The sequence below is a fragment of the Trachinotus anak genome, unplaced genomic scaffold, assembly GCF_046630095.1.
Source record: "Trachinotus anak isolate AG129_WGS33_773 ecotype Australia unplaced genomic scaffold, CSIRO_AGI_Tana_v1 ptg000008l, whole genome shotgun sequence".
In the NCBI taxonomy this organism is placed as follows: domain Eukaryota; kingdom Metazoa; phylum Chordata; class Actinopteri; order Carangiformes; family Carangidae; genus Trachinotus; species Trachinotus anak.
Window position 1 is genome coordinate 9601817 of NW_027273859.1, and position 72089 is coordinate 9673905.

At 41.3% G+C, this 72089-nt stretch overlaps 2 protein-coding genes across 4 annotated transcripts; one reads left to right on the forward strand and one right to left on the reverse strand.

Moving 5' to 3' along the window:
- The first annotated feature begins 795 nt into the window (after positions 1–795).
- On the forward strand, positions 796–18394 carry trpm6 (transient receptor potential cation channel, subfamily M, member 6). 2 transcript variants are annotated; one of them, XM_071482430.1, is made up of 41 exons: positions 796–1375; positions 1515–1594; positions 1801–1839; positions 2421–2610; positions 2934–3147; positions 3445–3569; positions 3723–3894; positions 3982–4156; positions 4311–4434; positions 4515–4587; positions 4917–5017; positions 5136–5270; positions 5943–5996; positions 6377–6511; positions 6671–6790; positions 7192–7463; positions 7726–7954; positions 8275–8427; positions 8552–8707; positions 9305–9433; positions 9796–10047; positions 10143–10317; positions 10868–10982; positions 11079–11275; positions 11433–11565; positions 12356–12794; positions 13074–13770; positions 13979–14076; positions 14550–14652; positions 14859–14905; positions 15036–15100; positions 15204–15229; positions 15334–15384; positions 15572–15637; positions 15768–16066; positions 16196–16278; positions 16364–16569; positions 16689–16740; positions 16876–16988; positions 17628–17688; positions 17765–18394. In XM_071482430.1, exons 1-41 carry the CDS (start codon positions 1358–1360, stop codon positions 17844–17846), a joined length of 6054 nt encoding a protein of 2017 aa, XP_071338531.1. In that variant the 5' UTR covers positions 796–1357; the 3' UTR covers positions 17847–18394. The 2 variants fall into 2 exon arrangements, with proteins under 2 accessions (XP_071338531.1, XP_071338532.1); XM_071482431.1 differs by lacking the exon at positions 17628–17688 and having other exon boundaries at positions 798–1375.
- On the reverse strand, positions 18380–42405 carry rorb (RAR-related orphan receptor B). 2 transcript variants are annotated; one of them, XM_071482433.1, is made up of 10 exons: positions 42047–42405; positions 26277–26362; positions 26001–26142; positions 25335–25766; positions 24730–24851; positions 24206–24338; positions 23936–24043; positions 23723–23833; positions 23516–23628; positions 18380–23278 (listed from the first exon to the last, which is right to left on the reverse strand). In XM_071482433.1, exons 1-10 carry the CDS (start codon positions 42051–42053, stop codon positions 23114–23116), a joined length of 1419 nt encoding a protein of 472 aa, XP_071338534.1. In that variant the 5' UTR covers positions 42054–42405; the 3' UTR covers positions 18380–23113. The 2 variants fall into 2 exon arrangements, with proteins under 2 accessions (XP_071338534.1, XP_071338533.1); XM_071482432.1 differs by lacking the exon at positions 42047–42405 and adding an exon at positions 26932–27276.
- Positions 42406–72089: the final 29684 nt, after the last annotated feature.

The window sequence follows — 72089 nt, forward strand, 5'->3', positions numbered from 1 at the left end:
TCATTCATATTAAACGCTGCACGCCTCTCACTCAGGTGTACAGCCATGGTAAGTCATGTATAACTAATACTTTTATCACAGGCTGTTGCTCGTTTCCAGCGAGGAGTGTGGACAAAAAGACTCAACCATTTATGACCGTTTAAAAACTGGACGCTATTTATTGCTTATTAGCTGTCGTTAGCGAATAGCTAATGTTGGCTGTAAGTTTCGCTGTGACTTCCATGTTAGTCACAACATGTGAAACCAGTTCACCGGACTTTGTTTAACATCGTCTCCAGCGCACTCTTTAGAAAAATATCTATTTTTCATCAGCATACGGCTTATCTGCATTTAAACAGCATAGACCTGAGCTGAAAGCGACCATTAGTTGTGACTTTATGGTGTATTGTAGCGTTTTGTTAATTAATGTTGCTTATTGTAAACACTACTAACGGAGTAAAACTGTTGGACCCTTGTTCTTTACTCTGTATTTACATTTTGTGAAACTGCACAGCATCCCAGAAGGAAACACTGTAAGCTGTAGATACTCAGCTATTTATCTGATGGCAATCTTAAATTACAGTGCATGGCATCTGGCTTAGTCATAAACTCCTGTGCTCCTGCTGCGAAGCTGACAAGTTACTCATGAATGCTTACATTACAGGAATTTACAGTGCATATGATGAAATAGACAATCCTATATTTTCTCTAAATAATTAGAAAAGATACTAATAGTGGACTTGCCCACATTTTTAATTCTGAAATAATATTAACACCCTCCTTTTTCTATTGCCAGCATTACTAACTATATATGTTTAATTACCATATTGGCACATGATCTTGTAAGAATTGCTATAGCTGATTTGGGTTTCATTGTTAGTCATGTGGCAGTTCTAAAATTAGTGTGAGGTGTGTTATCAATGAAGAAATGCGTTTATTGTAAAAAAACAAAAACAAAAAAACCCCCCAAAAAACAAAATAAACCAAAAAAAAGCACACTGAGCAACATCAGCTACATTTCAGAACCCTGTTTACTGTTTACACAGTCTGACCAGGGGTGGGTGTGCACCAGCCCCCAACCATGTATACTAATCTCAGGAAGGGGATGTGTGTAAGTTTCCTACTAACAATGCTCTTCTCGGGAAGGCCATTGTTAGATCTGGATGGGAAAACGGGGCGCAGGAGCTGGACAGACCTTGAAAGACCAGGGAAAGTATGAAGAAAAGACTTCTGTGAAGCTGAATGAGAGGTGGATTGTTATATCTCGCTTCCCTTCAGTGTTTTTAAGAGTGCAGTTCCCGTTTCTACAACATGGGAGGGATCTACGGTTAGTTCCCTGTGGGTCCAGCATCTAGTCTGCCGCCGGCATTGTAATGAAATGAGCTTCACTGAAAAGGTCACTGATTCCATTTTTCCAGAAAAAAATGTGTTGCCTTGCTTGAGGATGGGTTTGACAATAAAGCGGAGAATATACTGCTTAGCTGCTCCAGGATCTGTGTGAGTACTGTAAGTAAACATTTCCCTTGTTATTTCAGTCACGAAAGTCTTGGATTGAGGAAACCTTCTGCAAGAGAGAGTGTGTGAAGTTTATCCCTTCCTCTCGGGACCTACACAGGTAAACTGGACTTACACAGGTAAACTTGAATCGTTAAAGAGCTTTGCAACCGGTGTCTACAGTACAAGATGTTATGATTCTCAGAAGAAATACAGGCTTGTTTATTACTGGAAACTGCATTTCTCCAGAACAAAACTATTTGGCACTCAGCCATTTCTTCCAGGAATAGGGATCATGTGGATTCTATTTCCTGTTTTTTTTTTCAGATGTATTCCAGTTTGTCAAGTATGCCAAAGCCTGATCAGGTATTATACATTTATGTATGTCTTAACCATCCTCAAACCCTGACATACCCTCCCCCCACCCCACCCTTTTTTTAATGAAGCTCTTGTTTTTTATTGTGTGGATTTTTTCTCTGTTTTTTATGTGTCACCTTTTGCCCCCTACACCCTTGATTTCAACATTTCATTTTTTGCTTTCTTTCTCTTTCTCTTAATTGTATGGAAGTTAGTGGTATCAGCAGCGTAGAAAATACATGAATGAGTGACAGATGCGTGTAAATTCTGTGGTCTGTAAAATGAAAAACACAACCAAACAGAGAAATAGACAGAAGTACAAAGATAAGGGAAGAGGAAGGGAGGCGGACAGGAAAAGGGGAGGAATTTGGGCAGTCTGGCTTACATAGATCAGGGGGAGGTCAGAGGCCTGTCAGGTGAATTATACCAAACAAAGGACCCTCACTTGATTGTGAGATGCTTTACAAAGCACACATCACCATTTTTTAGCTCAAAAAGTAAAATGAAATGTAAATGAATGAAGTTTATGTTTCTATGTTTCACTTTCCATCTCTTAGCTTTGATCAATAACCTGTCTTTGCATTGGCCAGATGTTGTTGTGGCCGCCTAATGGGGGAGCACTCTTGGCAAGAGTCGGTTCCTCCCATATCCCTCTGTCCTGCTCCTGGACAGGACATGGAGGAGGACTGGTCCATAGAGTGCCATACAAAAGCCAGTCCCACCAACGCTTATGGGATCATAGACTTTCAAGATACTGCCACACGGGTCTGTCGGGCCAAGGTCTGTGAGTCTACTAACTTTATGTGTGTTTCTAGACCAAAGGAAAAAAATGCTAATTTACATGAAAATTTCCATTTTTTTGTATTACACCTAAAATTAAGTTAAATGCTTGTCCTGGAGTGAACAAGATAGAAATCTGGATTTTGATGGTTGTCTAAACAAGCTTTGGTTTGCTATGATGTAAGCAGACATTAGTGAGCTGTATGAAAGCAGAGATATTATCTATTTTAAACAGTAGTGGCAAAACAGTCACACTAACAGCACCTGAGAAAAAGCACAAAGAGTCTCTCAGTCACAAACTGTTCCACTTGTTTCCTCTCCAGTACGTTCGTGTGGCTGTGGACTCAAAGGCAGAGGTGCTGCTCCAGCTGATGCTGAGGGAATGGCAGATGGAGAGACCCAAGCTGCTGCTGACCGTCCAGGGAGGCTCAGAAAACTTCACCCTGCCCCCTAAAGTCAAGCAGGCCTTCAGCAAAGGGCTGATCACTGCTGCCCTCAGCACAGGGGCGTGGATACTCACTGATGGCATTAATACGGGTAAATGTTACAAACTGTGTGAGTGAGTATCTCTTGAGCAACACTGGATCTAGGGCCAGTGTCTGAGATGCACTCACATGATAGGATGAGACTATCAGTGTTGGTCCTGGTGTGAGGCATCAGTCCATTTGCTCTCAGTGTGCCACGGTCTGATCTGCTTTGTCCATTTGTTTACTTTTTGATGGTCATGGTGCAAAGTGGTGTGTTTGATGCCTGTCTTAAGTCAGCAGAATTCTTTATTATACTATTGAATTGCATATTTGCTGTGCATTCAGCTGCTCTTTGCATACTGTCTAGGTGTGTCTAAGTATGTAGGCGAGGCAGTGAAAACATTCGGGGGCCACGACCTGAGGAAGAGGAACACAGTCGGCATCACACCGTGGGGTGTGATTGAAAACAACATGGACCTTATCGGCAGAGACGTGAGCACTAAAATTTTTGTTTCTTGTGGAATAACATTTCACTGCCTCATTAATTTGACACCAAAACCGTTTCTAATATATCCCAGTGCATTGTTTTAGGATGATTGACTCCTGTTTGGCGTTTGATGTGATTTTTCACTCAAAATGGTTCAGGTGTTCAGACCCTACCAGCCACTTGTGAACCCTTTGAGCAAGAGGGCCTGTCTCAATGGTTTCCACTCCCACTTTCTGTTGGTGGATGATGGTACGCTGGGAAAAAATGGCTGCCAGCAAGGCCTCAGGAAGAAGCTGGAGAAACACATCCAACTACAGAAGATACACCCTCGTGAGTCAGTGGGTGTGTGTGTGTGTGTTTGTGTAATACATACAGGAAGTGAGAAACCCACTCACCCTCTCCTCCCTTCTTTTGTAGGACTGAACCAAGGAGTGCCTGTGGTGTGTGTGGTGGTGGAGGGAGGCCCTGCTATCGTGTCCACAGTGTTGGACTATGTTAGCAATGTTCCCCCCGTGCCGGTGTTAGTGTTCGAGGGCTCAGGCAGGGCCGCTGACCTGCTCGCCTTCTTACACAAGCAGACTGCTGTTGACAGGCATGCTTCCCTCAGTGTATCTACAGTAGTGGGTCTAATGGTTCCACCTAACTGTGTTAAATTAAACCACATGTATTTTGTTATAACTCATGTAACAACTTAAATGAGCAGAAATGTCACAAATATAACTTAGAGGGTCACTGCATTTTTTTAGACAGCTGGATGCTGACCTTAAAGAGGACTTCCTCGTCAGGATTGGACATATGTTTGGGGTCGACATAGGAGAAGCCTCTCACCTCTACAACCTCCTTGTGCAGTGTATGGATCACAGACAGTCTGTAAGTTAAACACCATTTGGGGCTGTGTGTGTTGTGATTTGACACAAAGGCTACTCACCCAGCATGTCTTTGAACAACAGATAACCATCTTTGACTCTGAGTCAGAGGACCAGATGGCACCTGATGCAGCCATTTTGACAGCTACTCTGAAGGGTACTTGTTTTTCTCCTCTTGGTTTGATGATAGACATAGCAGGAAAGCAGACACGTCATAGCAGGAAAGCCATGCTTTTAATTGATAACAATAACAATTGCTGCATTCTTTATACATTAACCAGTTCCAGGCTTGGTACAGTGTAGACCTGCTCACCAGCTTGACTTACAGGTGTACCTGAACTGAACAACAATCATTAACCTGGACTAATGTTCGGGCTTTTCCTGCTATGATAAGTCAAAATGTGAGCCATGAAAAAGGTGTGTTATACCCCAGGCATGCAGAAATATAAGTTCTGTTGTTTTTTTTTTTTTCTGTATGACGCACAGGCACCAAGGCCAGTCCTGCAGAGCAGCTGAGTATGGCTCTTGTCTGGGACAGGGCGGACATTGTGCAGAATGATGTCCTGGTGTACGGACAGCACTGGCAGGTGCGACTGACTTTGTTCTAATTATATGCCATTGTTGCACACGAGGAACATTGTACAGCCTCAAGTTGTTTTGTTGAGGGATCATACTGATTGTCATCTTTTCATGTGCTGTATCTAGGTGGGGTCCTTGGAGCAAGCCATGCTGGATGCTCTGGTGATGGACCGCGTCAGTTTTGTCAAACTGCTGATTGACAATGGCATGACTATGAGTTGTTTCCTCACTGTGGATCGCCTCGAGGAGCTCTACAACACAGTTATTACCATATATTTAACTATCTACTTTGAATGCTTTTCATATTTTCCTTTGCAGTTTCAGATTTTCTTATCTCACAGATCAAGTACAGATACACAACGTTCAAAAAAATTAAAAAAAAGCTACTATTAAAAGATTTCCCCAGAAAATGCCTTCAACCCACAGTACATTTGTTTGTCTTGCTGTGGTATTTCTTCTTTTGTTTTCCCTTGGCTCTCACTTTGCTATACAAACAGAAGAAAATCTTTTTTTTGTGGCTCTTGAAGAACAAATTCCAAAACTGTGGCTTTGATTGAAATCACAATAATGCACTGTAAGTGTTTTGCACCACTCTTCTCTGTGTTTTGTGGTCAATTGCATCCAGGGTATTTTTTTCCAGTTGTTGTTTTAGGATATTTCTGAGATCACAGAACTGTTTGTCACCACTACACTCACTCTTGGCTTTCTCCATACTGCCTTTATCTTTTGTATATTAGAGCCTGTTTACTTATTCATAACTCTGGGATAATAAGTCCCTCTAAGAAACAAGCTACTGATCCCAGAGCTGCTACCATGCATGCAATATCCAACTGTTTAAAAAGTAACCAGTACATTTTTTTTGCTTTGATTTTGTAGTTTTTTTTTTTCCATTTACTCATCTCTCTGAGTAATAATACAAACTTCTGTCCACAGCCACATGGGCAGACGGATCGTTTCCTGCATCACCTTGCTGAAGATGTGAAACAGGTAAGTGTTGGGGATGACAATGACTATAATCATATAAATAAATAAGTTACTACAAGCAACCATAACCCTGATTATCTAGACATCACTGGCTTTTACACGGGATACAGAGTAAAGGTGAATTTATTTGCTATATAGGCATATATAGATGTATACTGATAACTGTAGCAGACATATCTACATCTGTATAGTATGGGTGTATTTACTGTATCTGTGCTTATTTGTGTGTGTGTGTGTGTGTGTGTGTGTGTGTGTGTGTGTGTGTGTGTGTGTGTGTGTGTGGGGGTGGGTGGGTGGGTGTGTGTGTGTGTGTGTGTGTGTGTGTGTGTGTGTGTGTGTGTGTGTGTGTGTGTGTGTGTGTGTGTGTGTGTGTGGGTGAATAGACCTCTCTCCCCATAGGTTACCGTCTTTCTCTCATTGACATGGGCCTGGTGATGGAGTATCTCATAGGAGGAGCGTACCGCAGCACTTACACTCGGAAACACTTTAGAGCTGCCTACAGCCGCCTGCAGGACAAAGTCAGCACTTATAGTTCAAACTCTGTTTTTCTTCCTCTTCTGTGTTTTGATAAATGCCCCAGAAAAAAAGTTTGACTTGGTTATTTTCTTGTGTTCATTAATTGTAATTATTCTTGAATTTTCCTGCAAATAATGCACTGGCCTCATTATTGTTTGTAGGAAGGAAGACGAAACACTTCAGCCTTCTCGTCCAAACAGAGACGGGGATTAATACCAAACTCTTCAAGGAACCTCCAGGACCTGCATTTCTTTAGAACTGCTCAACCCCACAAAAGCAAGGTTGGTGGGTTGTATTTTTCAGTATGGGATGTATTTTCTTTAGTCAATCAAACCTATTCTTCAGCACTGACGCTATTCAAATTTATACTTTGTGATTTTGAGAAATTCCATTTTTCATTCATTTGGATCCCCATTAGCTAAGCCATAAGCCAGGCAGCAGATCTTTAAAATAGCCTTTTTACAAACAGCTTATTCAGTTCAATTCAATTCAATTCAGTTAAATTTTATTTATATAACACCAAATCACAACAGACTTTATCTCAACACACTTTTCATATAGATCAGGTCTAGACTGAGTCTAGACTGAGTTTCCACAATGAACAAGCCCTTTAATTTTACATTACATTTTACATTATTTCCACTCCCATTCTTTTGTCCATACCTCAAATTTTTCCATCAAGGAGCACGATGCGTCACCCGGGAGCAGTCGAAAGATCTCGTTGAGCCCTGGCCTTGATGATGCCCCGCTTTCGGTTTCCTTCAACTTCAACGACCTTTTTGTGTGGGCCGTGCTTCAGCAGCGGCAGCAGATGGCACTGTTCCTTTGGCAACATGGCGAGGAAGCACTGGCACGTGCCACAGTGGCCTGTAAGCTTTACCGCTCCATGGCCTTTGAGGCACGACAGAGTAGCATGGACGACAACATTGCAGAGCGACTCAAGTCATATTCACTGTAAGTGTATACTGAGTGGAGGTTTGTAGTAACATGATCCAGACCCAGTCAGTATTTATGACCATTTAAATTAGTCTCCTCTAGTTTGAGTCTATGTATTAAAAGTAACAGTGGGCTCGGTCTTGTGTTTTCATTTTTGTGGTGGTGCTGGCGGGTTTGTGTTGTTTATATTATATTCTTTTAAATTGTGTATGGACTTGATCCAGGTCTTTGTATGAAAACCTGCATATGATTGCATGTCTCTCCTGCCTCTGTGTCTCAGTGAATTTGGTCAGCTGGCGGTGGATGTGTTAGACTGTGCATTTCGTCAGAACGAGCAGATGGCCATGAAGCTGTTGACTTCAGAGATGGAGGCATGGAGCCACTTCACCTGTCTGCAGATGGCTGTCTCCTCATGTCACAGACCATTCGTCTCACACTCTTGCACCCAGACCCTCCTCACAGATCTCTGGACTGGTCCGCTCAACATGAGAAAAAACTCCTTTTTGAAGGTGAACATTGCAAAGTTCAAAGTCAAATGAACCAGATGAAATTCATATAACGTTTACATTTATTATACCTATAAATTTGTCACTGATTGTAAGTGTCATCTTGTGTTGATGTATGATTTATTTGCATTGACATAAAAATACAAGTGAATATTTTAATATGATAAAAAGTGGGATCTAAACTTCTAGCATTCCCTTCACAATATGATCATTTATATGATTCAATAATAAGTAACTAGAATATTGATTAATTAAGCGTATGTTTCCTGATGTTTATGAGTTGCACAAGCTTACATAACACACTTGTTATCTCGTTTTTTCAGATAATTTTGAGCCTTCTTCTGCCCCCTGCCATCCTGCTACTGGAGTTTAAAAGCAAAGCTGAAATGTGCCATGTACCACAGTCCCATGAGGCAATGCTGTTTGGACTTGACTCTGTGAAGTCAGTACCAGCCCACGAGGGAACTGATCACACGGTAAAGAAGTGCCAGTGGTCCATTTATCCAGCACTGTTTTCAAACTGGAGCCAGAATCCTAATGGCCCCAGTATTACACTTCTCTTGTCTTGTCTCCCTGTCCTACACTACACTGCTCTCACAGGGCGGTCAGGATGCTGAGCGAGGCCTGTCTTCTGATGACAAATGTCTTGGTCCTGTGTCAGAAACTTTGTCCTCTGTGAGTGCGCAGTGTCTTTCCTGGATCACAAGACTCTATGAATTCTACACAGCTCCTGTTGTCAAGTTCTGGTTTCACACAGTAGGTGGAGATTGTGTTGTTATACTTGTGTATGAATATAGAATATGTCTCTTCCTAAAAAAACATTAAGTGGACAGGCCCAGTGTACTTCCTTGTCCTTAATGAAGTATTTCATTATTAGGCATTGTGTTTTCAGGTTGTCCGTACACATGTAAGTCTTTTTTGGCTTTGTGAATGCGATATTTCAGGAACACCTTGAGGGAACTTCTTTAAACATCCACTTGGCCTCAAGGATAAACTGGTGGTCAAAGGTCAAGGTCACTGTGAACTCAAAAAACATATTTTTCTCCATAACTCACAAATTCATACACTAATTATGATACAATTTAACGTAAATGTGTATAAGGATAAAAATCCAATTCAGTCCAAACAGTCCATCCAAACAGGTCAACTTCGCTGTGACATCATAATGTTCTTCAAAAACAACTCTGGCCGTTATTCAACACTGTAACTCTGGAAGGGGAGATCGTGATAATTTTTCCTGCAACTTAGCTGGTTGGCGGAGGCATACAACCACCAGGCAGTAATTCTGCTTTAATGTATATATTTTCTTTTGTGTCACTCTCCTAATTTTTTTGGGCTCTGTCTCCATTTTAGATGTTCTATTTGGCCTTTCTGATGTTATTCTCCTATGTTGTCCTGGTGAAGATGGGGGATCAACCCAGTGTTCAGGAGTGGCTGGTCATAGCGTACATCTTGTCCACTGCAGTGGAGAAAACCAGAGAAGTGAGAGAGCCAGTAGACACAAATCTTTATCTCTTCTTTCTCCTTTGTAATTGTTAAATGTTTTGTGCATTTGTGTGTGAATTTGTGATCCATTTTCTACAGAAAGCATAGCTACAAAAGTGTCATGTTGATGATGCAATAAGAATAATTAGTGCATAATACAATGCATATGAATCTTGTCTGATAGAGCTGCATAGCTTAATCCTCAAAAAAAAAAAAAAACAACTATGAAAAAAAGAAAAAACAACTATATATATATATATATATATATATATATATATATATATATATATATATAATTATTTATATATAAATGATATAATTATATATATAATTATATAATTTTAATATATCTTAATTAGGTGGTCATGTCTGAGCCAAGGAAGCTGAGCCACAAGCTGAAGATTTGGTTCTCAGAGTACTGGAACATGTCAGATTTCATTGCCATCCTGCTCTTCCTGGTTGGACTGGCAATGCGCTGGCATGCTGATCCGTACCGGACAACAGGGCGCATCGCCTACTGTCTGGACATCATCTTCTGGTTCGTCAGGGTGACAGATCTGTTGGCTGTCAATCAGCATGCTGGTCCTTACCTTACCATGATCACTAAGATGGTGAGTAGAGACTGGAAACTACTTGTTGGAGTTGAAGAAAGTGGAGCATAATTTTTTTAGTCACCCTACTTTCCTCTCTCTGTGTGTCTGCCCAGACCAGTAACATGTTCTTCATCGTGGTGATGATGGCAATAGTGCTGCTGAGCTTCGGGATCTCTAGGAAGGCCATCCTGTCACCAGATGAGGAGCCGTCCTGGAGCCTTGCTCAAGACGTAGTCTTCCAGCCATACTGGATGATCTATGGAGAGGTCTACGCAAATGAGATAGATCGTTAGTGTTTTAATGGAAAACTCTAGATACTAGTAGAATTTAACTTTGACAGCTTCGGTGTTGCCTTCAGTTTCTTAGTCCAAGTGCTAAACATCAGTCTGCTGCAACATGAACTTGTGACTTGTTGTTTGCCACATGAGAAGACACATACACATCAGGTGGTAAAACTTCAGTCTCACCTCATTTCAAGTGATGCTCACTCACTTGACTCACTTTTGTATAACAATTTGTGTTATTAATTGCAGGCTAAAGATGAATGTGGTTGTTACCCCATTGTTTCAGGACTTTATCCAATGCAGAAGTTAATACTGCATGCAAAATGTCATATAGTGAAGATACAAAGAGATTTCAAGCAATTCCAAGCTATTTTTTTTTCTGTTTTTGAGCAGTGCACATCATGTCTAAGCTTCTATATTGTTAAATAAGTTAACAATCATAATTTGATCACCAACTGAAAAATGACCTTTGACATTTTACACTGTTTTCCCACTGTTAATGGAGGTATTAATTGCCATGAGTGTAAGGTCCTTGTGTTTGTGTGTGTTAACAGCGTGTGAGGAAGGTCATCCATGTCCTCCTGCTTCATTTCTAACGCCATTCCTCCAGGCTGTCTACATGTTCTTCCAGTACATCATCATGGTCAACATTCTTATTGCATTTTTTAAGTAAGCCTATTTATAAAATGTCAAATATAATTTTTACAGTGGAGGAAGCCCATTAAAGAGTTTTTTAAATTTAACTAATTGTTGTCTTCTCAACAGCAACATCTACTTTGACATGGCATCAACATCCAATAAACTGTGGAAGTACAATCGTTATCGCTACATAATGACATATCAGGAGAGGCCTTGGCTGCCTCCGCCCCTGATCCTCCTCAGTCACATGACCCTGGGTTTGACAGCCATCTATAGGAGATTTAGTGGAGATGCTGAGCGGGAGGAGAGAGGCTCTGGACTTAGTGAGTACCGCAGTGTGTGTGTGTGTGTGTGTGTGTGTGTGTGTGTGTGTGTGTGGATAGAAAGCTAATTCAGCAGTTGTCTATACACATTGTTCAAGTCAGTTCACAGCACACCCAGTAATAGAGTCACTTCTCTTGTCTCACACATCTTTACCAGAGCTCTACCTGGGCCATGAGGAACTTAAGAAGCTCCATGAGTTTGAGGAGAAATGTGTAGAGGCCCACTTCCATGAGAAGAGTGAAGGTCTCCACGGCAGTCAAATAAACAGGATCAGAGCCACAGCTGAGAGGTTGGTTTAATGTGTGAATGGATTCATATAAACCAGGATTGTGGGATGCTTCTCAATTTGTGTTACCAGTTAGGATTTTCCCCTGCAAAATAACAACTGCGAGATACTTACTGGCCTTTTATGTTTGTTTCACTTGGCTCCTCGCACAGGGTGGGTGATGTCAGTGACATCTTATGTAAGATACTGAGCTTAGATGGAAAGGTGAAGTACTGGTGGACTCTATATGATGTAGCTGAGAAGAATGTTTTAAAAACTAAACACATACATATGTGCTCTTCTCCTGTACAAGTTAGTTTTGTGTAGTAAAGTAAAGTGGTTACAAGAGGACGGTCAAACACCGTCCACCAATGCCAAAAACAATACATTCTTACTAATATAAGACCCATAGTGCCTCTTTATGTTATTATGTTTTCTGTAAAGAGATAAGTTATTGAAGTTGATGCTTCAGTCCCGAGAGGATCCTGATGATTCTGTCAGTGAACTGTCAGTGATTGTACAAATAGGGCCCCTTTTCTGACTCAGTGAAATCACAGATGAGCAAAGTGCATGTGAGTAGTGACATGATTCATATAAGAATTTTTAAGGAAAATGATTTTGTTTTGCAATGTAGATATTTTGATTTGTGTTGTTCCACAATCTATTTCACAATTCAACTAACACAGGTTTCAATCTTCTGTTTATTTTTGCTTGATTTGCTTTTGCCTTTGACACAATGTCTCAATATCATTATTTAAAAGAAGAAAAAACATGTTTGAACAGTATGGATGTTTTCTTTTTTTTGTTCCACTAGAGCAGAGGAGATGTGCATGGTGGTATGGGAAGTCTCAGAGAGGGTAAACTTCATTCAGGACAGTCTGTCAGAGTTGGACTGTCAGCTGGGCCAACTCCAGGACCTTTCAGTGCTGGCTGTGGACACCCTCACCCTGCTCTCTGCTTCTGACAGCCTACATCAGGAGGAGGCGCGCTTGGCTCAGTGTCGACCTGTCACAGCTTCCCGCCACATCCTTCCTCACAGCTGGACCCTCCCGCACAGAAATGGAGCAGACTCTGATGTGCTTAATATGCGACGGCTAATGGCCAAGTCATGTAAAAGTACTCCTCCTTCTTTGCTAAAGGGCTGTACTCTGGCTGCGAGTAGACTGGCATCACAGGAGCGCCATGTCGGAGCCAGGGGGAGCAGGGCAGGAAGACAAGAACATGCTGAGGAGGGAGAGGAAGGAGGAAAGGAGGTGCTTACTGTTTTAATTTCATTATAATGCTGTTGTAGGAAGTAAAAGAAAATGAGAGTGTTGCATACCTGACCTCAACCTTTGAGGGGAGCCAAGACAAAAGAGAATTTCCTTACAGGGACTGTAAAGAACAGTCATTTGGATACTAGCACTGTCTTCTCAGTTTTAGAACAAAAAAAAAATACCACATAAAAACTAATGATTTCTACAGTTTAATATATTTTGTATTAAAAATAATTAACAATTAAATATAACACGTTTTTCTCCTGGAATTCACAGTCTGCCCCTGTTGACCATCCCAGTGAGAAGTCGCTGGGGGCTTCTAGACCTGCGTCCCACGCTTCCCTCTCTCACTTTCACGGAGTTCATATCGGAGGTTTCAGGGATCAGACAGCTTGTGAGTCGTGTGGACCATCCCGCTGTGGCTCTCCTCTTTCTCCCAGAGGCTTGGAATCACCACATCATAAACTCTGGGCATGTGACCCATACCTGTATCCCAGTCAGGAGGAGACCTCCATGGAAGAGGAGGAGGAGGAAAGAGAAGAGGAGGAAGACAGAGACGAAGGAGACGAGGAAGAGCAAGAAGGGGAGAGGACACAGGAACAGCTGTCTGACATAGCAGTATCAACAGCTTCTAGCAATGCTGTCCTTCTGCCTGACCCTCGAGACATCTCTGAGGGTTTGGTTAATCCTGCCTTTTCTCAGGACAATAGCCAACCAAGTTCTCGGTCCAGGTCTTCCAGCCAATGGGTTAGACCTGTGAAATCCCCCAGGTGGGCGTGTCTGTCCAGAGACCGCCCCTACGGCTACTGCAGGTCTCTGTCGTCCAGTGTGGAGAATATGACTTTCTCTGGGGCAGCTTTAAGTCCAACGCAGGGATCATTTCCCTCTCTGAATGAAGCAATGAACAAAGAGAGTTTGTCCGGTGGGAGGAGCTTAAAGGGTGGCAAATCGCTACAGAGCATCAAAAGCAGAGGTATTGCTGTAGTTTGTAGAAAACATAATTATCTATCACAAGTTAATGGTTTAAAACAAAAGAATATGCATCAGCTCTTCTCCACATGCCAATCAGTGTAAAAACTGGTCATTTATAAAGGGACATGGACTTTCTTTTTCTCTGTGTCTTGTTTTGAGTTATTGTGCAGCCACACTTTATAACAGATGACATGTTTTTGTGTCTGCAGAGTGGTCCAAGTCCTCTGATTTCACTCAAGTCTCGGACAGCAGAGGCAAAACCCAGACCCGGAAGACAGTGAAGATACAAGAGAGCAGTCCAGATACTGTAATGTGTCACAGAACATACTGTTGAGATTTTTATTCACCACAACTGAAATCTTACCATAATGATTCAGTTAGGCTCGAAACATTGCATGAATCATAAATCTGAGTTTTGGAGTTTCCAGTGAAAAATCTAACTCTGACAAACCTTAGCTACTTTTTGTTGAATAGAGTCGCCAGTATTGTCCCACAAACACAAGGTCAGGCTTTCCCTCCACAGGCACACCCATTGTCTGACAACAGAAACAGAAAAACATGTAAATGAGAACAGCTTTATTGGGAATTCAGCTGTATTAAAATACTGTATGTGTAAGCGCAGAGATTAGGGGTGAAGCAAACAGACAAAGGGCTGAAACCAGCTGACAGTGGACAGGATGCAAATAGCGTACATCATGGTCCAGCCATTTACTAGGTTTTGTTATACTCTGTCAACTCGGTTGACTCTCTTTCCATATCTTTATTTCTTATGGAAAACAGGTGACCATGCAGTCCCATTTGTCAGATGCCTGCTGGAGAAGGCGGCGGTGGCTGAGAGGAGAACCTACATGTTGGTCGGCTTCAACCAGCCTCAGTCAGCTCAGTAAGGACCGACAATCCTATTTAGATTTAGTACCTGCTGTACTGTATTAGTAAATAGAGCGTTCAGCCAGATGGAGATGGAGAAGCAGAAGACAGTTAAATAGGGTATTGGTTTGTCATACCAAGGCCTTTCTGACTATTTTATGCACCAAGTTACACTATAAACTTTTAGATATTTAAACATTGGTATTATCAATATTGTTTCAGATTTTGAATCCACGGATTTGTTGCAGAAGCAAGTGTCTTCCCATCAGGTAAAGCTGTGGTAAATTGTGGCAATATACTGTAGTAACTGTTCAAGACAAGAAATCCTGAGGAAACACAAGATATATTGAGAGCGTAATATGTCATCATTGGTCTGACTATCTTTGCACTGACCCTCAGGATGTGTGGAGCCCCACTCATTCAGCATGGAACAGCTGGGCAAGATCCACGAGCCGCATATCTTCGTGAGTCTGCTTTTCTTCTGTCCTGCCGTAACATCTCTGAATTTCAAAACACTGGAAGTTTTAATAATTACACCAGATTTTCTTCTTTATGTCCCTGTTGCAGTTTACAGAGTGGCGTTGCCCCTGAAGGTATTTCAGAACTTGCAGTTTACATAAATTTACCGTAAAAAATGTTTATATATGTCATGTGTTTATTATTTGAGATTAACTTTTAATTTGTTTGTTTGCTGCAGCCAAGAGCTCCTCATTCCAGTCCACTGAAAATTTGTATCCACACTATTCAGGTATTCCATATATGCAGAAAGTCTGTGTTTTATTAAATCAGTGACCACCAACATTTTTGGTGAACTAGATCATAAAAGCTTTTCCTACCTGGAGTCATCCGTCTTTTTTCTGGGTTCTGAGAAATTAGACTTATATTACTATTTTAGCTCCCATGTGGTTTTGACTGCTGTGTCTGTGTGTTTACAGCCATGGAGAGAAACAATCTGATGAGACTGGCTCATACCATTCCCTTCACTCCTGTTTCCATTTTAGGTGACTTTTTTTGGTGTCACAGTCACCATATTTTTTGTTAATCATTTTTGCTTTACTTTGCAAAGATATATGTCTCATGACTTTCATTCCTTCTCTTTCCACTGACTTAGTTTTTCCTCATTCTCTTCAGGAGGTGAAGAGGTGAGCATCTACTCTCTGGAGGAGGTGCCCTCTGATGCTGACCCTGAGTCCAGCACAGTCTCCTCCTGGTCATCACGAGGCCTGTCTGCAATGCTGCAGCCCCTCTCCAGTGAGGAGGGCTCTCTGGATGGGGGGCTCCGGCTGGGCTGCAGGGTGATGTGTACGTGGGCGGAAAGGGACGTGCTCAGACCCGGTCATGTATATGTGGTCAAAGCCTTCAGGCCGGAGGTGGTCCGTGCCTGGCAGAGGGACTTCCATGGTAGCACGGCACTGCAGCTTTGTTTAAGGGTAAGTGTAAAATTAAATTTTTAGGGGGGCCGATGGCAATGCCAATTACTAAAATTGCACCTATTTGGGGTACATTTAGGGTCTCTGTAATTTTAGCTTCATATAACTTTGTGTTTGACATCCCTGAAGGAGATCCAGCAGCAGAGAGCAGCCCAGAAGATGATGCAAGTGTTCAACCAGGTCAAACCTGATGATATGCACCACTCACCTAGGTGTGTGTGTGTGTGTATGTGTTTTCTCTTGCGTATGTGTCTGTATGTGACTGTGCATGTAGTAATTGTCTTTTCTATCGGCCAGATTTCTTGATGTATCGCTGGTCCACTGGCATTCAAATGGCCAGTGGCTGACTATCGAGAGAAACATGTCTGGTTACTTCAGGAAGTACAACAACAACACAGGAGAGGAGATCACCCCCTGCTGTTCACTGGAAGAAATGCTGCTAGCGTTCTCCCACTGGACTTATGAGTACTCAGGCAGAGAGCTGCTGGTGCTCGATATACAAGGTAGATCCTTGTGTGTGTTTGCGGCAAGCCTGAGGGTCGACCACCATGTCAGATGTTGAGTGTATATCTGTTTTTTTTTCTTTCTTTCTGTATTTGTTAATTTTTTCTGTTCTTGACAGGAGTAGGAGAAGAGCTGACTGATCCAACTGTCATTATGGCAGACCACCATAGGTACAGTGGCTATTTATGCATCAAGATTATTGATGAGATCTGGTTTTCAGATTCAAATAATCTCAAATATATATGTTGATGAAGGACAGATAAAGCAGTTTTCATACACTCATGCTGTCTCTGACTCTGTTGCAGTGGTAGCAGGGGCGAGATGCTTTTTGGTCCTGATAACCTTGGAGATGCTGCCATTAACGGTTTCCTGCAGAAACACTGCTGCAGTGTCTCCTGCCGCAGACTGGGCCTAGAAGGTCAGTAATGTCCGTCTCTGTGAGAGAAAAACAACATGTTCATGTCAATGTTGTTCAAATACTTGCAGAGTACTGTATTTGTGTCTTAATGAGTGTGTAACATGTTGATTAGCATTTACATAGGGCTTTCTCAGTATGTGTGTTTTTTTTTTCATTTAGTTTTTTTTGTCTTGTGCATGTGTGTATATGCATGTATTCATATGTCACCTCTGTGTCGTCACTCAGGAGGCCAACATTGGCTCTGAGATAAATCCCCAGCAACTTCAAATGAAGACAGATCATACCAACAGCCAGCTAATTAAGCCACGAATGTTCGTTTATTTCTCTAACAACAGTAGTGTTGAGGCATGGGGGTGGGCCTTGCTTTGTGCGTTATGCTGCACGGCCTTTGATTACGTATTAATCATTTCTTTGTGCTGGCGATGTGCTGCTGAGACATTAGCTTTGATTAGCTATTAATTAACGTCTCTGGGTAGACATGATACCGGCATCTAGAGGATAACTGCTCGGAAAGAAACTGTGCTCAAAAACAAACAAGCCCAGCAAACAAACACACAAACACAAACATTCAGACACAGTTGTTTTGATATTTCAAAGGTGTGTTGTATTTCCTCTTCCTCTTCTTGTGTCCTCTCCAAGATTTCTCCAACAAATCAAACCAAATTATTCATGCTGGATGCGTGGACTTCCTCCCAGGCCTGTCAGTATTCTCTTTCTTGTGGTAATGACTGTGTTATTGGAGCGACATGTCGCTAACTGATGTTTCTGTTGTTCAGATTTAAGGAAGCATCTGGACAGCTGCGAGAACAGCAGCGATGCAGAGCCAGCGTCGGAGAACGAAGAACAAGAGGACTATGAAAACAGGGTGTAACCTCTGACCAAGGAAGCAGGGAAAAAAGACACACACACATGTACCAAAACACGTTTGGCCGAAGAAACACTGTGTTGGTGAACTTCATCACGCTTTATATCTTCACAGGAAAAACAATGTGATATAAGAGCAATATTTCATGAAGAGATGTCTGTGATTGGCAAATACTTTGTAATTTGCACTAAAGATCCTAATATATTCTTCTTCAGTTTATTAAGTAAATACTGTCAGGATGACAGATGTGTTGCAGAGTATTTTTATGACAGAGAGCTTATATCATTATATCATGAATCATAATAGGAAGCGCAGAATGAAGTGATTTCTTTCTACTTTCCTTAATTTTTGTACTTTTATAAATGTTTTGATATTAAGACTAAGACAATTACTGTTATAATTATTGTACACTCACACATTATGCAATAATTTACCGGGGTAAAATTGTGCCATGTTTGGCTAAAATAAAAAGTAAAATGTTATAATCTAACAATGTGAATGTGTGAGACACAAAAAGAGGCAGAAATGCACCCATAAAATTTCTTTTATTTTTTTTTTCTTCCCACAACAAAATGTCTACAAAAGCGATAAAATATAGAATTTAACAAAAATCACTTCAGACCTTCACATTGTATATACATCTCAAAGGAGGACTCACCAAGGGCCCTGCATAGCTCTGAACTTCAACCCAGTCAGATGTATCAAATGTGGGTGTTTGTGGCTCTCTTTAATGCAAATGCATGCATGCACATGCGCACTCTTTCATTCTCATGTGAAAATGAAAACTGTACAGTAGAGCTCGTGGAGTTATAGTAGAGTCAGAGTTCAGAGTCAAGCAGAGTCCCCTCTCACCAGATGAAAAAAGCATAAAATGTAAAAACAGTTTGTCAGTGTAATCAAATACACATTTTCCGTGGAGTTCCCCTTTTTTTTTGATTGGTTTCTCAAGTAAACTCACACAGTAAAGCATCTACGCCCCACTCTGCCAATCCCTCGTCTCCTCACTAGCTATGGCACTTTGAAAACAAAAAAAAAATCCTTTTTTTGTGTTTTTTGTTTTGTTTTGTTTTGTTTTGTTAGTCCTGTGTAAAAGAGGTTCTGTAGCCCAAGCACCTTTTAGGTTTCGGTTACAGATTGCTACATTTTGTTTTATTTGCTCTTGCTGGGACGCAAAGACATTCTAAACAATAAATTAACAATTTTCAACACTACTCCAATTGCACGCATGTGTAATGCATCAAGAAAGTTTACAAAGCATTGGTAGAGCAAACATCATCTCACTCTCTCTGTTTCTTTGTCTCTCACACAAGCACACACATACACACTCACACACACACATTCACGCAGGTCTTCTTAGGAAAGGGAGGAGGAGGTTTTGGGTGGAGTGTGTTTGACTAAGTGTAGGAAATGCATTTCAAACCAAGTGTATTAAAAATGTCTGCGCAGTTTGTCCAAGTCGTCACATAAAATGACAACAAGTTTTACTGTGCGCTCTGCAATGTCAGTCTGTGTCGATGGAGTGGTAAAGGCGCATGATGCGTTCAGCCCCTCACACTGAACAGGCTACTCCGTAACATTCAGAATAGATGACCCTCCCCACATCATTCCCTCCCGCTGCAGGTTAAGGGTCTCTGATCTGGTTCAATAAGGCCAGTTCAGAAAAGGGCCGTTCAATGACTGGTTAAACCAACTCACACATTCAAAGGTTGACAAAAAAAAAAAAAATCATTTCAAATCCAACAAGAATTTTTAAATTGGTTGTGTATAAATAAGAGCATTTTATTTAAAAATTCTTTCAGCTTGTGAAAAAAAAAAATTGCCTTGAACGGATTGAATTGACGTAGAATTTGCCCTGAAACCCATCGCCCACCCTGCCAATGACCCCTCCCTCGAAACCCACAATATCATGAGAAGAGAAAACACAAATAAGCCCCAAATGTTTCATTGCAATGAAACGTCATGCAAATAGAACAGAACAACAATAGGCTAATAGTAATAGAAGAATAGTAGTCATAATAAGAACAATAATAATAGTAAATAGTAATAAAATAAAAAATAATCTTACAATGCAAACATGACAGTAGTAAATGCCTCCAGTTCTTATTGCTACAGTATCTTACTTACAGTGTTGCGTTGCCACTCGTTCTTGCCAGCACATCCCCTTTCACAACCCCATCCCACCCCTCTGATTCACAGTCTAACAAGGGAAAATAAAAACATCACACACAAAAACTTCATAGTCAGAGTTGGAATTCACTGTCCCAGGGCTGTTGTGATGGCGCTTGATTCACAGCTTACTAGTGGACTTCCCTCACTGTCCCGAAAGCAGCAAAATAAGCAGTAAACATGAGTGTACAGTGGTGACAAGAGCACACTGACAAACAGTGTATATATTTATATAGATATATATGTATATGTATATTTTTTTGTTTTTCTTGTGCTACGTAACAATGCTTGTCATAAAGTCTGGGCTCTAAAGAGATTTGGACAGTGAATTCATGCTCTATACACACATACACACAGACACACACTTGTCAAAGCCTTGTCTGGGCAGATGCAATTGCAGGCATACATTGGCGGCGTACTGTATGCCATTTTTATCCTAAAAAGTTATTCTTTTATAATTAAATTTTTTGTAAATTTGCAAAAATATTAAACCCTCTTTTAATGCGAACAGAAAAAGAGCTGCTCCCTGAGAGATGCTGCGTAGTGCATCGAGCCTTAATGAGCAAGTGATTGTCTTAAAGAGTCACTGGCCTCTGATCTGGGGTCGGGTCAGGGGGTCGAAGGAAGGAACCTGTGAACGGATCACTGACACAGCATGGAACAGATGGATGCGAGCAGATCACTAATGTTTAACGTTGATGCTCGTTACTCGTGCTGTCGACATCGTTTTACTCACCACGTGGAGAACGCATGTACAGAGGGATGAAAACGTAAACGGTTCAAGTGCTTTTAATGAATGCATAACTGCTGTGACTGTGTCCGTGCCTATAGACATTTAGAGATTTGGCCACTGTGCAACGAATATTTGAACATCAGACAAACTAACAGAGAACACTAACACTTTCAGTTCATAAATAAGACTAAATGAGAGTACACTAATATAATCATAATAATTAAAGCTGAGGTAAATGTCTAAGTGCTGTTGCACATAGAAAAAAATTGTCAATTTATCAAACAAGTATTATGGTGACAGCCAGCAGAATAATTTTGTGCTTATGTTTTGTAGTAGGTCACTTATTTTGGGAACTTCTCATTTTAAAAGGAAGCTCCTCAGTTGTCAGAGCTCATTACAGACCTCTTCACAAAACCAATGCATACAGAGCATCTAGTGGCTGAACACAGAACTGCACAAACCTCTAAAATGAGTCTTCTCAGTGATTGTTCAAATTGTTCCTTCACCACAAACGATGGTGATAACTGCCACGCCATCGCTCACAACGACGTGGTCAGATGGTTTAAACGCCCAGTAAAATCAGTGTGATTTTACACAGTGGCCAAATGCTAATCAACATAACATTAATGTGGAAAAAGTGACAAGAAATGACACTGTGTAAGTGCTATTAATTATGGAATGACTAAAAAAAAGCAAAAAGTGATTGTCTGTCACAGCTTCCTGTATGAATCATTGATGCAATATTGCAGCTTTAAATGCCGTTAAAGATCAATGGAGGTTAATCGGCATTTCTTCACATCTTTTGCTCAGTGCTCTGTCTTATGTCCTAACCCCAGATCATACATATTGTGTCACACTGAAAACACTGCAGAGTCTGTGGTGGAATGAGTCCCATCCATAGAGATGATAGACATAATTAATCATGAAGTGTCAAATATAGTGCATTCCAGTTAAAACTGCTACCCTGTTCTGAACAGCTGAAGAGGAGGAGAGGAAAGGAGTAACACCAGAAAGGCAGTGTGAAAGTTATTGCTCTTTAGAGAAAAGGGTCCTTCATATCCACAGCCCGGAGTGATTGACATCCATGGACTGGATTGTGCAAATAGTAATTGGAGGGAATGAGGGCATACAGCGCTCATACACACTTTGAAGATCAGAAAGTTGTGATTTTAATTCAAGTTTGTCTTGATTTACCGTAATCTTTTTTTTTTTTTTTTTGTTGGTGGAATTTCTATACACTCCTGTCTGCCGAAATCTCACGTCAAGGCCCTAATACATAAGAAATGAGGGGCAAGATGAAGGGACTTTGGGAAGAGGTGGAGTTCATTGTGAGGTCCTAGTTTCTGATTGGTTGTTTCTGGTTGATTGTTCGAAAGCAGTCCAGCTTTTTATTGGACGTAATTATTGCAGCGAGAAAAAAATGATTGATAGGACGGCAAATCTGCCAGATTCTTTTTCTTGCAAAATAGAATATTTATGTATATATCTTCACCTTGAAAAGTATTAGCCATTATTTTCTTTTTAAATCCTTCATATGCTCTCTTTACATTTCTATAAGTTCTCCTCAGAAGGATGCAGTACCTTCTTTACATATGAACAAAATCCAGACAAGGCTTCTGTATATCAACAAACCAGAATCGGCTCCCGGTTTTTTACCCAATATTCTTTTACAAGTCTCAACTTTACAAATTCTGTACACAAGAAACTATCAAATAAAATAAAAACACATAGACAAGGTATAGTCAGCCACAGTGGGCTGCTGTATATTTAAATTAGGACTAACTTATTTTAACAGAACAAGAATAATACTGGAATCCGCTCTGCACTAGAAGAATATCTACAATAGCTTCTCTAAATCCACAGTTCCCTCCCCCATCCAGCTTCTTCAACTTCACAATGTCTTCATGTGAAAAAAAAAATCAAACAAACAAAAAAAGATTTTTTTCAAAGTTAAAACAAATTAACTTACCCATTTTTTTCTTAAAGATTGACAGCTTAAAATTCTTCCTAGATGTTTTAAAGTCTGTACATTTCTGGTCAGTCAGTTCAGTTCAGGAGACAGGAGGAAGCCCCGCTCAGGTTGTGGCTTGGGGCGCGTTTCATTTATATATACATTCTTCAGACTGTATCGGTGAACAGGATGGGATAAGTGCTGGACATTCCTAGTATTGTTGGCGGTAACTGTAAGTTTCTGGCAGATGATTCCTCAACCCCCAGCCTGAAATGAGGCTGGGGGAGCTCAGGAATATGTGGATGCCACGATGATGACACAGTCGACACTGCCGTCTCGTCAGACGTGGCTGTGGGCTTATTTTCTTGGTCCTGCGCTGGCACCGTTTGTTGCATTTGAACCACAGGCAGTCACTTGGGCATGGCCATGGTAGAGTTGGGGTCGGGATTGAAGAGTTCTTTGTAGAGCGGAGGGAAGAGGACGTTGACTGTTTCTGGGTGGAGCTGCTGGAAGGCCTGGAGCTCCTCGGTGTGAAGAGTGCACAGTGCTGACAGTGTTGGGATTCGGCTGATCAGCTGCCAGACAAAAGGACAATACAGTCAAGGACGAGGAAATTTAGACTGATATACTACAGAAAGGGACAAGGTTAAAAGCCAGTTTTTACACTCTTGTGTTTTGTTTTTTTTCACATTGCTCGACCTTTCTATGAAGCCAGAGGAGCTGCTATCTTTGTTTGATATGTCTGTTGATTTGTCAGCCTCAGGGGCTGTCCTATGTGACTTGTGTCACACTAGGACTAAGGCTTGGCCTACCTTAGCCAGGGCATCTTCATCCATGTGGTTCTTCTGCATAATGTGCTGCAGAGCAAAGTAGATCTTCTCCTGGAGCTTCTGGACTTTCCGAGGCTCCATCAGCCACGGTCGATCTGAGTAGAAGAAAGCGTTTTCAGTTTTTTTATTTTAAGTCAACACAGATTGCTTCCTTTTTGATTAAAGTAATATTAGGGAATGCCCACTGACCTGTGGAGATTAGTACAGCTGCTGAGAACAGAGCGATCTCCTCCTCCGTCAGTTGCAGTGAACACAAACTCTTTGCAAAGTCAAACACCGCACTCACTAAGTCATCACAACCTTGGCGGGAAACAGAGAAAAGGACAATTTCATTGCACTCATGATCAAAAATACCTCACTGGGTAGAGGATTTTTTCATTTAATTTTTTTGCATTTTCTTACCTAGAGCTTTGAACATCTGCATGCCTCCGTACTTCCCCTCAAAGAGCACAGTGTTGTTGAGAGGGTTGAACGCTCTGCACATCCGCACCAAGACTACCTCCAAACAACCTGGAAGAACCAGGAAGACAGATGGTTTGAGCCTGACAGTGATAGACTGACCAAAGGGCGAAAAGAATTAAGAAGGCAAAGGACTTTGTCTTCCATGAGCGGCATTGTTTGGCAAGACAAAGAGATGGGCCCGGCCTGACATTGTCAGTCCAGTCGTCTCACCTGACTTCAGCAGGAGGATCTGGTCATTCTGGCACAGTTCCATGAACCCTGAGATGCGCTTGGCGAACTCCACCACGTACTGGATTGCATGGGTGATCTGAATGGCACACTGCTGCCACAGCACGTCCCGGGGCTAGAAAACAAACACACCCAGTTTAAGGGTTATATTTTCTGTACTTAGTAGTTATAGTAGTTGTATTCATGTCAGTGAATGAAACTAAAAATCTTGCCACCCCTTTGGGGGGGGTTGTAACTGAACTGAATTTAAATCCTCACAAATAAATAAATAATAATAATATTAATAGTAAAAGACAATTTCAAAGCATTGCACGTGAATGGACGTCAGTGCATTGGATGCAGATGTAGGAATGCAGCGACAATGAAGTAACTTTCTAGGCATAGCTGGTGTAGCTGAAAATTAAATTAATTTTAATAATAAAAACACAAAAAAAAGCAGGGATACATGGGACATTGTAAATATCACATTCTTTGCATGAAGATGGTGCCATGACATAAAGTCTCACCTTGCTCTGGTACATCTTGACCTCTTCATAGGAGTGTGTCTGCCAGGCAAGCTGCTGCAGCTCCTCTGTTGTGTACTGACATGTCTCCAAGTGGGATTTGATGATATTCTGAGCAATACGGTCTGGAAGAGAGGATTGACATTTATTTATTCCTTTCCATAAAGAATCTCCATTCATTTATTTATTCAGTTATACTTTGCTACAGTGGTATATGGGATGTGTATGGGTAGTATTGGTAAGCATTCTGCAGGTGCTATGATCTGTTGAAACTTTAGAGGAATTAGATTTTTTTTGCATTGCTACCCATTTACTGCTAAATCCACATCCCCTTGGATTTGTATTAAGTGATTCATTTTAATTAATTCTTAACATGTGCAAACTGCCTGAGTTGCACATACAGTAATATGACACCTTGTCAGCTATCTGTAAGCCTGTCTGATCTCCTGTTCTGCACTCAGATTAGCACTCTGACTCACGCTCTCTACCAGGACTACTTTGTGGGTAACCATTTCTTTTCCATGTGGATAATTCATGTAGATTTTAAATGAAGAACCATTCTACTGTGTCTGTCTCACAAACGGAGCAAAATGTCATGCAGTCTTTACCCAGCTCTCCCATGCTGACGTTATTCGGTCCCAGCTGACTGTCCTGGTAGCCTCCGTAGCTGAACAGGTTGGGTACTGGCGTCAGGTCATACACCGGCTCCTGCTTAATGTGCTTCATGCCTGACATGTCCAAACCTGACTGGTCTGGAGACGGTTGGGTGGAATCCATCCCATAGTAGCCCCCCGGGACTCCGCCTCCGTTGCCATGGCCACCTTTGGGCAGCTCAATGACATGACCATTGGCATAGGTGCCCCCAATCTCATGGTTAAGGGTGGACAGTCCGTTGGTTAGGCTGGATGAGTAAACACGTGCCAGGGCTTCTGCTTCGCCTGTCTGCTGCTGCCGCTGCTCCTGCAGTCGTGCCTGGTGCTTCTGGACCTCTGCATACAGGCTGTCACGTTGCTTCTTGGACATGCGGCCAAATTTTACCGCTGTACAGGGAGAAAATACAACACAGAGAGACAAAATTTTAAAACTGCCACAACATTTCAGCTCTTCTAGGTAAAGTTGAATAATTGGTAAAAACAGTAGATGTGATCCAAAGAGCTTCAACTCATACAAATGTGCATTGGTTTTGAATGTATCTGTGTTGTTACACTAAATTACCAGTTATAATCAATTATTTCTCTCTTTATTGATTTAAATATAGACACACTGGGCCTCACCATCTCTGGACATTCCTAGTGCGAGACATTTCTGCAGGCGGCAGTGTTGGCAGCGATTGCGGTTTGTTCTGTCGATGAGGCAGTTCCTCTGGCGGGGGCAGGAGTAGGATGCATTGTTCTGCTGACTCCGTCTGAAGAAACCCTGGTTACATGTCAACAAAAAGCATGAATACAGACTTACCGGTACCTGTAGAACACACAAAATGCACGAGTGCACAATTTCTGAGCCAAAACTAAGACAAACAGGCTCTGTTGAAATAATGCGTCATGTCTCACCTTACATCCCTCGCATGTAATGACTCCATAGTGGATACCTGATGATTTGTCTCCGCAGATTTTGCACGGTATTACTTCGATTTGGGCTGCAAACACAAAGAGAGGATAGAAAAGACGTGCGTTACAAAACTAGTTTTGAACAGGACAGATTTTTTTTCCCCAGTTTTGAGAACAGCACCTGATTCAGTCACCTCACAGAGTTCTAGACCTCAGTTGGTGGTCTAATTTGAGGTTAAAAAACAGTGCATAACCTGGTCGACTGAAGGACCTGATTGAGGCTACAATGTGTGTGAATGTGTGTGTAACTTCACAAGGGCACAGTGACACCTGGACATTCTCTATGTCCTTGTAGGAGTTTTTCTAATGACTGGGACATCAAGGAGTGCATACGTGACACCGTACATGCACATTCACACACACATAAATAACAGTCAGACATTACTTGTGTAGGGGCTCTTTGTGTTACGCTTGAAAGAGAGACCCCTGCAGGTGTGCAGGGTTGCCCATAATGAGAAAACAGGTTACATTGCTGAAGGACTCTTGCTCTTCCACTCTCTCTCTCTCTCTCTCTCACACGCACACACACACATTGAATTTCAGTAGCTTTTACTTAATCTACAAATGTACGAATTGAACTACTTCTCATTTTACTCACTGTGTATAGGTAGCTCCATGTACAGATCAACCAAAGGCACAGAATATGAACAACAGCAAGTATTTCAGTGTAACACACTGAAGCACCTGTCAGTGGTGTCTTTCAGCCTATTATCCATAATATATGGAAAGAGAAAGCCGCTGTTCCTGTTAAGTGATATGAGATGGATGTAGAGGTAGGCAGGTATGTCTGCTGAGATGGCACACTCTCTATAAAGAGATTAGACAGTCCATCTAATCCTAAATTATTTCCCGACGAGCTGGTTCCCTCCTCTGCTGCGCACTGGCTTAGCCACAGCTGAAATAGCCATTCACATGTAATCTCCTTGCATAGTCCCACCTGTAGGAAATTCTGCAAGTTTTATGAACTTTCCCAGAAGTTCCTCAACAGAGAAAGTCAAGAAGAAGAACAGAAAATACAACTTCTTCACTTTCACATTCCATATTTGCACACATTTTGCCTAACTGATCCTCCTGAAGAACAATACAAAACTTGCACTGTGTGACTGGAGTTGATGCTGCAAGAGGTGTGTAAATACAGAGAGCATTGTGTCTGCGTCTAGGTTACCATATGCATGTATGAGTGTGCCTTGCATCTATCCGTGTGCATACTGAAATGCGTTCTACCTGGGGTTTTTTGTGCATTTGGACAAGTGTATGTACAGTGTGTCCTGTTCACATAGTCGGAGACGTTTCTATGTGTATATACTGCACAGATATATATTATAGACTGTATAAATATATAATGTGTGTGTGTGTGTGTGTGTGTGTGTGTGTGTGTGTGTGTGTGGGCATACTAAATGTCTGTGCAGGAATGAGTGTGCAGTATATATAATTGGATAAGCCTATATGCGGATCAATGGAGACAGTTCTGTCTGTCCAAGCAACTGAGCAGGTGTAGACAGCCACTGCTGCTGATATACACTTTATAGTCTGCCTGCTGTTTCACAGTATATCTATGATCAAATCCCAGTTATAATACACAGAGATACTCACAGCTGGTAGCAGCTGACTCATCTGAATGAATCTGTACTTTGTACTCTATTCTCCTTACATGAACCCGAACACCTTTTACAGAGATAATGATGGAACAGTTACAGGAACAAAGAACCTTATAGATCCACAAAAAAACACATGCCCTCATTCATTCATTTATTATTTATTGCTTATCTGCCCCCCCAGTGACCATTAGAAGGCATAAATGTCTACGAACTAAAAACTGACCTCCAGTCTGCCATGACCCTGGACTTCGCACCATCTTTCATTATGTGTGTAGTAGTCTTTATAGTTGTCTTTCAATGTGTGAATGAGCCTTTATTTAGTGCCTTTATTTATCTCAAATTATAATCAACAAAACCCAACAATGGATTGTTGTGTCCCGTCTGTGAGTGATCGACCTGTGGACGGAACGACGTGATCTTTGACTGTGTGCTTAAGGTGGCGCAGCTCACGCTGAGCGTCGTGGTGTAGCCCAAGATGTGACCCATTTCCACCAATTCCCGGCCAACTGGTACCAAACTGGGTCAGAGAGAGCATTGGACTGGGACGACACACAGACTACACATACACAGAGCTGTCAGTGAACATGGCCTGTAACACGCTATTTATAGTCTGTAAAAACAGGTCAGTTGCGCCCGGGACATGGACGTTATCATCAGACCAAACAGACGACAATGACAGCAGTGTACCAGCCATACGTCACATCACCTCCACTCTTAGAGTTTCACAGTTACCTTTTGCTTTTTGCTGTTGTTAAGGCTTATCACAAACTTTTAATCAAACTCTGATGAAAGTTTTGAAAATGAAACGTGTGAGTCTCTTTGGGTTTAGACTAGCTGAATGTTTTCAGCCCACACCTGCTGCTGCTGCAATGTGGATATACATAGTTATCATGCATAGTTATTATGTGACGGTGTATATCCACATGTATTATTATTTCTGTTGATTTTTAGAGAAAGCTCTTTACATGTTCCTACCTCAGAGGCGTGTGTGTTTACTGTTCCTCTCCAGTGATTACAGTATATCTTCAGCATATTGCTTTGTACCCCATGGGAGATTGTGCTCCTCTTTGTGTCACATAATTATGCCCAAAGGAGCACGGGCGTGTGGGCATGTGCATTGTTTTACTGTGTGTGTTTCAGAGAGGGTTTGAATGAGCGTTTCACTTATAAGATCGACACAGAGAAACATAAAGTACGTGTACATGTCTGCGTGTGTTCGACAAACTGTTTGTGAATGTGCGCTTGAGTGTGGGTGTGTGCATTGTTGAGAGTGTGTTGTGCTCACTGCCAGCGGGGACTGTCAGGTAGGATATAGGGAGACGGTCATGACAGCATTGCTGTTGCCAGGGTGACCACCCACTCGCTGCACTCGTCTGGCTGTCACAGCGATGATGTGCTAAGCTGTCACACTCTTAAAGGAAGTGATGTCATCGCTGTGTGCGGCCAACTCACTGTTCGTCCTGTCGCCCTCTCTCAGCAGCGGAGGCTTTGTGAATTGTTTACCAAAGGACTCCCACTTCCACATCCAGTCAACAATAGAAGCCTGCCGCCTTGTTACACTTTAGCCGCAATGGTGGATTATATGTGTAGCAGAATTACGACGTGTTATCTGTTGGCTGCTTAGAAGAGGCTGTGTTCTTATTGTTTTTGAAGTTTGGATGGATGATAATGCATTTTGGGTATTTGATTTCATGGTTTTACATTAGAGAAGCAAACTTACAGCTTCAAAGCTCTCGTAGAAGTGAATTCCTAAAATAGAGTAGAACTTAAGACAACAGAGTCTAATGCAGCTACTCCCCTAACAGCTCTCTGACAGGCAACCATTTCCAAACAAAAACTCATGTGGAAAAAAAGCCATTTCTGTTTTATTTGGGAGATTACTTTGCTCCGAGGTCTTTCACAGAAGAGGGTGGGACTTCTTTCTAACCTAAGTTGACCCAGTCTGAGCACAGTGACTGACAACATCCTCGGCCAGTGGGAGTGCGAGTGTTATCCTGAGGTTATTATGTAAGAGCGGGACTGCAACGCTGGCGATTCCTCAGCTAAGAGGAGGATCAGGCCTGCACAATCTCTTGAGAGAGAAAAAGATAGAGAGAACTAACTAGAGGTGGATTTCATAAAGAACAAGGCACAGATAGTTGTTTAAGTGTGCACTACACTACTGAGGGTTAGCACACGTGCATGTGTGTGTAGCTGGTTCTGGCCACGAGGGTTGTATTGCACTGGCACGTGTGTTATGATAATTGATTTTTAATGAAGTGAGGATCTCCTGTGTATTTTCTGGGCTGGCCCTCTCTCTAAATAGAGTCCTAATTATCTACATTGCACTGCAGAAAAAAAAGCACAGCCTAGCACCAATATCTTAGTAATACTTCATCTGAAGCACATATGTAGCTCACACACACACACACACACACACACACACACACACACACAGTACCATTAATACACAGATACACACACCCAGAATTACATGCCTATTTCTCTCCATCTATACTGATAATGCAGCAGCAAATTAAGGCCACTAGGTGTTGCTGTATATGTTAAGTTTCAGTGTGTGTGTGTGTGTGTGTGTGTGTGTGTGTGTGTGTGTGTGTGTGTGTGTTTCAAAAGGGGCAGACTGGACATGCATGTTTCATTCATTCAGCCTGCGGGGTGGGTCTACAACAGAAACATATCCAAAGCGACACACACACACACATTCACAGAATCATGCAGTAACAGTGGCACAGCAGTATACACTAGAGGTTGGTGCTGTAGTATCACAGTTTATAGAACAGTTAAAATCACTTTCTGGCATAACTTTTGCCAAATGTAAGGCACTTCAGAAATGCAAACACAACTCCTGCTGCAGTCCCAGGGGTTGATTTGTTGGGGATGAATGTGGGTGGTATCTCCACTTCATTAAAAATATGCATAGCTTCTTCCCAGTTAACTAGATATCTTCTGGGAAAATGAAGGAGATCAGCACTTTACCCCCCCACCCCCACCCCCACCCCCCATCCCTCCTTGTTAAATCTGAACAACTCCGACGCTGGCCTTAGATGTCTATATACTGTGAATTATGCTATCACTGTTCGCCATCCACTCCACTTCAGTCTGTTTGACTTTTTCATTTCTCTCCAAGTGTTCCTACTCGCTGTAAGTGGCTGTGTGACTGGGAAATCATTTCAGTTTCCGTATTTCATGATCTATTTCCATCTCTCAGCATAACTCTTGTCTTCCGTGTCTCATACAGCTTAGAGAGGAACAAGCGTTTTTTTTTTTTTTTTTTTTCCCTCCGCCGATGATGAAAAACACTGAGAAAACTTTTGGTGGCGTGATCGCTGAGTGGATGAACACACACAGTTGGGAATAGCGTATAGCAGTGCTGCTTGGGTTACCTCCCCTGTGTCTCCTGTCATATTTTCACATCATACTGTCCCATTAAAATCAATGAAACACTGCCACTGCATATGGTTTCAAACGGACTTGTGCTGTGTGCTGTCATACTTTTCTCTCTTTCCTGTCTCTTTTTACTGTCTAAAACATCTAAAAATTATATTGAAGAATCTGCTCTCCTTTAAAAAAAAAAAAAAATTAAGTGTCTTTCACTCACTTTCATCTATCATCCATACTGGATGTCCTCTTTACTTCTCAGACACCAGTGTGCAGTATTTATCATAAATGCCATCGTTCTGGTGTTACGATGTTGTTGCAAAGTTCAAAGTGCAAAGTTTCTCCCCTTGTTTCCTGCCTCTCTCTACTGTCTGTCCCCTCATAAAGGCATTATATATGTCATCATATGTATATGTGGCCACTAATCACCAAGCATGGGTGTCATTTAAAAATTTTCAATATGTTTCAATGTGATACCAAAACAATACTTTGAGGACTAGAAATATTTTTCACAATTTTTTCCACAAAACCTTTTTCTTTCCAATTTTACAAATGAAGCCAAAGTTCTCAAATTTTGAACATTAACTGAACGTAAGTGGCCATAAGAGGACTTCAACAGGATGGAATTAAATTAAAATACCATCTAAAATAGGCAAAGTATGATTTTGAATCAGTAAATGTCTGACATGACAAAAAATCTGCATCTGATGGAAACTTTTGATACTTGAGAATTTTCAATACTCGGTGCTACAGACAACTTTTGATTAGTATCAAAGGCTGAGGTTCATCACTAAGCCATCTGTGCTTTTTGATCAACATTTGCTCCTCATTTTAACAAGGTTGAATGCTCATGTTAAACATGCTCTGTGGTGATAGCATCACTGCAGCCTGATCAATTGCTTTTATTCGGTGTATTTGGAAACAGCGTGTAAACACCAAAGATAAGTTAATGAATTGATTAGCCGATCGGCAGAAAATTAATAGGTAACTGTCTTTGAGGCTTTCTCTGCTCTGCTGCTTTTCTCTGCTTTATGCTATTGGAAATTAATCTTCTTTGAGATTTGGATTCTTGTTTAGGACAAAATAAGACATCTGTCCTGCATCACATTTCCCCAAGGTCATCTTGGAGGTTGGGAAAATGTGATGAAAATATTTTCACCATTTTATGACATTGTATGAAGCAAAGGCTCGATTATTTCATTTAAAAAAAATTAGCATTAGTTGCAGCCCTAAACAGCAGCAGTGAACTTGACAGTGATGATCATCTCTGACTCAAACATCTAAACCGTTATGTTTAACTGACTGATAAACATAACGGTGACTTACAAACATGAACCAGCCTCATTAACACAAGGTGACACGGCCGTGCACCGATTCTGTCTTTGTTTGTACAGTCTGCTGTGCAGTGTGCTACAGTAATAATCATAATGCCATACAACGGGCCCATCTCCCCTCCCCCATCCCCATCCCTCCCTGCCAAGCATGTCTTTGTCCACTCTGTAATATAGACAGTCACACTGTTGCTGCATGTAGTATGTTACTACCCCCAACCTCTGCTTTTCCCATCAGTGTAACGTCATCGACCCCCCCTCCCTCACTTTGCCAACACACACATGTACAAACAGTCAGAAAAACGTCGCTCTTGCCCTCCCCCAGTGCTGTATGTCAGAGGGCATGAGCTTGTCCAGCTTGCCATGCGGCCCCAAAGCACTCTGGGTAATTGCTCAGATAGCAGGTCTGGGATCAGCTGCAGTTTGCTCATAGAATATTGTGCCGCCGTGTGATTGGACGCCACAGAGAGGGAACAGAAGGGGGCCACTGGCTGTCATCCAGTGCATCGATTCACATGCACACACACACGCACACACACACACACACATGCTCGCACAGACATGTTCAGACAGACAGAGGCACACATTCAGACATGCTTGAATGCATGCATTACTGCAAACTGCTTTTGAAAAAGCAGACTATACTGTATGATTTCTATGCTTGCCCCCCCACCCAACACACACACACACACACACACACACACTCTGCCACCCAGTGCAGCATGTGTCCTCAGATGGATAAGAGGAGAGGGAGGCGTGGGAAAAAAATCCACTGGGTAAACCCAACCCCTGCCTGAACACATATATGTATACACACACACACACACACACACACAGTCTGCCCATCTGCCTCCTCAGATCTGCCTCTCATGGTCACTGTACACACTCATACACAGTCGTATGCTCACACTCCAACCCCCTGGGTGACCTGTAGGACCCGGGTGGCCTTTGACCTTTCCTTAAGGACTGAGAGGGTGCATCAGAGTGGAAGGAACGAGTCCAAGTGTGAGAGATCTGCATCTGGTCATTACCATCCTGAGAGCAGCCATGAGAATGCACACACACTGAGGCGTACTTGCTTAAGCACACATGCACACACGCACAGACACACACAGCGCTTTAAGCTCTTTCTCTTATATATTTCTTTTCTTTTCCTCTCACGCCTTCATCGTCACGTTAGCAGACATGCATGCGTGCACACTGAGCTGTAAAACACTGAGTCGGCCGTGGTGTTCTTGTTTTGCTCAGATGAGGGGAATCATTGCAGTAAAGAATATATTTATACACACACACGCTGACTGAGATCCTGCCGTTTCAATCTCTGAAGTGAGGAAATAATGTTTTGTTGGCATTGGCCATGTCCTCATCCTCCCTTAACCTCACGCTCCTCCTCCTATGGTGTTTCTCTTGAGCCTAATTGTAGATGACAGTGTGTGTGTGTGTGTCTTTGAGGGGGAAGGGAGAGGAAAAGGTGGCTATCCCAGTGTGGAGAGAAATAGAAAGAGAGGGACATCCACGGAGAGACAGACAGAAAATTGCTCTCGGTTCTTACATAAGATGTGGAGAAATTTGCCCCCAGTTTCGTTGGAGTCACATCCTTTATAGTGATGGTCGGTGGTCAGTCAGATAAAATCGGCAAACAGGAACATCAACATGAGTGAGGCTGAATGGGCTTTAAAGCATTAATGAAGAGAGCAGCACTTAGTGTGAATCGCTGAGAGAATTAAATCACAGAGAGAATGATGGAAACCGTGTGTGTGTGTCAAAGCTTGTTTGAAATGCTATCGAATCTGCTTCCATTTAAATCTGATTAGATGTTGTTGCAGTTGTTTGTGTACAAGCCTCTCTGTACGTAGTGTATCAGCTGTGTAGACATGTATATACTATACTTCTGACTCCATTACCTTTATATGACAGCTGTAGATACATTTTTCCTACAAATCATATGCAAATAAAATAAGATGCACTGCAATAGACTAAACTACCCAACAGTATATAATGAAGATTAACAACATTAAAGTTCTGTTTAAGCATGGCTAGATAGCTATATAGATAGATAGATAGATAGATAGATAGATAGATAGATAGATAGATAGATAGATAGATAGATAGATAGATAGATGCATATACTTATTATTTCAATTCAAATTGTCCAGTAGCTCACTAATATATTCAGTTAAGAGAAGATTTAAGTCCATGTCATGATCCACTGCCTTTGGCTGAGGTATTGAACAGTCTGTTGGATGTGTAATATTAATAATAATGCATTTATTAATGTATAATTATCCAATTATATAATGTTAATAATATATCTCTGGAATGGTCCGTTCTGCATTTTGAGTAATTTTATTTTTTATTTACTCTAAGTACATTAAATGAATAATACTTAATTAACATAATTATATTGATATACTTTTACTTGAAAGGAGCATACCTGTTAATTTGCATGTTTCAGCGAAATAAATACCTACACCTTACATTTTTCCCTAATTTTTCTATGGCCAATACACCCAACTTGAGTATTTTTACACTGTGGTATTACTTATAAGTAAGTTTATTTCTATAAAACCTCTCAAGAGCAGAAGGTCACAGCGTCACTGCCACTTAAGTAAAGATTCTCGTCCCTCTGGTTGTGGGTTTATGTGTCTCTTTGAGTGAAACCAGCTGGCTGCGTGGTGAGAGAACTCGAGCATATGAATGAATGAGTTCCCATCTGAGTTTATGTGTGTGCTTTCAAAAGGTTTGAATGTATGTGTGCAGTTCAGCGTGCCTGTTTGAGCGAGTGTGTGAGCACGCATGTGTGTGAGTATGTATGTGTGTGTCCTCTCCCAGGGATGGCCGCTAATAGCTCGCCTCGGGCAACAATTTAACTCAGCCTAACAAGGTTCTCCCCAAAGTGGCCCCAGGGGCATCTCTCACAGAGGCAAATTGATCACAAAGACTATCACACAGCTCAGCTTGGCTTGACTCGGCCTGCTCTGCTCTTCACCTGCTCGCTCTCTCTCTCTCTCTCTCTCTCTCTCTCTCTCTCTTCTGTAAAGGGATGATTTAACAGAATGTGTTATCAACTTTAATTCAGAGTTGAGAGAACAAAAGCTGGAGCAGCAGCCTTGGTTTTATATTCTCTTTGTGAATGACAAGAGACCCCTTGTCAACAGCCACTGCTTAGGACACACACAAGTGAGCACACACAGTCATGGGTTAAGAGATTTGGACACAGTGAGAGAGAGAGAGAGAGAGAGAGAGAGAGAGAAAGAGGGGGATGTGGAGAGAAAGAAACATAGACCTAATAAGAGTCTCTTCAATGAGATTACAAGCACTAAAACAGGCTAATCTTTGTCATTAAGAAAAGATGCCGCAGTAGGCTAAGTCATATTATAGGCTTATTGTTGTTAGTGCGTGCTATGCACCTGCCAGCACCGAACACCTTCACAGAGCAGAGGCATTTAGCAACATTAGATTTCAGGCAGGCTAATGTGCAAATACAGTTTTACATCAGTTTTACATCATTCTTGTAACTATGGGGAGACAAATGCTGTTTTTTAATGCAAAAGTAGTCACAGTAACAACAATACAACTACTTTCAAGTAATCTGTTTTGTTCCTTTTGTTTTTTGTAATGAAAACTATTTATCTTCGGTATGTCAGAGTTTAATGAAATAAGAAAAAGAGCCTTTTAAAGCTTTTAAGCTTTGCAATTTTTCAGTGAAATCAATGTAATTTTAGGGTTTTTTTAGCCTGAGACACAGCCTTTCTTTACCCATAAAGCTTTTAATCTATATGTATATGATTATGTATAAAGTAGATGTTGGAATGTTACACTGACACACACCTACAGAATATGGGCTAATCTGATTTGAGTGTTAGCTAAAGTCTAATGGTTGGTTTGCTGGTGTGGACTTTGGATACTACTATTACGGGTGGTGGCGTTATTCATTGCTAAGGACAGCTACAGTTTGCAAGTGTAATGTGAGGACAGGGTAGTTTGTATCAGTGTGTGTGTGTGTGTCAACGTGCAAGTAAACAGATTCAGCATTTTATCCACCCTGTATTCTGTTATCCCTCACTCTTTCACTCTCTCTTGCTCAAGCAAATGCTCACACACACATGCACTATTATATAACTCTTAAGTCTCTCCCTTACTTGCTCTCTTTTCTTATCTCACTCATTCATTCACTTTCTGTTTACCTCCTGCTTTAACTTTAATTTGACGTGCAGTCACTTCACAGATCCTCACTGCTACATGACGATGACCCCTGAAACCAGAGTTCAGAAGCGCAGGTGAACATGCCCTCTTATTTTGGGCTGTCAGACAGTAGCCCTCTATAGCTCTCTCCATAAAACTAGATTATGAGACAGCAAAGTTAATTCCTGCTCTTGATATGAGCATATTTTTCTTGAAAGCTACCCCTCCAATGATATCTCCGGTCTCTTCATACATTAATCGGTTTCTGCATTTTACAAGCACAGTCACCCTCTTCCTCGGTTTATACTTCAGTGTAAATCGGAGGAAAATGTGAATATTGAATATCATTGTGCCTCCATTGAGACATGCTGCCTTCATGGATGAGTAAAACTGACAAAACAGAAGGAGCTGTCAGAGGACTCTATGACTTCAAGGCAGATTTAGAGTTTAGGAGTGGTTCAGGCTGAAATCCCTCCCGGCGAAGATAAAGTGGAGACACAAACCGAAGCGTGCCGTATAGCCCACGCTTTGTGTGTGTAAAGATTAGAGAAAGAGAGAGAAATAGAGAGAGAGAGAGAGAGAGAGAGGGGAGAAAAACTGTTCGCCTAGACTCCCCCAGACAGCCGCAGAGAGATAAAACCAACATGGAGTGCACGCTGAGCACATGCTAAACAAACTCAGGCTATGATAGCGGCTCAGTGGGACCACAGAAGTGCCATCCAGGCCACACACACACACACACACAGCATGGTGGGATGTTTTTAGTAGACGGCTTGCAAAAAGGTCAGGCAGACACTTGAGGTGAGGAGTAGACTGGGGGTGTCTGAAGACAGGTGCACAGACAGTGGGAAGTGAGTCCTGAATGTAAGCTTGTGTGTGTGTGTCTGTTGCAACGGCACTCTGGTGGTACTTCAGTCAGTCAGTAGGGCTGTGTTGAGGGATTAACAGTGTGGCCTGCATGGGCTTGGGGTAATCTCTCCTCTCTTCTTACATAACACTGGACCATTAGTCAGCACAAACACACAATAAACAACACAATCAACAACACAGAGCTCCACAACAGACCGCACATACACTGATAACACTGCAAACCAGAGATTCACTCAAGCCGGGTGCCCACTATTGTATGCAGCGAGTGATTTCATGGCAACAGGGGAAACCAGTGATTTGGTGACAAAACCTGTGCGCTAACTTGTTGTTTCTGACTCAGGATGAAGCTACTGGTTTCAAACAGGCTCCGAACAGCATGTCAGTCCATGTTTTGGTGTAGCTGTTCATTCTTGGTGCAAAATTTTGATAAGACAAGCACCTCATACGACACTTTGTTGATGATTTTAATCATCTTTTGGGCCAAAATGTTGCAGTATACATCTTTCGCTCATTAATACAGCCCACCACCCTTTAGCATTTGTAAGCAGTAAAATAAATGGTTTATAAGTGCTTATAAATGTACAGTAGCCTATTTGTCAACAATTATAACTTCTCATATTAATACATATTGTATATTATTATATATACTGTGTTTGCTCATAAATGCTAAACAGGGCAACTTAAATTAAGTGTCACCAATATCTTATAAACACATTTACTAATTTCAACATATTATCACAGTTAATAGGAACAAACATTACAAAATGAAAATAAATCAAGTTATAAATATTTAGAGCCGCTGCTAAGGGATCAAATTACTAAAAGGTACAGAGTTTTATCATTGGAGGTAAAGTGAAGCCATTCAAGTTATGTGCAATAGATTTATCTAAACAGACTGTTTCCGTTGGCTCTGACTAAAAATTGATCCTGGGATGCTTTAGAATCGGCCAAATCAATGCTCACACAAGCCTCCAAAGCAAAGCAGGATAGGACTAATTCTATTGGCATGAGGCCGTCATGCATAGTATTGCAGCTGTATGTGTGTGCGTGTGTGTGTGTGCGTGTGTGTGTGTGCGTGCATGTATGTGTGTGTGTGTGTGTGTGTGTGTGTGTGTGTGTGTGTGTGTGTGTGTGATCACATGCCATTTTGCAAGGTAATATAAATAATGTTGAAATTGGAATAACCATGTTACTGTAGACTTCAGCCTATTAGTAGTGCCCTTGTCTTTTGACACCGCTCGTCATCACCTCTCTTGTTTATTGCTCTCTCACACTCTCCCAGTTTGTGTCATTCTATCTTTTCCCATGGTGAAGGAGTGTGGGAGAATGTGATTGACACATATCGCTAAGAGAGGAGATCAAATGGCGCTGTGAAGCCCTCCTCCCCCTGCTGCTCCCTCCACCGCTGAACTCTTTGACCGGTCTGACCTGGGTGCATCTATGGGGTGCAAAAGCTCTTAGGCTTATACCAGTAATACAAAGCATCCACACACACAGGCTATAGGGGCCTAATGTAAAGATCACTGAGGAAATAGGAAAATATTGACATATAGAATACATGTCTACAATGTCAGTTTATGTGGCTTTGTTAGTTTATGTAAATGTTCACTTGCTTCCAATTGTGTATATGTGGTTGTCTATGAGAGCTCAGTAGAGGCACTGTGCTCAAATTGATTAGAACTAAATGAAACACTTGCCAGGAGGATGTTGATGATGCTGATTGGCTCTGCTATGCTTTGGAAACCCAAACTTATTTCTCCAAAATATTACATGTAATCACAAAGATTAAAATGAATATCAATTCAAAACAGATAATATAGTTTTGTATTATTTATTTATTTATTTGTCCAGTTAGAGTTGTTTATTATATGGGGTTGAAACTAAAACTTTGCTATCACCATAACTTATAATGCCATTGTTACTAGTGTTATTTTATTCTCCAGTTTCTATGTTGGTTTTTAGAGGAACACGATTTGCAGCACTGCATCCTCATGATGCAGTTGAAAATACAGAAATAATTATCCTGTTTACAACATCCTACACAACACTGAGCCATATTGGAAAAAAGCCCCACAATGCTCCATTTTCTGACATGAAGAAAAGGCCATGATGAAATTATTCTATCTGTTATGTCTCTGGCTTTTCCTGGCCGGGTGATGGGGTGACATCATCTTCGGTCAAGGCTTCAGGAGTTGTGGCTATTGTTAAATGATAATTACCACGGCTCATGAGGGGCCTCTATTTTTTATAACCTTGTGGTTGTGAGCACATTTCTGTGTAAGGGCAACCGAGACTCCACACACACACACACACACACACACACACACACACACACACACAAACACACATAGACACACACACACACGCATACACACAGGTCGAGAGTGGGGGCCGCACGGCCCACACTGATTTAATTCTATCTGACAAAACCCTTTGGGGCGTGCAGAGGGAGAGAGGAAGATGGAGAGAGAGAGAGGGAGAGAGGGAGACAGAGAGAGAGAGACGGAGAAAGAGGGGTGAGAGAAACGCTTCAGGGGCCTCTTCTGCCAACCACAGCTATAAAGTGAAAGCAGGAGCTTTCGGTATACCCCCCAAAGCCTCCCATGCACGAGAGTGGTCGCGAGGCCCATTAAAATGTGGATAAAATACAAGGTGCATGACAGAGGAGTTTGCCACGGGATAAGAGGGGAGAGAGGGAGAGAGAGGTGGGGGGTGTCAGGCCTTCTCATGTTTTTTCTTGCCTGAGGTTTGATGTCCTGAAGTTTAGGTAGAGGAAAGCTTTATATGACATTCAAACACAAAAATTATGAAAATAGATAGATCGTTAGATAGATAGATAGTTTTAGCTACAAATGTATTTCAGAGTAGAAAATACACTAAAATTAAGATACTTGAAGTCTATTAAATAGTAGCCTATTATTGTTTTCATTATTCTTGTTCGTAATCATGGTTAATAGTAATGTTAACAATAATCTATTTAATAACATCAGCCTACTGACCACTCATTTATCCTCTGATATCAGAACAAATCCTACAAAACTATACATCTGGTTACAGTGAACCCGTGTAAAAAGACAGTAAGTGTGTTCTATTTTGAAACAGATTTAAGATGTGTTTTAGTTTGACAACCTATTCTTTTTTCTCAGATTATAGCGCCGAGCTTTTACGTTTGATATGAAGTTTAGATCGAGATTCTCCAACAATCTCTCTCATTCTTCTTCAACCTAACGACTTCATCATTGAATCATCCCTGTGAATTAGATTGTTTCTAGTGTAAAATGACAACAGGAGGAGGAGGCTCGTCCAGTTAAACACGGATCCACTCATAATTTAGAGCTCAAGATCATCCAGTTGAACGGGTGTTGCAACTTGGCGTCAGCGATGATTGCGCATTAGCCTACCATGAAAAAAATTAATACAAATCCAAAAAGTATAAAAAACAAAAAAACAAACAAAAAAAAAACAACAAAAACGCAGAGCTGATAATAATCGGGTTAAATACTGAATCATTTAGAGTTTGACTTTAACGACCGATTATCTGCTGATGAAGAAGAAACGAAACATTTTAAAGGGAATTTCATACATAAGTGGAAGGAAGCGTTAACCTGTGTGTGTGTGTGTGTGTGTGTGTGTGTGTGTTACCTCTGTCAGACTGTGTGTGTGTGTGTGTGTGTGTGTGTGTGCGCGCGCGCTCACAGGACGACACTGACGTTGAATTTGAGCGTCCCTCGCGCGGTGCAGCGCGTGATGGAAATGGGTTAGTGGAGCGCGTGAAAAGTCGCGTATCCCCGAGAAACGCTCAATAAAGTTGATCAACATAATGCGACAAATGAAAGTTTGTTTTCCTGCGCAGCGTCCGATCGCATCCGGGCGCCGCCTGTCCGTGATCTCCGCTGGCGTGGAGCGTGGAGCGTGGAGCGGAGCTCACACGATTAAGGCTTTCATCAAATATCATGCTTTTAATTTCCAATCACAGACTCCAGCGGCTTAACGCGTGGATCTGCAAAAACTGCGGGCCTGCTCCACACACTGATACACACTTAGACTCAAAACACACACACACACACACACACACACACACACACACACGCACGCACGCACGCAGAGAGATCCAAATAAACTTTTATGCCTTTTGTAGCATAAGGTGGCAGACAAATCCAGCCACACACCCGCAGGTTTGCTGAGAGAAAAAAAAAAAAGTGACAAAACAGCTTTGCAGCGAAAAACTCCCAGAATAAACTTTCAAGGCCAAATCTGGGATAGAGCCCGCCGTGCTATATGTGTGTGTGTTCAGCGGGATGAGGTTTGGGGAAAAGTGGCGGCGGTGTTTGGAGCAGTGGGATGGTCTTACCTCGCATGGTGTTGGCGTTGCTGGAGCTGGTGCTGAGGCTCGCTTCCCAAAGCAGCAGTCATGAAGAAACAAACATAAACACTTAAAGATGGGGAGGGGGTTGCGGGGGGGTGGTGGGGGGGAAGATCCTCGGTTAAAAATAACAACAACGAAAAGAGTGCAGATAATCTGCGTCGACGTCCACTGGCTGCCCTGAGTGGAGGCGACTCTGCGCTAAAAGCATCCCAGACCGGGGCGCAGGGAGGCGGGCTGAGGTTGGTCGGTGCGTCGGTCGCTGCGCTCTGGTCGTGTGGTCGCTTTTCTCATGACATCTGCGCTCTCACCTCTGCGGGAGGGTTTCACTGTTTTCTGCGGGCTGAGGGAGGGAAGAGCGTATAGGAGAGGCTTTACCCGGCGGCCCGGATTGGACTGGAGCACTTTCCGCTCCTCCCACTCTCTCCTGCTCAGCCTCCAGCCCGGAGCCCGCACACACACACACACACACACAGTGCACACATATAGCCTGAGCGCTCTCTGCCGCTACAATACACAGATACAGTCACAACAAAGTTTTTAATGTCACCTTACACATTTAGTCAGCTCCGTGCAGTTGTGCGACTGTTCTCATGTATGCACAGAAAAAAAATGATTTTGACAGAAACACGCCGCAGTAGGTTTGAAAAAAGGGACCAAGCTAATCATTTCAATCGTTTCAAAAGAGAAGACGAGCTTTACAACTGGATTTTGTGAGTTAAGGTGATTGGTCCAAATATTAGCTTCAGATAAGTAACAAAAATAATGAAAAAATATAGACTGATAAAAGAGCTAACCCATAGACTTTGGATTGACACAGACAAGCAATATATGTTATAGAAACATTATCATGAGAGCACTGGAGGAAGAATATAATTCCGCAGGTATAAAGTGATTATTGAGCACTACGTTATCTGAGGGTTTTTTTTGTTTAGCCTATTCAACTGATGAAGCTTTAATACAAGTATAAGTAAATATGTGGATGGATTAAGCAGGATATTTCATCATCACATCAGCTGATAATTTCATACTGATGTTCAACTAAAACTGCAGTTATTGTTATTTATACGACACTATGATTATAATATATAAGCATATATGGGTTCTAAAAAAAAATTGTTTTACATTTGTCCTATAGATGTTATACATAGAGAGACTAATAGATCTTATGTCACAGAAAGAAGAGCAGGTCAGGTGACATGAGTTGTCTCAGGTGTCCTCAGGATGGCTTTCAGGGTGGGGTCCTCTCCTTCCTCTGAGAGCACTGAAATACTGACCTGGAAAATGAAAGAGTAGGTCCACTACTGTACTGAACAATGACTGACCCAGTGCAGGCTGCAGGTATTATCTATTACAGTATGTTTGATTTAAACATTGACCTATTATACTCATGATTTCATATCATGACGGTGAATAATGTGGTATGGTAAAGGTTAGTGTGTGTGTGAATTGTTTCAGGACCATGGAAATCTTTCGTTGTATTTAAAATCAGCATGGATGTTGCACTGAAATTAAGACCACATCCAGATTGAGACGTTAAATCTATCACTACGTATTACTTGCAATCTGTTATGACACATGAAGTGGGTGACTCAGACTCCACCTGTCAGCGTTTGCTGATTTACCCAGAAATGGCCACACCTTACACATTTGTACCATCATTGCACCATAAATTTCTTCCTGATAATGAATAATTATAGTAAGAAATTGTATAACATTTATTGTAAGCTATGCCGTAACATTTTTATTTACTGGCTACATGTCTGAACCTGATGAGGCAACAGTATGTTCTCTTTTGCTTTATGAAGTGAATTTCCAAGGCTAAAAAGGGACAAATGATCCCTCAGACTATTTCATGGTGTTCTTGTTTTATCACTGCAGTGTACCAACAGATTCATAATCATCAGAGGGGTGACTGACTGAGCCAAAAGGAAACCATGCCAGGTCTTCTTTGACCCCAGAACAACTCCTGGTGACCTATAGAGTGAGGTCCAGTGAAATCTAAACAGAATATAAAAACTGATCTTGTCATGCGCAGAAGTGAGTGTCGGTCCTCTCAGTGCTGAAAAGAGCCACTCTTGTCACACACGGTTAGCGTCATAGCCAGTATTCAGCGTCTGTCATTAGAATGGTTTTCTAAGAGATAACACCGTCGGAGCTTCTGTCGGTCTGTGCGAGGTAGGAGAGAGGCAGGTGTGAGTGAGAGGCACATTCACCCCCGGTCTCTTTTAGCCTCTTTAGTTGTGGCCCAGGGAGAGAGAGACACAGAGAGAAACAGAGAGAGAAACTGCCCCGAGCACATCTCCACTGACCTACATTTCATCTGTCGCTTTTTTCCACTCTTCCCTTTTTTTCATCTCCTATTTCTCCTGTACCAACAGCTCCATAATTGTGATGTAATGACCAAAGCAAGCGTGATAAAGTCCCAGACTGGTCAGGATGAAACACTCTTGAAGACAGGCAGACAGAAGAAAGAGATAAAGAAAAGAAGAGACAGTGGAAGACAGACAGGGAGGGGGGGTTGAAATGAAACAAGAGGGTAGTTAGCTCTTGAAAATACAATAGGTTTCATCCCTTTTTGTCAAAGCAATAAAATGTGTCCTTATGTGATCTGTGTGCTGCGTGGACTTCAATCCATCTGAGGGCTGGGGACTCCATTAAGATGGATTACCCCTCATTGCCAACTAGTCACTGTTCTCCCAAAAGCCACAGAGATAGTAGAGAAATTACTTTAAACACGAGCAAATATGTGCATTGTCTGTTGAGCAAGGATGGAAAAAAAAAAAAAGAAAAAGCACATAGAGGTTGTGTTTGATGAGATACAGTGGAGTGTAGGCTGCTCTGTCCATATGGTGGTAAGAGGGAGGAAGGGAGCAGGAGAAGCAGACCGGGCCATGCCTAAGGGCGGAACTTGGAGAAGGAGAAAGCAGCACTCTGTGCCGAGATGGGATCTCAGGTCCTTCTGCCTTTATGTTTCACTGTCTATTTCTGTTGGCTGCGTGATCGCCTGCTGCATCTCTGTCTACCCGCCTTACTAACGCTCATCAAGTCTATACTAATTGATTGTCTGTGAATCTGTTTTGTGTCTGTCATGTCTGTTATTCATCTTTCATGCTTGCATCCATTTTTTTCTTATTTAGACTTATCTCTTTATTTCAGTTTGTATCTTCCTTCCTCTCTTCCCTCCCTTTTTGAATCGTGCTAGCGGCAAAGCTCCAGGGATGGCATTGTCAGTCGGTCCACCACTTTGGTCCCAGTGGAAACATCTCAGCAACTGTTGGATGGATTGAAATAAAATTTTGGACAGACATCCCCTGATGATATATCCTGATGGCTTTGTTGATCCTCTGATTTTCCCTCTTGTGTCACCATGAGGTTGACCTTCATGGGTTTGAGTGATGTACTGTAGCTCAACAACCACTAAATAGATTGCAGGACATTCAGGATGAACCTGGAATTATGCGTCTCCAAACATGCACATAATGATACCTACAGTACACAGAGAAGGGAGTACCGTATCTCAACAATGTGTAGTTTTGGTGAACATTTCAGCATAATACTCTCACAGGTGATCTTCTAGCAGAGAGAAGGAAACTAAATTACTCTCAAATACGCTCAGTATGGATCCCCATATGTCATTGTCCTGTCCCATTACGTTGGTAAATACATATTCTTTCACGTTTGTTGCACATATGTAGTGTTGTTCTTTATGCATTCATCCATTCACTTGGACTCAAAGATTAACATTGGAATTTTGCAGTCAAAAGTCAAAGGTCAAGGTCACTGGAATCTCACATTTTTGGCATAACTCAAGAATTAATTCCCTATTTATGACAAAATGAGCTTAATATATTTTATTAAATTCATTCAAAGTCGACATTACATATATTTTATCAGTCTGGACAGACATGAATGTAAGCTGCAACGTGACTGGTTGGCAGAGACAAACAGCTGCAAGATGGTGGCGCTAGTTTTTACACTGTGTTTACATTTGATTTCCTTACATTCTGGTTTGCTGAATGTGAGCTACTTCCTAGTGGACATGTAAGGTATACACCCAGTCTGTTATTACATCCCCAGCAGCCACAGCTGAACTGTTATAGCGCTAATTAGCAAACTAGCTTGCTAATATTCTAAACTAAAGGTCAACATGGTAAATTATAGCTGCTAAACATCAGCATGTTAGTGTGGTCATTGTGAGCATGTTGACATGCTGGTGTTGGCTTTTAGCAATGTACAAGCACAGCCTCACAGAGCTGCTAGCATGGCTGCAGACTCCTACTCTTGTTAAACCCATTAGGTTCTGCCTCTGTTAACATTCGACCCTTTCATTCAACAATATCATGACGAAAGGCAAAGCCTTTTTCATCCACTGATTCATCATCATTAATGCATCTTTTTAACTTTCTACCTGCTACACAGATATGCTTTTTTGATGGAGGAGCCGACAGTAAATGTTCCTCTACCAAATCCATCTGGACATGTAACTGTAGTTCTGCCAGGCAATGTGTCTCAGAGATGTATTTTTTTTTACATCCCACCACCTGCTGCCAAATGATTCTCAAGTGGTAGACACTTCATATTGCCACTGCAGTTACCCCCTATAGAGTCAACATCTGATTAGAGTTTAAAACACTCTGCTGATGCTGATATTACAAGGAAAAATGTCAGGACTAAAGTATTTCTTGCAGTATTTTTGTTATGTTTTTAAAATTGAACATCATGTTCTGTGTAAATTGTCCCTAACATTGAATTAATGCGTGCCAGAGAATTTGGTTTTGTTGATCTTTCATGCAGATGTAATGTAACTAAAACGCGGCACAACACGGACCAAACCTGAACCAACTCTCCTGATTCTGGGAGTTACCAAGAACACCCTCACACGCATACGTGTGTGCATGTACATCCACACACACAGATAATCATGCAGTAACTCAACAACAAAACAACTTGATGGCCAAGCTACCATTATGTGCGAACAGGACACCAGTTGAGAGATACGATTGTTTGTTGAAAGAAAAGAGAGAAAACAACAAGCCTGAAGAGAACTAGATGTGATAGCCTTGTTTCTTTTAAGGCTGTTCATTCATACCAGTCAGTGCTGCCCTTGAATCGACCACTAGGAAGTTAACTTATATATAATTAGATAAGTTTCCTCTTGAAAATAAGAAATTAGGCCACAGGTCTCTGAGGAATCTCCCTCTCCAATCTGACGACATGTTCCACACTGCCTCTTATTTTCCCCTGAAACAAGCAGGTGATTTTTCACTGTGAAACTATATAAAGTGTGTGTGGGGGGTATGAGCACATGTGTCTGTGACTTTGGGAGTGTGTTTGTGTGTGTCTGTGTATGTGTCTTTTTATTCTTTTCTATATATGATATATAGCATGACCATATATCTCAAAGGCAGGCTGTTTTGCTGGTGGAAAATAAAGAGGTTCCTCTTTTTTTTTCGATTATGCACCAAATTGTTTCACGTATATTGCCTCCGTGTAATGTGACATTGACACATTGACATGTCAAGTGAGAGCTCAGAGAAAGAAAGCCAAAGAGGGAGAGATGAGAGATGGAGAGAAGAGACAAGAGAGAGAGAGGGAGAGATTGAAAATACACTTGAGAAATTTGCCAAGAGATACCACAAGTGACATAGGCAATTTCTGTGGAAAAATTACTTCATCATAATTTCAATCCCAAAAAGAATTGAAAGGAAAGCCCTGAAGGAGGAAGGCCAAGTCACCTTGAGAGGCATTAGGGGAAACGCTTACCCACCACACGCACACACATGCACTCACACAGACACACACTCTGAATGTGGTGCAGTACAATTTTAAGTCTTCATGCAAATCTAAAAATTTATCCTCGTGTCTTCCTGCAATGAATTACTCCATTATTGGTATTCAGCCACTTTGCCAGCGTCCCTTTTTTAATGCTACAGTGTTACACATCTGTGTTAAGTGCTTAGAGCCTGTGGTATATCAGAGTTAAAAATACACAACCTATTAGTCTGGCTGCTACTATTACTAGCATCATCTAATCAAAGCTTTATATAGAGCCAGCGGTTCAGACAAACAGTTTCATGTCTCTACCTCACTGTGCCAATCATCAGATTTTAATTGGATTTCTCTATTATCTGTTTTTTTTTTCTTCACACAAAGCCATTAAGATATTAAATCTAGTTATACTTTGAGTCAGTCATTTTCCCCTTCTCTCCTCTCTCCTTGTTCCTCTTAATATATATTTATATATATACATTTTTTTTTTTGCTAGGCATATCAAATATGCCTCTGTAGCCCGAGGCTCTCTCTCAAAATAATTTAGTCGTCGTTGATTTCTTTGGGAGAGCTTAATAAAAATCGATGTTGAAATGGGGAGGAAATTGCAAACTGGGACCGTGTGAGGCTTTCATGTTCAGGGCTACTTGATAGTTATGTTGATTTTCTGAAGTGGCTCATAATGATATAAACCGACGCAGGATACAGTAACAGCTTTGCAAATCAGCAACTTCATTTAATATTCACTGATGGTTTACGAAAGACGAGCCCGAAGAGAAATGCTTCCTGATATTAGTCTGCGTAGAGGTCCACTGAAACTGTATGTGTCTGATTTCTGTTTCTGTGTGTGTGTGTGCAAATTTACCCTTTACAGAATAATTACAAATCATTTCATGTCACATCCTTGACTGTTGTTTTGTGTAATGTCAAATCATACTCAGATTTCAAACCTCACCCCTTTCCCTAAAATGTCATGCTTTAGTGAATTTTAAGCTTTTGTCTGTCTTATTCTCCTGAGGCACTGCTGGGATGATGTACGGTAATCCCTCTCATCAAAACAAACAGATGCATCTTTTATAACCACCTCATCTTATACCCGTCCTACCCCTAACCACTGACCTTTGAACCCTGCCCTATCTGTAGGTGTCCAGTCCAGGGGGGCTTTTCTAGAAGACCAATAACGGAGCCCTGGGGGACGCCACCCAGAGATCCTCTTACTGTCTGTCGCACAGGGGCAGCACTAAGCACTATAATCTGAAGGGAGGGGGAGTGATCATGTGTGTGTATGTGTGTAATGATGGTGTGAGGGTGGGGGTGGATCTGGGCGGCATGTTTTTAACCCCTCCCTCGCCCACATCCCCATCCCCTCTCGTTAATCTGGAGTCTAGCATGTGGATTAGTGAACACTCTGCAGCACCACTGTTTGACAGAACACCACGTTTCCTACAGAGCATATAAGATTACGTCTTTAAGCAGTTTACACTCACAGCTCTGTGAGAATATTGGAGTTAGCACATTGGCTAATGACATCCTATGCAGTCAGAGTGCTGGGGCATGCATTAATACTATGGCCTGATCTATGAACACATTTTGCTCTGTTTTTCAGTTTGGAAGAGAGCGCGTGTGTCTGGGTGAGATTATGAATGTTTAGGAATGAACAGGTGTTATGAGTTTCAGCCTTTTCCCTTTTTTCCTTTTCGTCACAGAGTGGATGCCAGATAGCTCCCTACCACCAGACCCCCACCCACCACCCCCCACAAACATACACATACACATACAGCTTCATCATGTTAATACGATCATCACCTTTAGCGTTGGGTGGATGATTTGACATCTCTCTTTGTTTGGGCTGAGGTAAAATGAGTCTGTTAGCCTGTTAATCCACCAGGATTAAGAAACAACAACAATCCCCCATGGAGTGTGCGTGTGTATGTGTGAGAGAGAGAGTGCAGTACAGTATGCGTGTGATTGCATGTCTGAATTTTGATTTCGATACTTCTGTTCCTTAAAATTTTGTCAGATTCCGAAATATTGGGAGAAATATGACTTCACAGGTTTAGTGTAACAACATGGTAGGATGATGATGTGATGATGAGTAGGAGGAGGAGAAGAATGGATGTCGAGGGAGGGGTATAGGGTAGAAGAGTGTAGGGATTAGTTGATATTTCCCTAGCATTACGTACGCTTTGGCGAACATCTACTTAAGTCCTGCCTTATGCGCCGCTGTCTGGAACACACACACAAAAAGCCCTCTGTCCCATTCACACACACAAAGACTATTAGTACAGTCCAGCTCATCCTCTCAATGCGCAGAAGAAAAGAGAGAAAAACATGTTAAGTCTTTGTCCTCCTCTGTCTGAGCCTATTCATTCTCCCATATATGGGAGGAAGAGTAATGGGGAAAAGAGAAAGAAAAAATGGGAAAGAGATAGATGATGATTTGTCCATTGAAGTTTATGGTTGAGATGGTAAACACTAAGTTACTTCAGAGCGGCTTTACTGAGTTTGGTTGCATACAAAACCTTAACAAAAGCATGGCTGCGATTGTGTATCTACAATATCATTGATCATGTTTTCACAATATGATGTTACTGGAGACAGTACATTTAAAAAAAAAGGTCAGAAGCCTCTGAGTTCAGCACTATTACATTTTTACATAATAATTCACACTGGAGAAAAGAATGACAGTGAGCATAAAATGTCAAGAGGCAAAAATGAAGCAATATACAGTACAGTAATATTACCATAGGTGATATCTTGATATACGGTATATTATATGTATATATATATATATATATATGGTATTATTGCAATAACTTTAGTGTTACAAAATTCAAAACTATAAAAGCAAGATACACCTGAGTCCAGTTTTTAGGCATATATATCTGATTCAAAGCCAACCTGTTAACGGCAGTGGTTCTGCATCTTCTCCTGATCACTGTTATTAGTTTGTATAAAATATAAATATAAGAGTTTTGTTATTGCTATCATGCATTTTTATTTTATGGCTGCTAAACAATAAAATAGTTAGTGATATGCACATGCAGTGGAGTTTCAAAGTTCATAAATGGTTAATTGATGACTGCCCTCCTTACTGGAAACTGAAAACAATTGAAAATTTAATCAGAAATTCTAAACAAAATGGTTATTTACATGAAAATGCCATAAATATCTTACAATGATGATCATATTAAAGAGGATTAGATGATAATATCCTGAGGTAAGTTTCTCAGTGCTTTTCTATATTATGGTGAGAATTGAATGTCTCTGTTGTCCTCCTCCTGGGATTTTTTTTTTTTCAGTGCTCTCTCCTTTGTTTCGTTTGCTTTACATACTGTACTTAGCCATCACTCTCTCTTTGCTTTAGTGGCTGCCACTTCCAATCTCTCCTCTCCTCCTATCCCTTCCCCCTTTTAACTCATTCTGAATTATCCATAGTCGCATCGCTCCCTTGCTTTCCCTCTTTTCCCCTCTCCATCCCCCCTTTTCCCGTCTGCATGTTCGCTCGCTCTCTGTCTCTCGTTCCCATCTCTTTCCCCCCTCCTCTCAATTTGCTCTCTTACTTTATGGCAGCCTTTCACTTTCTACATCCTCTCTTCATGTCTCCCCCATTCCTCTCTCTCTCTCGCTCTCTCCCTCTGTTCCCTTGCTCATCCTCTCTCTCCTCTCCCTCTCTTTGCGTTTCTCTATGTCTCTCACTTAGTGTAACTGTAGGATATAGGTCAGCAGGGCGGCTTGGCTGACTCGTGTCTAGACTCAGCCTCAGTCTTGGGGGCATGCAGTCACACACACACAGCGGAGCACATTGACCAGCACAATCACCGCACAACACTGGAGCTCCATTGACTGCCTGACTGTGTCTATGTGTGTGTCTGTGTATGTGAGAAAAACACACAAGGAGGAAAAAAGCTGAGGGGCAAAGTTTTTCTAAGGAGGCTTTGCAACCATGCTGGGCATTACCAAAAACATTAACGCCATCTGTGAAGAAATACAGAGTGGTAGAAATGTCAGTGTAAATGCCATTAGTCGGGAGCTGATATTTACAACAGGGCAAACATGACCACAGGGCGCTCCTAATAAATTGATCTGAAATTTCCAAGCGTGCATAAATGAAACCTCAGTGCCGATGAAAGGAGTGCTACTGGTGCATTCTATGAAGTTTCCCTTGTTGAGCAGGATGGACATTATAAGCTGAAAATATGAAATGTAAATTAAAAATTGGATACAGTGCACGTGCATCTGTCTGAGCCTCTGTGTGAGTTGAATACGCTGTAACTACATCTGTGTTAGAGTATTTTAAAAGGGGGGTCGGCCACTGTATGGCAGTGGGTGCTGCAGGGTGCAAAACGCTGTGGGGAAGGGTAGATGGGGTGACGGTGTGTGTGTGTGTGTGTGTGTGTGTGCATGTTAGCGCAATGATTCATTCAACTGAGTCTATGTTCCTCCCCATCTCCTCCTCCCCCTACTCTTCCTCTTGCTCAGTCTGTGGTCCAGATGTGATACCCCCTCTTTCTCCCTGGATACTGATTCAGTCCCCCCCACCCAGCCCTGCCAGCCCTCTGTCTCCACGGCCAGCCAGACCAATGACGTGATGGGTGCAGGAGAGAAACATGCACAGGGTGCACATTAGTTATATGTGGCATACAGAGCCTGCAATAGAGTCTGTAATAATCATGATCTATCTATCTAGCTACCAGCTAGCTAGGTAGTGATATTATCCAGGGGAGGGGTAGGAGATTGTCGGAAATAATCTAAACCAAAGTGTATTCTTGTTTCTTCTTCAGCTTTTTTGTTCATTTGTAAGGAGCTAGCAATATATTTAATTATATACATTAAATATTTAGCATTACCAGATAAAAACACATGAATTTCACTAAGGGCCCTGCAAGCTAGGCTAGTTAGCTTTTAGTGAGTTAGCCCTTTTATTTTTTTTCCCCTTCTAATTTAGCCACTGCTGTATAACATATGACAAGTCACTAACTGAGATGTTGGAGCATGAAAATAGATTTTAAATTACATGAAACAGGAAAAAGTGGGTAAACTGGGTTTAGCTGACAATCTATCTATCTATCTATCTATCTATCTATCTATCTATCTATCTATCTATCTATCTATCTATCTATCTATCTATCTATCTAATCTGTGTGTTTGTCTGTCTGTCATGACTCCACCACAGGAATCACCACCACAGTGTCAATGATTTTGTGACTCCTCTTTTCAATCTTTGTTGTAATCAATTTGTTTATTTGTTTATGATGATTATGATGTGTAAATCATTATTTCTTAGTCTGCCTGGTAACAGTGGCGTCCCCACTCTTCCATGCTGAAATATTGATAGATGAATGGGATTAGAGGTGTGTTAGTGTGCTACTGTGTGTGTGTGTGTGTGTGTGTGTGTGTGTTGTCAGCATCCATGAGTGTTTCAGAGAGCGAGACATAGAGTGGGAGAAAAGTGAGTCTTCACATGGCTTTTTAGAAGACAAAGTAAATCTGTGATGTAGCTTCATGTTACCTTACTCCCAGCCCATAAATAATGATTTGTCTGCCGTCTGCCCCGTCTACCTCCTTCTGTCTCGACCTTTTTTTCTCATTTTTCCCTCTGTTTTCACTCCAGTTTTCTTTTTTCTCTCATTTAAAACATATTAAGTCACTCATTGAGTCAATCATACCCTCTTTCCATAATCTCCCTCCCAGCCCCTGTCTGTCATCCTGTCTTTCTCCCTTTATCTTTAGTGTCCCGTGGGTTAAAAGCATGAAAAGAGCTTTCTTTATTCACTAATGAGAAAACCTGCTGGCACTTTCAATTCTCGCCTAACATGACAAATATGGGGAGACACACATGTACCATAAACAGGTACACATACACAAACGGTAAAAGGATCATGTACAACAAGATCATGTACAAATTGGTGTCTATTATGAGTGCCATCTTGATAATGAGTCCTTGTATTAGCTAATTACAGGTCTTTAGATCATGAAGACTAACGTCCTCTCTCAAAGAATCTGAAATCATTTAGCTATGGTTTTACACACATTTTGTCACATAATGTAAACACATGCATGCATGCACAAGAATAGACACATGCATGGATTGCTGTGCATTTGCCCTCCATGCATATGCACATGTGCAAACATGGTTTTGCAAACACAAACACACACCTCACACAGACCTTGTTATATCACCCTGTAACATCGCCTTTATGCTAAAAAGCATGACAGAAAATGTCAGTTGAGTATCTTTGCTTTCTCCCTGTTCTCTCTTTCTCTGATTCTTTTTCAGTAACTCTTGGTGCCAAAACCAATTTCAGCCTCTTTCTGTTTGAGAGGGTTCAGACAGGCTGAAATCAATGGACGTGTGGCTGGAAATCTCATTACAGAGCATTATGAGGCAGCGATGTTGTTATGATTATTCTGCAATGTTACCTTTGCAGGCTCATGTAATAAAAGTGAAGCTGAAGGACACCATGTTAGATCCTTCTCAGCACGATGTAATCAATCACACGCATCCTCTTGATACAAGAACAAACAACTTGACTTTCAGAGCATAATATAGGACAGTTATTTTTTTTTGTTTGTACTGGAGTGTTAATGTTGTAGGTTGTAGGTTGCTGATTTATCATTAGTGTGGTCTGTTTGTACAGCTTGATCTCCTCACTGTGACCCTGCGTGGTCTTATAGAACCATGGTGGCACTTTCACATGTTTAAGTCTATTTGTTACAACTGTGTATTTTACAGTTTGAGGGTTCAGACTTTTCAGATCTGGTTTGTGGCGTATTTTTGTTTTTATAGCTGAAACTGAATATCTTTGTGTTTTGGGCTGATTTTGAATAATTTTGGGCTCTGTGAGCATGTGATGTAAATTCCTTAATTTCACTCATTCTGACATTTTATGGACTACATGTTTGATCAATTAATTTAGAAATAATTCACAGTTTTTTTGATGATTTAAATATATTGTTAGTGACAGCCCTACTCTACATTGATCCTCACAATCTATCCCAAAAGCACTGGAGTGAATTCCTACCCGCCAGAAAGCCACTGTTTTCAGTCCATTGTGTTACTAAAATGAGGTTCCAGCAAAAAAAAAAAAAAAAAATCCCACTATAAAATTTTATTTTCATGATGTCCTGTAGTTGCATGTAGTAAAAAGTCATCTTCAGTGGTTCTCAGAAATTTTAGAGCTGTCAAGGACCAAACACAATGAGCAAACCTTGACAATATCAAACGGATACTTAGCAGCAACACTTACAATGTTGCCTAACAGCAACATTGTAAAAAAATCCTCATTCCTTCATTGTCCCATCAAGGAAAACATCCAAACCACATTACTACACAAGATTAGTCAAGCACAGTCTATATTTCCTATCTTGGGAAAGTCTCTACAAGTTGCTTTTCATACAGTATTGAAATTAACTGAAACTGCAGGCTGATGTTTTTTCTTGAGAACAGTTAAGCAAGAAGATTCATCTCATTTTCACTACTATACAATAGATAGTAGCTAGAGGCAGCTTAGCTCAGCACAAACACTGGAACTGGAGGGAAACAGCTAGCCTAGCTCTGTCCAAGTGGTCACAAAAGTCACCTACCAGCAACTCTAAAGCTCACTAATTAACATTTAATGTCTCACTTGTCTGACCTGAAAACAACCTGTATGGTATTCCCAAATGTTTTCTTCAACTCTGTCATCGCCTCTAACTCAAACATGCCAGAGGAGAAGATCCAGCGGGCCGATCATCTGTCCTTCTAACCTCCTCAACTGTTGTAGTACGACTTATATGTATGTGCATTGCTACATGCACTGATGTAACAGTACAGCTCACCCCATCCTCTGTTTCCCTTCCCCTCTTCCATCTCTGTCTCCTTCCTTTCTCCCATGTTGCCCCAGGCACCACTGTCACTTCCCATCATGCTTTGCTCTACAAGCAGAAGTGACGCTGCATGGCTGTGTGGTGTGTTGCTATGTACGTTTTTTTCTGCCCAAACAACGGTACAAACTCCTCATTATCATAGATTATTTGAAATCTATGTTGCATTTTATTGTGAAGAGAAGTGAAAAGGTGTTTCTGCAGTAGCATCATGATCCTACAACTTAAACCCCCATGCATGTTCTTTTTTTTTTTTTTTTTTTTTTTTTTCAGTGATCTGCATCATGTAGGAAGCAAACTGCTGTTACATGTCAACTGGTCTGTGTGTAATCCACATTACAGGACACAGCAGCAGCAGCAGCAGCAGTGTTATGTTTTACCTTTTACCAAAGCACATTGATCCCATTGTGCACAGGTCTCATGAGAAAACCACAGCTGCAGATAATCAATGATGGTCAATTTACAAGCCAACCATACATCCCAGCTAGTCATCCATGCAGCAGAGTAGATATACTGTGAATAACATTGAAACAAAAGTCACAAACAACAGTCTCTCCTCTCCTCCATCCATCTGACTATTCATTTATACATCTACACTCATATCCCTTACAGAACAATACACATACTGTACACTGGACTGAAATAAAATACTGAATCTATCCATCTATTCAGTAAACGCAGGATGTGGTGAGTGGACAAAATACCAGAAACACTATCAAACAAAATTTCACGTTATCATTCCAGACTGTCATCAAAGGTTTGTGTGGAGGGATATTTACCACGTCCTTTATAGTGAACTTACGTGTACGTGGACAGTCCTGTTCATTTTTACGTCCTGCAAAGTCTGGACAGAGAGACTGAGAGAGAGAGTACCTAAACAGGGTTATTTTTAATGGATACATCATGCTGAAGATGTAGATGAAAAACACAACCATTACATCTATCACAAATGTATGTTGTTCCTAATAAAACACCCCCCCCCCCCCCCCCCCCCCCCCCCACCCCGTTATGTCATTATCATCATTATATGTCATTTTATGTCTCATATGATATGGTATTATAAGAGGAAATTCATCAAATTATGACTCACTTTGACCTGTGGACACCAGTATATCCCATAAAGATTTAATAACATTGAGATGTGTGTGTGTTTTTTTTTTTTATCATGCTGGTGTTGGAGGGGTATGAATGTGTGACACCATCATGAACACTGTTTGCACATGGTCTTTAATAAAATGTGTTACATATCTTGGCTGTTATGCTGCTTTACAGAGAAATCATCACACCCTCTGGCTTCTAAAAGATGACCGTCCATACCAGCTAAATAAATTTAGCGGTTTTTGTTACTGCACAGTAACGATACACTTGTACCGTGAATCTATTTGGCTTATTCAGAATTTTATTCCATGTTTAGCTCATGCTGCTTTAACATTTATGTCTAATTAGACCTCCCCATATTTTAAAAGACCATAACTTTGCAAGACACATATTCAGTTTGGTTGACACACACAGACAAATATTTTTTTTCTTTTGCTTCCCATCCACCCCTACACGTACACTATGTATATATTCAGTTTCATATACATATAGTAAACAAACAGATAAGTGCACAATGCTAAAATAAACATGCGACCAACCTCCTTGTCACCCATTGCATCCCCTCCATCCATCCTTCCGTCCATCCAGTGTGATTTATCTGAGTGTGTGGCAGAGGCCATGTTTCCCAGCCTTCCTGCTCCCACAGTCATGGTCATATGAAACATTAAAGCCAAACTCAGACCATCTATATTTCATACAGCATTTTGCAAACAACAGATGAATAAATTATACCGTGAAAGTGGGCATAACCTCTGCATCAGCATATCAACATGGCCTATTTCTCTGCTTTTCTGAATGGTGAGTGGGGCTGATTCGTGTTTGTGTGTGAACTGGCCATGTGTGCAGGGGGTAACCACATATGTAAGCGTGTGTATCTATGTCCTGTGTGTGTGTAGTGTGTGTGTGTGTGTGTGTGTGTGTGTGTAGTGTGTGTGTTTGTTCAGTGTCAGCAGGGTTAGGTGTGTACTCTTCAAGGATAAATGAAAGCTCTGCTGTGCCCCTTCTGTAAAAAAAAAGAGCAACACTGATACACTCGCCAGCTCACCATCTCCTCTGTCCCCAACCATTATCACTCCCATAAAGACTCTCTTATATAATATGTCCAACCATTAATGGAAAATAACACTCGGCTCCAACAAAGGACAGAAATGTAATTACCGGTCTGAATAGCACTGCTGCTCCTTATTCTTACCCAGAGAGAGGAGGGAGAGAGACAAGCAGAGTGACAGAAAAGCAAGGGAAGGATTGAGAGACCTGACAAGCAGTTAGTGAAAGAGAAAATCATAAAGGGATGAGGGGAGTGTGGGTAAGAAGAACAAAGGTAGGAGGAAAGGTTATAGTGGAGAAAGGGTCATTATTAGTCCTCATGCCGCCCCGCTCTCTGTGCTCAGTTTGTCTTCCATGTTGATCTGTTGTTCAGACGTGTGGAGCAGATCTCTCACTACCTTCTCTGACCTTGTTGGCTCTGGGGCAGTGGGCCAGTGAGTGTGTTACTCACAACCCAACAAGTCCTGCAGCCTGAAGGACCAAACAGCTTGTGTTGTGGCCTTCAAGAACGAGCCATATAAGCATTTTCTAAAACCATTACTTATGTCCATTACAGTAACAGAGCATCTCATGAAACCTTCCACCCCTGTGGTCAAGGTTCAGCTAAGTTTAAGCTACAAAATCTACTGTGTTAAAAATCCCGTAAAGCAAGTTCACAGATTTGTTTATAAAATCAATATACATGTTGGAGAACTATTCCTGAAAAGGTGTGAAACGTGAAACTTGTGTGGTACTGGATTGTGCTGTTATACCGTTAAACTGTGTTTCATAATTTTTGTGTTGAGCGTTTTTTCAGGCGGGGCCCAAACGGGGGAACTGGTAATACACTTGGACCCCCACTTAGCATGCCCCGCCCCTAAAGCTGTAATGGTATAAAAGTCTGGACTGTACCAGCATCAGTGGCTCTCCCGCTCAGTGTTATTGCTGGTTTGCTAAGCCTTGCCTCCCAAAATGTGTCTTTCATAGAGGCTGCCATACCAATGGTGTGGTGTTATTAGTAATTAGAGAATAATGTATGAATATGATATGATGATAATCATTGTTATTCACTCATGACGTTCCCCTTCTTTTCATGACCAGAAGGATAGTTCTGCTTCATCCTCTCATCAAATACTCCTTTACCACTAAAATTAGCGGGTATAAGTGGGTTTTTTAAACGCGAGTGAACCCACTTTTAAAAGCCAATCCTTTTCCGCCACCAGTCGAGTTTGTCTTTCTGTTCGGACTGAGGACACAGAACTGCAGGGAGCAATGTCATCTCTGCACTTAGATCACACACACAGACACACACACACACACACACACTAACACATAGAAGCAGTGGAGGGAGAGTGAGCTGCTAGCTGCCCTGCAAACTGGTGAAAGTCTGTCAAAGTGTCGAGGCCTCCGTATGAGATGTTTCGATCTGTGATTGTGTCTTTTTAAAGCTTTCAGAGCTGCAGCTCACTCTTTCATCCCCACCATCAGTGTAGCCGCGGAGTTTCTGGTGTACAGCACCGTGCTGGACAGGTGACAGGCCTATGTCTGTGTCCTCTGAGAGACGTTACAGCAGGAAAAGAGGCGAAAATTCACGGGTTCACCTGGGTTTTGTGTTTACATCAATGCCGATTGGAGCCGATCTGATAAATACCCATATCTACTGCAAATTTATTTAACCTGGCTGTAAGTGCCGTTTAAACCCTTCATCATTGCAGACAAAAGCCCAATGTTAGTGGGTCTTAGCAGGTTTTTTGACCAGTGGAAAATGGGCTAAGTTAGCTCCTTGTATAGCTTATAAGCTATTTCTCTTACCAATGCCGGCATTGAAATAGGAAAGGTCCAGGGCATCAGACAATTTAGAGCAATTTGTAATGTGAAAATATGTACAACACGTGTGTGTCTGTGTACAATCAACATAGCTGTTGGACACAGTCATGTTTCCTTTCAGCATAAATTTGTAAGACCATTAAGCGATGCGGAAGTTCTCCCGACGGTGGGCGTGTTTCAGTGCCTCCAGCGGCCACGCACCCAGCGTTCCAGAGTTGATAATACCGGTTATTTTTTTCACAAGTTTGAAACCTAATTTTATATTTTTGGGACTATTTTTATTGCCATCCAGGGTTGACTCTTGGTAGGAAACAGTGGTCAGTCATCATCTTCTGATCTGACACCACTGTGGCTAAGGTTTGGTTGGGTTCAGCAAAAACACAAAAAAAATGTGTCCTCTTATCAGCTTATCAATCGTACCTGTAGCTGACTTACACTGATACTGTCACAGCTAATTAAAATGTTCACTGTTGTTGGGTTAGAATCCCATCATTTCAATCCAGTTTATTTATTAGGCTACTTATTTTATTTTATTTTATTTGATCAACTTATCAACCTGTTTGGACAAAGCACATGGTGAAAAACAAGATATAAAGTTGAGGCTACACATTTTATTTTAGCATGTCTGATATCTTTAATCAACATGTCATATCTAATGCTGTTCATATTATCTTCAGTTTGTAGATGCAGACATTGCTCGTCAAAGCTGCAGAGTTTCTGACCTCTCCGCTAACAAAAGATGATTTCAGATTGAAGTTGATATTAGATATGATTTTAAAAGCCAAATCTAATTAAGATCCAATGAAGCTTCTGATTCAATAAGCAGAATCAAATCTGGATTTGGATCTAATAAAATGTTATCAAACTCCAACTATAGTCTTTTATATCTAAGTCAGACTTTGACAGAGAACAGGATACCAAAAAACTGTTTTCTGTGTCTACGTTAGAAACTCTTTTGGCCCGTCCCTCCACCTCCTCCCTCTGAGATTTTGTGGTGCTATAACAATGTAGCTCTTTTTTTGCATTTGCTAATTAATTTAAGAAAGGTATAAGTAAAAAAAACCCTAGAATCATTTAATGATGTTTTTATTTACAGTAATGTGTTAAGTGACTTGTCTAATGAAACACAATTCATTGAATTATGTTCTTACTAATGTGACAATAATTTCCAACATGTCCCCTCATGTTTATCTTTTCACATGACTCCCTGTTATAGAGATCTCCATGGTGCCTGATATTTTACTCATTATTCAGGATTGTTTGTTTGAAATAAATTAATGTCACCAGTGATCCGTCTTCTTCTTGTGACAAGCATCATGTCAGTGTTTGTCCTAAGTCCTGTCAATAGCGTGAAACATGCCAAACATGCTGAGGGCAAAGCCACACATTAGGACGACATGTGTGTTTCCATGATTCCTCTGTGCACATTACTGTCTTAGCATTTTATTGAATGTGTGAGTAAACATGCCCGTGGCAAGACAAGGCATTAAAAAACACACATCTGGAAGAAAGATGAACTGAGAATATTTTCACTGTGACTCTCTGTGTGGGGGCAGGTGTGTTTCCTTGTGTGTGTGCACGTGTTGCCTTTGCATGTGTGCGTATGGATAGAAATTTACATATGTGCATCTGTGTGTCCTATTGGTTCCAAGTCTGCATTCCTGTGTTTATTTTTTGCCATTCACCCGAATGCCCGTTACATTGAACGTCATTTTGCATGGCTGCATTATGAATCATCTGTGTGTTACAAATTACCTCCTGAACACATCTAACCTTCATGGTTCAACCTCCGGGTGAGTTCGTGTGTTGACGCACAGATCTGGGTTACTGACTCAGGCTGAGCCCCACATGTGTGTTTGTCTTCTGCAGTAGCCACATTTGCGGAGTTTCTGCAATATTTACAATATATACAGTGTGTGTGTGTGTGTGTGTGTGTGTGTGAGTATGTCTGTGAGTGAATGTGTTGATTCATGCACAGACTGAGAGAGAAGCTGAGGAGGGGTCAAACTGTAGTGAAATAAGTGAAGCCGTCCAGATTCATTCGATTTCGAAACAGAGGGAAAGTACAGTGAATCTTTATCTACCCACAGCTCTTTGTGCATTACATTACGTTAACATCACTATTACATTCAATTAACGTCAACAAAATATTTTCACTTCTCTCTTCGGACCCATTGTGCTCCCATTTCCTCATTACTTACTGGGAAGACGAAACATTGGAGATTAAAAATTTAAGCCCCCTTTCTTGAATAATTTATCAGTGAGTGGCATATGTTAAATATGTGTTGAAAGCATACATTAGATTTGTTTTGTATACAAATCAGCTCCAGGCCTGCACCCTTAGGGGGGAGATTGTAGCCTGGGAGATTTGGCGTATACTGATGGTTGTATTATTTAGATGTGCATAGATTTCTATCCCTATTCCTGCTGTTGCTAATGTTAACCGTGTCTGATTATACCACACATTATTTCACTGATGGAAGGAAGAGTGTGTTTATTATGCAAGTAAGCTTATTGAGATGCACATGTAGAAAAGAAGTTTTTTTTTTTTTTGTTATTCAATCTGTGTGTTTGATTATTGCACATGTCTGTACAACATAAAGTATGGTTTAAATGTTTGCTGTGCTTTAGAACTAATTTGAGGAATTGCACTTAGCTCTCCATATTGTCTATATGTTTATATCAGACTAGATTACATTAGTAATTGGTCTTTGTTGACATTGTTCACAGAATAAGGTGCATACTATATGCTGCATGGAAGATGAGCCTGAGGGTCACATGTGTTTTGAACATATTCATCTGTTCCTGGTAGCAATCACTGTGTTTGTGTAAATCAGTGGAATCAGTTTAAGCTGCATATAGGGTGAGATAAGGCCGCAGGTGATGAATTCAATGTCAGAGGTCAGAGAGCTCATTCAACGAGCGCCGACATACAATATCACTGTCTTTTACATATTTGCTGAGAGCAGAGTCCTCTCTGTGTTTTCTCTTTTCTTTTTTTTTTCTTTCTTTTGTACAAAGAGAAAGGGACCGCTACTGTTTACTGGTCACATTTTCCCAGACCTGTGAGAGGAGAGGTCAGAGGAGGACACAGAAATGACAACAACACAACATGATTAAATGGTTTGTATAGGAAATTCATGATTGTTCATTCTGAGGACATAAAATAAATGATCCGTGAAGCATAAAAAAGTGACGGACTGAAGTTTAATCAGTTATCTTAAAAAAAGTCATATCACATATGTTTATATCAGCAGCTTTAGACCTTTTCATGTAGACTCCAGCCAAATATTCCCAATGTCACCAAGTAAGATATTACAAACCTGATCAAGACAAGTGAAAGTGAAGGCGAAGAGAGAACAGGGGTCACAGAAAGTGACAGAAACAAGAGTTGTGGGGGAGGGAGAGAGGAGAGGAAGTGGAGGGGGGCTGGTGGGTGGGTGGGTGGGGGGTGAAGCATCTCACGCTAACACAGATCATGATCATCATGTTGGCAGGATCTGAAAGATTAGACACATCAATAGTTTATGAATCTCCACAGTGTTGTGCTCAATTCCCTCTTCTATAAATTACTAAATAAGGGCATTTACATCACAGCAACACTGCAAACTTTTTCTTTTTCCTCCGCTGTTTCCTTTCATCTTTTTCTAGTTGAAACTTGGACACGGTCCATTTGACCCTCATGAACCGAGTAATAAGAGAGAGGAACAGAGGGGAAAACACGGCTGAGTCTTTACTGCGGTTGAGATTCAGAAAAGACGGTACAGAGCGAGGGAGAGAGGAAGAGAGAGGAAGAATAAAAGGAGAAGTAGACGTCGTAAAGACGCGAGCACCTAAAAGACTGATATAATTAATAGATGTGGCCCGCCGATACACATGAATTATGCAACTTTTATATTCAAGAAAATTACAAACACAACCCATTGGGAGAGAATGGAGAGGAATCATTATCTCCAGACTCGAACCTTTGTAAAATGCACCAAATTTTTAATAATTAATCCACATAAACAAATAACACATGAATAAAGAACACTTAAAAAGCCACCCAAGCCACAGGAGTTGGGCGAACTTCCTCTGTAACTTTCCTTGTATGTGGAGAGGAAGAGCACGGAGAGAGAAAGTACAGACTGAAATAATGTGATAATGAAAACATCAAAATTTTTTCAGGCTGATTGCTAAATTCATTCAGATTTTTTTTCTCAGTATATTTTAATTTGACTTTTTAAAAAGTTAAAGTTGTTGAGGACACAAATGTGTGTATGTGTGTGTGTTAGGAATGTGTAACCTTGAAACAAAGGAGCTGATGTTATTGTCATGACCTGCAGTGAGTGTATTCTTTAAAATAAAACTGTAACCACTAAATAAAAACTACATTGTTGTCCATCATGGATCAGCTGACAGTTGGGCAACTATGTTCCTATAGACTGAAAATGTGCTCAGCTGTAGAGCTGAAACTAAAAATTATTTTCATCACCAGTTAATATGCAGATTATTTTCGCAAATAATCAACTGGTTGTCTGGTCTAAAAAATGTCAAAAAAAATTTTTTGAAAAAGATAAAGCCACAAATCTTCACATGTGAGAAGCTGGAAGTAGACAGTTTGAATTTTTCACTTGGAAAATTACTTTTAACAATAAATGACTCATCATAATAGTTGCAGATTACTTTTCTGTCAATGAACTAAAAGTTTCAGTTTCATTCTCAGAAACGTGTTCACACCCAACAAACAAACACAAACTTCTGTTAGATACAAACAACATATTGACCAAGTCATGCTGGACCTAGATCAGATTAATCCATAGTGCGTTAAGACTGAAATTAAAATAAATAGATAAATAAAATACAGTCTGAAAACACACATAAAGTATACACACACATGCACACACACGCAGTCACATATATCCATGAGAGGAGGACAGTGAATATGTCAGATTGGGTTAGGGTGGAGTGGCTGAAGAGAGGGGAGGACAGGAGGACACCCTACAGTGACCACACAGTGATGCCCTATGGGTGCTCTGACTGGAAATGAGCAAGAGCTGCAACACACACACACACACACACACACACACACACACACACACCTTCAACACAGTGCAGCATATGTTTCACACTGAAAACATCAGTCAGAAAAGCTCACACCAGTGACTTGTCGGCCATTCAGATGGAGATCTCTAAAATCATTCAGCGTATTGTGGCTAATCAATATTTTCCCTTCATTCTCATCTTCTCTCTTCTGCAGATCCACGATCACAACATTTTTTAAAAATCATTTAGATATATATGAATATATATTTTATCATCATTACGGAAAATCAGCATACAATGTGACTCATTCTTCTTCAGTACCTTAATAGTCTCTTTTTGTTTGTCTCCTCTACACATGAAAAATATTTCCATGCCTTGAAACAAATTTTGCCTTTTCATTTGGTAAAATTGTGCCCTGTGTGGTGAGGATGGCGTCTGCGAAGGTGTGAGACGACATCGCCGCGTGCATGAGGCAGCAGAAACACAAGGTGAACTTTAGCACTGCCAGTTCCCAACAATCCTCATTTCATATCTTTGGGTAACCAGGGGCAACGGCTGTCATGGTCCTGCCTGTCCATCCCGTCTGGCAAAAGAAACACTGCACTTTAAAAATCTCTTGATTTTTAAAATGTCACTTTTACTACGATTGAGACTGAAACCGCTTTGGTTAAATGCCATAGAGTGAATTTGCTGCCATTCTGTTTTGGTGGGGAATCTCATTGCATTCTGCCCATTTGTTTCTAGCTGTGAACCATGAAAATGTGCATTTATTTGTCTTTCTCTCCATCCTCATTCCTCTACATTTCCCCCTCACCAGAAGCCAGCCAGGGTTCAGTCAGCATGGCAGAGCAGGAGTGGCGTCTCCAGCTTTTGTCTCTGTGGAGAGCAGGGGTTGTGTGGTTCCTAATTGCTGTGTGCCAAAGAGACCTCGGGAGCCAATCAAAATGGCCAATCTCTAAAGACGAGCCAAAACTAATTTGTTAGCAATATACCATCCTACACCTCTCTCTCTCTCTCACTCGCACTCTTCCCGCTCTTGTTCGGTCTCTTGATGGCAGTCAAGGGTTCATTTCTGTGCCACTGTGGTCACGACCTCTCCCTCTCTTTCCCTCTCTTCCTCTGTGGCTTCACTGGGAGTTCATCTCTGAAGCCTCTTTGGTCGTGACCTGGCTCCGAATGATACGATGATGAGAGCGGTGACAAGACTGGCAGAGGAAAAAAAAAACTCTCCCTCTGTTTATTAAATTCTGTGTGTTTCTGTATCTTCAGTCACTATCTTCTCCCTGTAGTGTGTGCTTTTTTTTGTGTGTGTGTGTGTGTGTGAGCGCGTTTCTGTGTGTGTGTGTGTGTGTGCGAGGGACACACCTCAGGGAGCGTGAGAGCGGAGCAGCTGTGGTCAGAGAGAGAACACACACGTTAGCTTTAGGTTTCATCCTTGGCTTGTTCAGCAGGGAATCTGGCAGCCTGCTGAGAGACTGAGAGTGTGTGTGTGTGTGCATCAGTGATCACATGTCCGTGTGTGTGTGTGTGTGTGTGTACTGTCCTGTTATACACCTCCTACCTTTTGCTTTGTCACTATCTCCAAACTCTATCTCTCTCTCTCTCTCTCTCTCTCTCTCTCTCTCTCTCTGAGGATCTACAAACTTCAAAAGGCAACTTTAAAAAAGTGTCTGTTTCACACAGTCAACAAAAGCATCACTGAGAAAACACACACACAGGCACACAGCTTTCTCTGAGAACACACCTAGCTCACTATCTCTGCAGGACACAAAGCCTTCGGAGAATAAAAAAAACAATCACTCTTTTATATTGCAGTGATACTGGCGTTTATGGCAGCCACAGCACTGAGCAGATTCCTTGAGGCAGAGTGGAGGAGGAAGTAAGGGGGGAAAAAAGAATAGACTTTCTTGCGAAATCTCCCATCGTGTGCTGGTGTCTGTACACTGGGACACAGATAAGATTGAAGGCGGGCTCAGTTGTTTGATTGCATTCGCACGTGAGCGAGCTGCAGACCGGGCGTGTTTCTCAGGCGGTGTCTTTGATAGTTGCATTAGCTCAAAGTGAGGAAGCCACACAAACACAATTGCAGGTCTGGAGTGATGCAAGCTCAAAGCAACTCTGCAACAAACTCCTTGTAAGCAGGTCACAGTCTCACACAGATAGCAGCTAACAAAGGTGATCTGTGGCGTGAAAGCTCTGCTGATTACAGCGTTTGAAGGTGCCACAGTGCATGTACGTGAAGGAGAAAACTGACCACCTGGAGTTTTTGATAAAACTCCTAAAATATTTATAAGTCATGCGCTGCAAATCTAGAGAAACTTGCTATTATAATGGCGGCCACAAATGAAATATCTTTTTGCCCAATTTGTGCAACATGAATGCAAAACAAATTGTAACTTTCCAATATCTCATATTTTTATACAGAACATTGTGTTAATATTTTCCTTATGTTGTGTAAACACAGTGAGGCCATGTGTAATTTCTGACTGCCTGAATAGGAAATACACTCACAACTTGAGATGCAGATTAAAAATCTTTCTTTTGTTGTGTAGAAAATTGAATATTTTATTTTATCCAGATGGGTAGAAGAGAGTTTGATGATTCTGGAGACAGGCCTACCTTCGGAATAACTTTTTAAGAGATTGTTGGGTATCTATTTTTCAGAAAAAATTTAGGCTTTTCCACCCAATATTATTTGACGAATGAATAAAAATGTGACAATTTTTCCAGCTGCTGATGTAAATTTAGAACATAAATAATAATAAAATAGTCTTGACTTTACCTATTGAGCTTTTTATAATTCTTCATAAAATCAAAGTTTTCCTTCATGTCGAAGATATTAACACAAAACATCCAAAGACCACTGAGCTAACTTCCCAAAATGTCAACTCTTAAGTTCATTAAGTGCAAATTTTTGCAATGTAAATGAAAAAATTCAAAGTTGACATTCAAATTTCTTGCACAGCATTACTGAAAATATTGTGACACTAGTGACTGCAGATGCAGGTTACATCTAAAGGTGGTTTGACAAAATTTTGAAACTTCTTAGATATTCTGAAAAATATTCCAAAAAGTCCAGTTTAATTTGACAAAAAAGAAACAAAAATCTCTCCAATCAAAGTAGGAAGTAGTTAAGTGGGACTGATGGTGGTGATAGTGATTTTTCATGCCGGGAATTAAAGAGCTTGATTTGACAGTGATAAAGTAATGAGAAAAAGTCAGATGAAGCATCTTTTAAAGGATCAGTTGAAATTGCCAATCTATTTTAATCTATTGTCACCTTGGGAGAGCAATGTTCCGCTTTTGTGTGGACTAATTGGATTTCAAAATGTATATTGAAAAAAGTCTAATTAGATATTCATCACACAGGGAGGTATAATGTGATCACAAGCTAAAGAGCACTGTCTTTTAATGCAGGTAACATTCCTTCACCTCCTCACCCCAGCTCCTCTGCAGAAAATGTCTCATGTCTCTCAACCTCCTTCTATATCTCAGTAACCTTATCAGACAACTGAGTAGTGATGTTTGAAAACACACATTTTGTCACGTTCAACTAACCTCAGTGGTTTAAAAAAAAAAAAAAAAAAATCACAGAAAAAGAGAAAATTATATTCTCGTCACTGTCACTTGTTCCTCCTCTTTCTGACCCCTGAGGGAGATGCTCCATTGTTTGGACTATCAGCGGTCAAGGGTCCCCCACAGGGGTCACTAGAGGTCAAGACTGACATCATTGACCTCTTGTCAGGTCAGACCCTGTATAGATCACCAGAGGGGAGAAAACAAATGGGGATTTACACACATGATGTGAGCCACACGTATCCAAATTACAAGAGCTTAACTGGATTGATGTGATGGAAAGTGTACAAGTCACATACGACATGTCTTATTAAAACTACTGTTGTTTTAGGTGACACTAAGACATGAGTACTGTGGTGGTTTTATGATGCATTTCCAGAGGTCAGCGATAGTTTCCTCTGTGGATTTTCTGCTGATGGAGTTTATAAGTTTTAGCTGCCCTTTCCTGCTGTTTTTCCTTCAAACACAGATGCTTTAGTATAAGCTGTATTACTATTAGAAAAGAGGAAAACATTTGCACATTTAACTCAAGGTGAAATTACAAAAAAAAAATTAGTGGATGGAGTTTGGAGCAGATTAAGATGAATACAAACTCCATCTGATGCACTTGTTGAGATTTTTTTTTCAAGTTTCCAGCTACTTTGAAAATTTAATGTAACACTGATTGGATTTATCAGAGCAAAACCTTTTATTTCGTGGTATTCTTATAAAGGGATAGGTGCAATTTATTTTCAAGTCTTAAAACAATACTCAGGTGCCCAAATGTACAGTGAAACAGCTTCTGCTGCCTGTTGTCATTTCTCTTCTTCATACTGCCTGTTAAGTGATCCCTGCCCAAGATGTTTCTAGGGGAAGAGATGAGGGACAAACTCCACAATACACGTTCCTCGCTAAGATGATTCCAAAGTTTGTCCGAAGCCAATATGCAATCAAATGTTTCCTTGGTGAGCTGTGGTAGAGGGATGGTGACAGAAAAAGGGAATTTACTATAAAGTAGATAAAAAAACAAAATCAAACTGAGGCCTCATATTACTCCAGCTGACTATTGGAATTAATTTTTGCATAGGACCATGACTTACACTGATATTGCATTAGAAAGGGATTGATTGCAGGAACCAAAGAAGAAGAAACCAATGATCCCATGCTTCATGTATATACCTGCTCCATAGCACCAGCTTGTTGAGTAATGTGGAGTGTACGTCCGCTGCCTCTCGCCCTCTCGGCCCAGCAGAATAGCTGTTTAAATGAGATTAGTCTTGACAAGTGAACTTCAGCTGGTAATAAAAACCCCTTTTTATCTGCAAAGCAAACATTAGAGCTGCCCACCCGAACGAATCCCTAACTCCTGAATTACCATAAGAATAGCTCAGCTGAGTACACTCATAATGCTTAAACCAACAGTGCAGAACACACACACACACACACACACACACACACACATGTGCGCACACACATACACCAGCCACGCTAATGAGTAGTTTCACTGTTTGAGATCGCAGCACTGTCAGGGGTGGCGGCCGTGGTGGCAGCGTCGCCGTGACGATGAGCAGGAGGAATGTCGAGAAGCAGACAATATTGTTCTGCAGCGTCCATCCAACACTCCCACCACCCTTAACCCCTTGGAAGTTGTCATTCCCACTGTAAAATTCTCCCAAGACCTCCTCAGCCACGGACATCGGGACCGAAGTGGCTCAGGTTCTTGAGTGTTTTGGTGCTTGACTGGATCTGACCTTGAACCAGTAACTTTCATCTGCACCTTCTCTCTTCCATCACTGCTCTGTGCTCCTGCCCTCCTCACCTTTTTGCAGATACTCTCCTAATTCTCCATCTGAGAACACCTCGGGACTCCTCCTCCCCATCATCCCGCAAACTCCCCTCCAATGCCACCCACTCCCATGGGTCTGGGACCTCAAGACCCCAAGACACAGGGGACCCATGAACCATCCAATGCCAGACCCTCTTTGTCTCCCTCCATTGCTCCTCATAGTCCCCCCACCCCACCCACCCACCTAGAAAAAAACCCACAGGACCATGGGCCCTGGCTGACCAGAACTGCAGCAGGGTGCAGAAAGCAGGCCGTTGGTTCCCAGGACCGCCGCGCACTTGTCATGTAAATGAAGAAGTCACAACCAATTAGAGTAATTGCAGCGCATCGCCCCGTCTTCGCTACGGCTACTGAACTGAGGAGGGGCATGGGAGAGAGAGATGGAGGCAGATAGAGGGAGGGAGGGAGGGAGGGAGGGAGGGAGGGAGGGAGGGGTGGTGGTGCAGAGAAATGAAATGTGGATGAAAATTAGAACAGTGAGGAAGAAATGGAGTGAGAAGAAAGAAAGAATGAGAGGGACAGAAGGAACGATAAATGACAGGGAAATTAGTATGAAAAAAAAATCACAATAATTTCTTTTTTTATCAGAGATATTCTGAGAAAACCATAACATATTTTACAAGGTTTTGCATGACAACCATTCATTAAGGTCCTAAAATAAAATACTATATTAGAGTTTACACGCGCCAACACTGTGTGCTGTAGTGAGACTAGCTACAATATTAAAACATAACTTGCAGGTGAAAGCATCAATAATTTAAGACTGAAAAGAACCACTCTTTAGAGAGAGACCGTCTGATACGTTTTACTGCTCATAATTTCATACTTTAACTTTTACAAGATTTTATACTTTTATAACTTTTATAGGTTTATTAAAACTTTTAAATTTTATAATGATGTATTTTTCCCTTGTGTTGTTGCAATTTATTCTTGGGCTGCATAAATGATTGAAGTACTTTTATAAGATCTGCTGTTACATGTACAGTAACACAGTACAGTAACTGTCTTTTTGTTTGTTTGTTTGTAAATGAGCAAACAAACAGAATTATTAGAGTTATATTTGTTTCATGTGTAAGAAAGACAGAAATAGTGAGTCAGTAAGTACAGTTATATTCCCGCACAAGTGCATGCTTGTGTGTGTGTGTGTGTGTGTGTGTGTGTGTGTGTGTGTGTGTGCGTGCGTGTGTGTGTGTGTGTGTGTGTGTGTGTGTGTAAGGACAGGGGATGAGTGGGTGTATCACAGCAGGTGGTAGGGGCTAATGGATCCCCCTCTGGCCTATGAAGAGTAGGGGGTGAAGGTACGAGGGAGAGTGTGTGTGTGAGAGAGAGGGGGGAGAGAGAGAGTGTTTTTTATGCGCATGTGCGTGTGTGTGTGTGTGTGTGTTATGATGGTAATCGTGTATCTTCAGCTACAGAACCAGAGAAGTAGAGATGAACCTCAGCAAAGGAAAATACTTTGATTTGTTTTCTGCTACAACTGATGAAATACTGGAGCATTCAGAAGAGCATGAGTGAAGGAGAGACGGTGGTTCATCAGAATGAAAACAAAAAATCTAGGTGAAAGGGAGTTTGCAAGAAACTGGATGGAGAGACAGAAAGAAGGAAAGATGGACAAAGAGAGAGCTATTGGGCCTGAGGCCTCAATCTCCACCTCTGTGGTCAGTCAGCATGTAATGTAATATCTCCCATCCATCCATCCATCCGTCCACCCATCCATCCACCCATCCATCCATCCATCCATCCATCCATCCATCAGAAAGCTCTCTGTCTGTGGGCCTCCGCATAAAGCCTCAGTGCCCGAGGCAACCTATACAGCTTACACAAACACAGCATGGGTATTAAAGTCACGAGGTGAGTGTGTGTGTGAGTGTGTGTGTGTATGTGTGTGTGTTAACATGTGTCTGTGTATGTCTGAATAAAAGCCACTTGTAATGTTTGTTGAGATCCCAAGAGGTCTAGACAGCTCCACTAAGACATCACCACTTTTAGACCCCCACTCCCATCCACTGCCTCTGA

Coding starts and splice junctions, on each gene's coding strand:
- trpm6 (XM_071482430.1), top strand. Junction 8,428..8,551: donor ACGAGGGAACTGATCACACG/GTAAAGAAGTGC, acceptor CTGCTCTCACAG/GGCGGTCAGGATGCTGAGCG. Junction 15,101..15,203: donor TCCACGAGCCGCATATCTTC/GTGAGTCTGCTT, acceptor TCCCTGTTGCAG/TTTACAGAGTGGCGTTGCCC.
- rorb (XM_071482432.1), bottom strand. Junction 24,852..25,334: donor CGTCAGCATGGGAGAGCTGG/GTAAAGACTGCA, acceptor CCTCTCTTCCAG/ACCGTATTGCTCAGAATATC. Junction 23,279..23,515: donor ATGAAGATGCCCTGGCTAAG/GTAGGCCAAGCC, acceptor TTTGTCTGGCAG/CTGATCAGCCGAATCCCAAC.